Source organism: Delphinus delphis, chromosome 2 (assembly GCF_949987515.2).
Source record: "Delphinus delphis chromosome 2, mDelDel1.2, whole genome shotgun sequence".
In the NCBI taxonomy this organism is placed as follows: domain Eukaryota; kingdom Metazoa; phylum Chordata; class Mammalia; order Artiodactyla; family Delphinidae; genus Delphinus; species Delphinus delphis.
Genome location: NC_082684.1, coordinates 169808901 through 169879862, shown reverse-complemented (window position 1 = coordinate 169879862; position 70962 = coordinate 169808901). Strand labels below are relative to the sequence as shown.

At 45.0% G+C, this 70962-nt stretch overlaps 2 protein-coding genes across 4 annotated transcripts; both read left to right on the top strand.

The window, feature by feature from the left end:
* The first annotated feature begins 1158 nt into the window (after positions 1-1158).
* SEPHS1 (selenophosphate synthetase 1) lies at positions 1159-31267 on the top strand. 3 transcript variants are annotated; one of them, XM_060006253.1, is made up of 9 exons: positions 1159-1442; positions 4257-4526; positions 9017-9120; positions 11142-11249; positions 12115-12269; positions 15703-15793; positions 17753-17852; positions 27581-27793; positions 29378-31267. In XM_060006253.1, the coding sequence occupies exons 2-9, from the start codon at positions 4334-4336 to the stop codon at positions 29590-29592; spliced, it is 1179 nt and encodes a 392-aa protein (XP_059862236.1). In that variant the 5' UTR covers positions 1159-1442; positions 4257-4333; the 3' UTR covers positions 29593-31267. The 3 variants fall into 3 exon arrangements, with proteins under 3 accessions (XP_059862236.1, XP_059862237.1, XP_059862238.1); XM_060006254.1 differs by lacking the exon at positions 1159-1442 and adding an exon at positions 1985-2279; XM_060006255.1 differs by lacking the exon at positions 1159-1442 and adding an exon at positions 3515-3947.
* A 12441-nt stretch (positions 31268-43708) lies between these two features.
* PHYH (phytanoyl-CoA 2-hydroxylase) lies at positions 43709-61557 on the top strand. Its single transcript, XM_060006252.1, has 9 exons — positions 43709-43867; positions 47313-47371; positions 48586-48696; positions 49335-49503; positions 52754-52835; positions 54229-54410; positions 56977-57126; positions 59017-59148; positions 61241-61557. The coding sequence occupies exons 1-9, from the start codon at positions 43793-43795 to the stop codon at positions 61292-61294; spliced, it is 1014 nt and encodes a 337-aa protein (XP_059862235.1). The 5' UTR covers positions 43709-43792; the 3' UTR covers positions 61295-61557.
* Positions 61558-70962: the final 9405 nt, after the last annotated feature.

The window sequence follows — 70962 nt, the reverse complement described above, 5'->3', positions numbered from 1 at the left end:
TGTTGCCTGGGGATTGCCTGTACCTGCGTTTCCCCAGGCGATTCGGAGGCAAATCTAGGTTTGTCAACCAGTGGGTTATGCCACTCTGACAAAAGTCCAACACATCAAACAATCTAGGCTACTATGCTCTTTCCTAACTTCCTGTAGGGCTGCAGAGAAAAGACAGAGAGGAGCCTGCATCAGCCTGGACTGCATTCTAGACTGCATCACGATTGCATCCTCACCTAGATCAAAACCCTGGGGAACTGCCAAGCAGAAATTTTAAGAATGAAAAGGGCATCTGCGTAGCCTACAAACCTGACAACAGAACCTACAGCACCTTTCGGTTAAAAAACGCTCCTGCCCCAAAATACATTTGGAAAACGTCGAACCACTCTAGAAAACTTTGATCGGCATCCCCTCCCTCACTTCTCGGTTTTAAGGGGAGCCCTAAAAGACGCCATAGGAAAGCATTTTGCTTTATTTTATTCAGCAGTGCCTTAGAAAGTTGAAAACCTGAAAAAAGTAATCTCAGAAGCTGAATCGCTCCTATGGGTGTCCATTCAAACACAAACAGTATTAGACTGCCATGTTTACTTGAACCCGTGGAGAGAAAACAATGTAACTGAGGAACCTTAAGCTTTGACTTCCTACCAAGCACATGAAACGTTCAAGAAACTTTGCAGGACGTGTGCACGTTCACTAAGGCTCATATTAACTCCCGAGCCAGGCTGAACAATAGAGGGAGACTCGTTATTAACGAAACGCGCCGTCTGTGTTTCGAAGTCCTTCATCGCAGCAGAGGGGGCCTTTCCTCTGCTCCGATTCGATTTTCAAATTGTTTCCACGCTCATTGTCTGCCAGTAGGAACAACGGCAGCGCTTGGGGCGCTTGGGGGAGCAGGTACAGCGTCCCGCAGAGTGCAGCGCGGTTGAGCCCGGCCAGGTTTTGGGACATTCCCGGCCCTTCCAGCGGATCAAGGAAAAGGAGGTGGCCCGGGCGCCAAAGGCTGCTGCCAATGCAACTCGCAACTTTTGAAATCAATCCTTTTTGCATCATGCAACGGATGCCACCTCTCCTCTGGCTTGCAACCCCCCACCCCTCCCCCGAGACCAATCATTGCCGCGCTCGGGCCTGCACATCGCCTCCGCCCCCTTGCCGGGCCGCACGCAGCTACCGAGCCGCTCTGGCCACGGCCCGCCGCCTCTTAAAGGGAGGGAGCCGGCCCTTAAAGGACCCTCGCGCGCGGCGCACGGCGGCCCCGTTCCCGGCAGGGGCCCGCCGAGCCAGGCCGAGCCCCCGCGGCGCCCAGGCGCGGCCCGGGGCCCTCCCGCCCTCCGCGCCGCCGCCGGGAGCGGCCTTTTTATTCAGGCGACGCTTAAGGGAGCCCGGCGGCGCCCGGTGCATTGTGGGAGCGGCGGAGTCCCGTTCGCGGGAGGAGGCGGAGGGCGCAAAGCGAACCGGTAAGCGCCTGGCTCGGGGAGGGGGGGCGAGACACCAGGCTTAAAGGGGAATATTCGTCCGCAGGCCCAGGGCGGCCGTGTGGATCCCCTCGCGGGCCGCCTGGGCGCGCCGGGAGCCGTGCACGGTCGGCGCTCTGCAGCGCAGCCTGGAGAGGGGCCGAGCCAGGGCTTGGTGGGGCCGCTTTAAAAAAGAAGCACCGCCCGCGCCGCCGCCGCCGCCGCCGCCGCGCGGGGCCGAGGAAGGAGGGAGGGAGAAGAGGGCGGGGGAGGAGTGGAGGGGGAGGGCGGCGACGCAGGGGTTAATTTTTTAGCCCGCCGACATTTTTGTGCGGCGGCGGCGGCGGCCCGCGCGCGCGGCGGGAGAGCCTAGCCCGGTGCCCGGGGCGCGGCGCGCGGCGCCTCCGGGCCCTCCCCGCCCCCCCGTCCGCGCGCGCCCTCCCTCCGGCCCCGCGGGCGCAGCCTGACCCCGGGCGTCCCGGCCTGGCCGGCCCGCGAGCCGGGGGACCCGCCGCGGCCGGTGGGCCGTGCGCGCCTCACTCCCGCCCCGCGGCCTGGGCCGCGCGGTTCCCGCCGCTGCCGCCGGGACAGAGAGCGGGCGGGCCGGCATGGCCCCGCTGGCCGCCCCGCTCCGCCTCCACCGGGCCGCGCCGCACAAAGAGCCTGGGCCCGGGTGGCCTTTAAAGGCGGCAGCCGGGGATTTAAGGTGTCCCCGAGCGCTGCCCTGCACGCACCGGCTGCCGCCCCGACGTGTGCTTCCCGAGGGGTGCGCCGCCCCTGCGCCCACGTCGCCGCGTCCCCTCTGTTTTTTATTTCCTAGGCTTGGGAACCTGGGGGGAGGTAGGTACCGGGCCGGGGCTGCCCCCTCTCCCACCCCCACTTACCGTGCTCCCTCGGCTCTGCGGCCAGCTTGGCGCCCTCGTTGGAAAAAATTAAAACGTGGCCGAGAAGGAAAGGGTTAACCGTTGTTTTTAAATATTCATGTCATTGTTTAAAGGTGTAAACAGGCGGCTTCGGGGTTGAAGTCGTCTGCGCGTTATGCCAGCCCCCCACCATTAATTACGCCTTTCCTCACGTCCCCCTCCACCCCCCATTTTCTCATCCCGTCCAAAAAATGTAAGAATTTATGTTTTTTTAGGATTCGGATGCGATGTGTGTGATTTATGTCTCTCGTTCCATTTGGAATTTTAAAACTCCTGAGTGCCTTTTGGGCTTAAGGTGTTTTAAACTTTTTGCCCTTAAAAACCTAGGAAGATTTAAAAGGAAGTTAGACCCCTGAATTCCAAGGGCCCCTCCCCGCCTTTTTTTTTTCTTTCTTTCTTTTTTTTTTTTTTTTTGGATAGGGATTGGAGGTAGGAAAATAACTGGATGCCTCGTGAGTTGGATTTTTTTTTTTACCCCTGGTAGGAGTGAGGCGGTGTTAAGTGCGAGGCATTTGGTGAGGAAAGGACTGTTGTTTTTGTTCCAAACCCAAGTCAAACTGCTATTGGACTTTTCCTAACTCTAAAATGGCTTCAAAATTCCCAGCTCCATAACTTAGCTCTCCTGGCGCCCTCCTTTCGGACAGGTGGTTTTCTTGGAATGTTGGAAGGTTTACTCCTTTACGCTTGTAGGTTTCAAACGGAAATCATTGCTCACCCCAAACGTGGCTTTGTAAAGACAGTTCGGATTACTGCCCAAACTCAGGCTCTAGGAGATTTATTTTAAATGAGTGATGGGCTTCGCAGGGGATCGAAAACTCTATAAATGGGAATTATGTTCTTAATGATAAATTTTATAGGGGAAACTGACCCTAAAACTTGGGGTGTCTAATTCTATGCCCAGTAAAGTATCAGTCTGGAAGTTTTGTAAACCCCGGGAGCACGTGGAAGGTTTCCGTTTAGCCGCAAAGGCTTCAAGCTTAGAAAAGTTTGTTCCAGAAACTTCCAGCGATACCAAGTACCATAAATGCTTGTGATTTAGTACAGTTTATCACTTTAGGTCTGCAGTGAAACAGTAACGAGCAGTAGCATATTTTATCAATGATGTGTGTGTGTACTAGTTTGTTGGGCGGGGTGTTTGCTTTCTAGGAAATAGCACTGAATTAAAACATCAGAAAACTTTCCACTGCTCTCTTGTAGAAAATGAGCTTTGCTGTGTTAAACAGCCATTCCAGTTCTCAAGTTGTGTTCTTTAGAGAGGCTTCCTGTTAGTTTTGGATCATGTCGTGTACTTCTGGCTCAGAGTGAAAACCTGTTTTTCTAAAACTGAACTTAGCGTCGTAAAGAATTTCATCAAATGCATATCCACCGATGTCCTTTTCACCAAAAGTGTCTGTTAAGCATATTATCTTTCTTTGTGAGATAGCAAAAGATAGTAAAAGGTCTTCCTGAAAAGTCACTTTAGCCAGGGCATTTAATATCTAAACCATAGTACTTCCTGGTTGATAGGTGAAGTGACTAGTTTTCCTGTAATGCTGCCGGCTAGAAGAACGTTTGGAACTTTTAACTCAAGATGGCACTGTGTCCTGTAAGTCAGCTGGCCCATAGTTCCGTCTTCCTTGCAGCCCCTCAGAGCCACCATTATAACAACACAGACATCAGATCTCCTTCCATAGAATATGTCTCTAATGGTACAGTCACCTTTTAAAATGACGACTTCTAGCTTATGCATCACTGTGACAAACTATTGTGGTCCCAGATGGCTGTTTCCCTGTGGTCTTGGTGATTGCAGCCCTTTTCATGTTTACTTTTCACTGTCATGTATTCACTCACTAGATTCTTGGCGGGTACTGGTAAGAACTCTTTAATGGTGTCTTTGTGTTTCGGTGCTCCCCAGGTGGATCTGTAAAGAAACCAGCCGTGTAGGAGAGGGAGGGGAGGAACCCAGCGGTGAGGTGTGTGCGCCCGAGAACCATGTCTGCGCGGGAGTCCTTTAACCCGGAAAGTTATGAATTGGACAAGAGCTTCCGGTTAACCAGATTCACTGAACTGAAGGGCACCGGCTGCAAAGTGCCCCAAGATGTCCTGCAGAAATTGCTGGAATCCTTACAGGAGAACCACTTCCAAGAAGATGAGCAGTTTCTTGGAGCAGTTATGCCAAGGCTTGGTATGTGAACTGCTGTTTCTTTCATATTTCCCTGAGTAGAGCATCTTGGCTGCAATGTAGTCAGTGAGTCAAAAAACTAGATTTCTCCTCCCATGTTGCCTTTTTTTTTTTTTTTAAAGTTTCTGCAAGAAGGATTCAAAGAGCAAAGCAATGGTAACTGTTACCTTATTGTAACTTATTTGGAGGAGTGACTTGAAAAACATGAAGAGATATGCTCTAACCATTTTGAAACTGTTACTATGCGATTGAGACACTTGTATTACAGCAAGAGCATTTTTTATTAAATCAGAGTAGTGCAGGACACCTTTAGAGAGCAGTGCCTGGGTTGGGGGGAACTCGGGGTTCCTGTGCAGCAGGCATTGTTTGAAAAGCTCCCATGGGGAGGAGGGAGACACAGCAGGTGAGAACACTGGACGGGGTCTGGACCCCAGGACGGCATCTGGACTTGAGAGCCGTGTTTCCTTGACCCAGTTCCTGCTGCCATTAGTGGTTTGCCTTTTCTCAAACACAGAGCTCAGAAATTCTAGGCTACTGGGATGCTGTTTGTTAGCTTCTCTTGTGTGCTTTGTTAAGTACATGATGCAAGACTGTGATCACTTTGCCTTTTGGGTGTTTGACATGTATTCTAGGAGTTTGTGGGTGTTTTGTAGTTACGGTGTATGAGTTGATCAGCTTTCTTACATAAGGTTTTAACTGCATTTCTTTTATGGTCATGTTCTGTCTTACAACATTGGTTTTGAACCTAGGGTACTCCTTTCTTTCCTGATGTATAAAGCAGAGAAACGCAGAGTTGCTTTGGGTGGGAGAGGAGGATTCACACCCTGCACTCTTGGGGCCTGTAGGGCTTGCAGGAGCTCAGTTAGAAAATCATCCTCATCTAGCTGATGTCTCAGCGTGGAGAACTACCACAGGAATGAGGTGGAGTGGATGTCAGCTTGCTTGTCAAGAAATGAGAATATACTGAGAAAGCCCTTAGATGACTTTGTCGGGGCCGAATGGGCAGAGACAAATGCAGTCAAAACCTCATGGATAAAGGCATCATTCCCCTCTGTAACTGCCCCCGTTGACTTCTTGAGCACTCCATGGAGCTCAGGAAGGCCGGGTAACCTGTTCCCTGTCACTTGGTGGGGGTCAGGAACTGGCATCCACATCTTCCAATTCCTCCGCCCACCATACTGCTTATCGTCTGGTTTTTAAGTCCGTACGTGTTCATGGGGAGAGGAGCCGCGTCAGCTGTAACTCAGCAGTGGCAAAAGGGGACAGATGTCGACAGCAAGGGTCCAGGCAGGAGAAAGAGAAATCAATGTTACTCTGTGCAAGTTCGTAACCCTCCTGAACCTCAGTTTTCCCATCTGTAAAATGGGGTAATAATACTGTTTGCAACTGTTGTGAGTAGAAGAAATTATCCGTGTGTGTATGTATATGCACCCTGTGCACCTGTACCCGTGTACATAATACTTGTGTGTGTGTGTATAATGTTTATATAACGTATACACACAAGTCTGTTGACCTGTATTTAAAATGTTTTTTCTAAAAGAATGTCGTATTTCCTGGATTCTAAGGATGAACCGTAACAATTGTTAAATGTACACTTCTATTAAATGTATTCTAACTAAAGAAATGTTAAGATAAGTGTGTCTTAGTACTTGGTACCTCTGTTGCCTGATGCCTAAGCTGCCATGTGTTGATGGCTGCTGGCCGTGGGGGTAGAGTGATGATTTGGGTTGTTTTTTTTTTTGATGGATAGTTTCAGTCTTGCTGAAACCTAGAATTCCCCGTCACCACCCACTGATGGTTACATACACCCTGCTCGGTCTGGTATTTGAGGCTCCCTCTACTCTGGCATTTACCTGCCCTCTGCCTGTACTGTCCCTCTCTCTCTCAACTTGATACCCTCGTTTGCAAGGCCCATGGCCTGTCCCATTCTCACCCTCTCTCTCTTCCTTTCTTGAAATTTGGTAGGTGATTTGTAGACCAGTCACTACAGACCAGTGCTGTCCCAAAGAAAGATGAGGTGAGCCACCTGTGTCATTTAAAATTTTCTAGTACAGATAGTTCCATTAAAAAAAAAAAAAAAGAATCAGGGGAATTGAATTCTAATAGATTTTATTTAATCCAGTATATAAAAACTATAATTTCAATACATAATTAATATAAAACATTGCTAACAAGACGTTGGTTTTTCTCAGTACTAAGTGTTTAAAAATCGAGTGTGTGCACTTGTAGCGCATGTCACTTTGGAATTGCCCCATCTCACATGCTCGGTAACCGCATGTGGCTGGTGGTTCCCATGTGGACAGCCCTTGACCCTCCTTCTAACACGGAGTGGTGTCCTGATGGAGAGAGAGGACTTGTAGGTGATGGAAGCTTCTTGTCAGCCCCAGGAGCGTGCTGGGGAGTCATGTTTCACACGCTCTGATGCTGGGTATCAAGAGAAATTAACTGCTTTACAAACCAAAAACATTGAATTCCAGTTTAAGATTCCCACGTTACAAAACATTTAAAGCTAACTTTCAGCAACTCTTTTTAGTCTCTCTTTCAATAGTCCTATAGTTTATATGAAAATCTAAAAGAAAAACAGTATTTCTTCCCTCTTTTCCAAAGTGAATGGTAATAGCCTTGGAACACCCAGTTGTTGGAAAGATCAGTTTGGGGGAGCAGTCGGTATGAGTTTAATTGTGGCTCTTGAGTGCTAGAGAGCCCCGCTAGATGGCGCTTCTGCATACATGCGTCGCTGAGATGAATCATCACACGCTTTCTGATCACTGGTAATGAGCGTTCCATTGTTACAAATTTGTGAGGCTTGCCATTCTGAATCAAAGTCCTCCATTCCCTAACTGGATCTTCCACCAGGAGTTTCTGCTTTGCCATCTAGTGTAGTAATAAAACATCAGCCTGCCTACACAGAGTGATCTTTCACTAAACTTGATTTTATTTTAGTGTTAGTAAGAATGGATCAGGACTTGACATGGTGCTGGGGTAGTTGTGAAAGAAAGCCACACGTGGTCCTCTCTGTGTGACTTGGGTGTGACTTATTCCGTTTGAAATTCTGAATCCAGACGGTAAACATCTACCTGCTTCCTTTCGTACTTCATGGGATTTGTCCTTTGCTTTTGGCCATTGGGCTGCCAGGTTGAAATACTTCCTGAGGGCCAGAGGGCATCCTCTTGAGAGAGGTGAGTGTAGGAAAGCACTCCATTAGGCTTACCTGGTGAGAGGCCAGTCTGAATTTGAAGGGTTTGCATTACAGGTGATTTTTTTTAAAAAATGTAGCCTGCAGTAGCTAGTCTTGACTGTTTCTAAACTGATTTCAGGAAAAGGGAACTGTTTCTAATTAGCCCATCAGTTGTCTGTGTTATCTTTCTAAATGTTTAGAAACAATTTTTAGTAAGTTGAAATATATCCCATAGGCTTGTTAAGCAAATTTTTCTTTCCCTGCTCATTAAGTTAGTAGAGGTGACATAAGTTTCTCATGAGTGGAATGCATGGAATTTTAAAGTTTCTTGGGAGCCACAGTGTTTATGTACATGCTTGATTGGAATCAATGAATACTTGTTCTAGCATTGTCCTTTTCTTTCTTTCTTCTTTCCTTCCTTCCTTCGTTTCTCTCTTTCTCTTTCTTTCTCCCTTCTTTCCTTTCTTATTTTTGTCATTTTTGACTAAAATGTAGTATAATAGCATTTTTTAAAATTTTTATTTATTTATTTATTTTTGGCTGCGTTGGGTCTTTGTTGCTGCGCATAGGCTTTCTCTAGTTGCGGCGAGCGGGGGCTACTCGTTGAGGTGCGTGGGCTTCTCATTGCAGTGGCTTCTCTTGTTGCGGAGCACGGGCTCTAGGCGCGCAGGCTTCAGTAGTTGTGGCATGTGGGCTCGGTAGTTGTGGCTCACGGGCTTTAGAGCGCAGGCTCAGTAGTTGTTGTGCACAGACTTAGTTGTTCTGCGGCATGTGGGATCTTCCCGGACCAGGGCTCGAACCCGTGTCCCCTGCATTGGTAGGCGGATTCTTAACCACTGCACCACCAGGGAAGCCCTATAATAGCATTTTATATGTGTAAAATATTTTACAGATTTTCTGTTGGAAAAACAGAATCATGCCCAAAGATATACTCCTAAGTAACTATGGAGAAGACAACCCAAGTTCCATTTGTGCTGTTCTCATCTTTACAGAAATTCTGTATGGTGCCAGTCACGTGATACAGTAACACAAAGGAAACTTTCTGTTCAAGGCATCGTTAAAGTCTAAAAATTGTACCATGTTGAAGTTGAGTCTTATGACTAACAAATTGTGTTCTCATTTTCTATCTTAAGCTGGTTTTGTTTCACGTTTATTGCAGTTATGCTTCTTGATAGGAAACACATTGCTTTGTTGGCGGTGAGCAGTGTTCCGTAAGTGTCTTATGCAAAACCCCTCCTATTCAGAACACTGCAGGTACAAAATGACATGGCTCTTCCTGTTGACTTTTGGATGATGATGACCCCCATCTTTGCAGGCATCGGGATGGATACCTGTGTCATTCCTTTGAGGCACGGCGGTCTTTCCTTGGTTCAAACCACAGATTACATTTATCCCATCGTCGATGACCCTTACATGATGGTAAGTCTAACCGACGTGTTTTTACATCTGGAACTGCTTACTCTTTTGGTTTTGGGTGGTGGCTGGGGTTTTGTTATTCTTGTGTGGGTTTTTTTGTTTTCGTTCTACACAAATTGCTCTCATCCTACCCCTGCCCTGACTCCCGTGGTTGTAGATCTGATCTGGTCGATCCCTTGCTCACACTTGGCACCGTGCATGAGGTAGGCAGTTAAGGTGGATGGGGGGCGTCCCCTGCTGCTTTCGTACCTGCCTGTGTGTCTGTGCCAGAACACCTGTGGTCTGTTAAGCGTGTCTGTTGACTGATGTGTTTGTAGTTTTCTTCTTTATTTCCTTGTACTTTTCTTTCTGGGACATTTGTAAACGCCACACTCCTGTGTTTCACCATCCTCTGTAATAGGACTGATCCTAGATGTCTCTGTCCAGAAAGAAAGAGCTTAGCATCTCATCACCATTAAACCTGACCGTTGATCCTGAATCTGGTCATTCCCCCTCCCCGTGTCTTTTTTTTTTTTTGTGGTACGCAGGCCTCTCACTGCTGTGGCCTCTCCCGTTGCGGAGCAAAGGCTCCGGACGCGCAGGCCCAGCGGCCATAGCTCACGGGCCCAGCCGCTCCGCGGCATGTGGGATCTTCCCGAACCGGGGCACGAACCTGCGTCCCCTGCATCGGCAGGCGGACTCCCAACCACTGCGCCACCAGGGAAGCCCCTCTCCCCGTGTCTTATTCCACTGTGTGGCGTGTGCATCCGCCTGCTGATCACGCTCTGCCCCGACACCCCGTCCTGCTCATTGCAGGGTTGCTGCCAGCAGCCGCTCCTTCTTCCCAGCTGGACCCTCCACCCTGGCAGCTGGGAGGAGCCGATGAAGAGATTGGCAACATCCTATCATTAGAAAGTGCCGGAGGCCCTTCCTTGTGCCAGGGGCACTGGGATCGAGCCCCACATAGGGACTGAGGCCGGGAGGTCTGAAGGTGGGGACAAGCACGCATGCTCCCAGAAACCTGTTTCTCGCCTCTGGCGCAGCGGTCCTGAGAGCTGCGCACGCCACTCCCCCGGTGTCCCACCTGTCCGGGGGCCCAGGGGGCTAGAACCGGAGTTCATCCTGTGCCAGCATCTCGTAGAAGGACCCGAGCGCCCACGCAGAAGGGGCAGCAGGTCGCTGCAGCCCGAGCCTGTGGTTGGCGCCTCCCAGCTGCTGACGGCGCTGCGCCCGTTACCTCGAGTGAGTCACGGGAGGTGATCAGGCTCCCTGCCGACCTGCCAGGCGGTCGTGAGACAGCATAAACGGGCAATGAAACGGCCGCTGGAAGTGATAGTAACTTGTGGTTTGATTACCCTTACGTCAGAAAGAAAAATTGGTCGTTTTCTCCTTTCCTGTCTAGAGAAGGGCAACTTTAAAAATTTTTTTAAATGTCTGTTGGCAGTAGAAAATCTTTATTACCACGTTTCTGTTGAGTACTGTTTCAGAGTTCCTCAATAAAACCTTATAGTTCACTGGGAAATGCTTCCCTTTGTCTTTAGAAAACAATCTGATTTCAGGCCTAGGTGTCGTTTATTTCTTCTGTCTTTTTGTTTCTCAACCAAGATGATTTTCCTGTTTATCTCGTACGAGAAGCTCCCCAGATTTCTCCGTCTAGGTGTATAGAGCCCATCTTCTCTATAACCAGCAAAGGGGACATTTTTAAGGCTCTGCTCGGGAGAAGCGGCGGCTCCACGTCTTCTCTAGCTCAGTCGTTTCCCAGCACTTCCACTCCGGCTCCTCTGAAACCAAGCACTCCAAGCTTTTCCCCGACATCTCCCCGCTCCGTTCCGCACCCAAATAAATTGCAGACCTCTCCCTAAAGTTTAGAACGGGAAAGAACCTGGAGACGATGGGTGCTGCACGAGAAAGGAGAGGTGGTAACGGGAATGCCCGAGAGTGGTTCTGTGATGGAGGAAAGGCGGTGAGTCCGTGAAGCACAGAGCCGGGGACCACGTCCCGGCAAGCCCGCTGTGGCGCCTGCTCACGTCTCCCCTCTCTTCCAGGGCAGGATAGCCTGTGCCAACGTCCTCAGCGACCTCTACGCCATGGGGGTCACAGAATGCGACAACATGCTGATGCTCCTTGGAATCAGTAATAAGATGACCGACAGGGTAAGCAGGAGCCGGTCCGGCTGCATCCTCGGCCCCGGTTGTGGTCCTGTCACTTGTCTGGTTGGCCCTCCTTCCCCGCCGTGAAGTCAGGCTGTCCATGTCCCACCCGCCCTCTGCTTTTTGGCAGTTAGCAGCGAATTAGAATAGGCTGGCCTCTTCGTGTCTCCATCCCCACCCGCTACTTCCGCTTCTCTCTCCTGGGCAAACTGAAGCCAGCGTGCGTGTGTGTGTCGTGGTGACGTTTAGGCCGCAGTAACAGCACCTCCAGGCCGGGCACCCGCCTCTTCGGTCACGGTTGGCTGGTGACGTGGACGGCGGTGGGGCTGGGGTGCCCTGTGCTCACCCGCTAGCATCTGTGGCCTTGCTGCCTGACCCCCTCCTTGGCCCAGAGGTGAACTCCTGTTTAGATTATTTTTGACAGGTAATTGGTTTCGTCCCCGCCAGAAGTTTGCCCTGCGCATAGAACTGAGCATTCAATAGGCCCTTCTCTGCCCTCACAGCGTGCTCTCGGGCCACTGCTTGTACACAGACACCCGGAGCGGGCGCGTGGGCACGCGTTAGCTGGTCACGGGATGGTTAAGGACCGTCCAGAGAGCTGGCTCAGGTACAGGGCAGCCCTGTGCACCCAGCCTGTTCCGGTGTTTGCTCCTCTGTCGTCTGGGCTACATTCGCTTTGTGACCTAGAGCCTCTTCCTACTTTTGATAAAAGGGCTATACCATGTGAACGGTTCCCTGCCCCTTCTGTAAACTCTCAGGGCTTCCTGTAAGGGTTTTATGATCTTTTTATAACTACAGGGGTAGACTCTCTTCTCTGGGTTTTGAACTGAATGATGTGACTTTTAATTTGTGTCCTTTTAAACCGTAGGAAAGGGATAAAGTGATGCCCCTAATTATACAGGGTTTTAAAGATGCAGCAGAGGAGGCCGGAACATCTGTAACCGGCGGCCAAACAGTGCTAAATCCCTGGATTGTTCTAGGAGGTGTGGCTACGACTGTCTGCCAGCCCAACGAATTTATCATGTAAGTTGATGTTGGTTTCATGTCCCCTGGCCAGGTTCTCTCTCTCTCTCTCTCTTTCTCTCTCTTTCTCTCTTTTCTTTAAAAATATATTTATTGAGATACTAATTCACATACCATACAGTTCACTTATTTAAAGTGTTTATAAATTCAGTCGTCTTTGGTATAGTCACAGGGTTTTGCAACCCTCACTAGAGTCGACTTCACGACACTTTTATTGCCCCAGCGAGAAACTCTATCCACCCCCTCGGCTGTCACACCCCACCGCCAGCCCCCATCTCCATCCTGGCTTCTTCCACTTCACAGAATATTTGCATAATCTTTTTAAGGTGGATCCATTTTGCAGCATGTATCAGTACCTCATCCCTGTTTATAAAAAAGTTTTAGATTTTTTTTACTGACGTATAATTCATATAACAAAATTTCACATAACATGAAATTTAGCTTTTTCAAGTACGCAATTCATTGGTTTTTAGTATTCACGAAGTTGCGCAACCATCACCACTATCCAATTCCAGAACATTTCCGTCTCCCCAAGAAAGAAACCTTGTATCCACAGCAGCCACTCCCAACTCCCTCCTCCCCCATCCCCCGGAAGCCACAGATCTACTTTCTGTCTCCTGGGTTTGCCTGTCTTAGACATTTCATATAAATGGAATCATGCAACATGTGATGTTTTATGTCTGGCTTCTTTCACTTAGCACGTTTTTAGGGTTCATCCATGTTGCATGTGTGTCACTACTTCATTCCTTTTTATGGGTGAATGACATTCCATTGTATGGACAGACCACAGTTTATTCATCCAGTCATAGGTCATGGACCTTTGAGTTATTTCCACCTGTGGTGCGTGATGCTGCTGTAAACATTCGTGTGCAAGTTTTTTTGTGTGGATATACATTCCAATTCCCTGGGGTAGATACCTAAGAATTACTGAGTCACGTGGTAACTATTTAACTTGAGGAACAGACTAAGGCAGCTGCACCGTTTTACCTGCCCACAGCCATGGATGGGACCCTGATGTCTCCACATCCTCTCACCAGGACTTGTTTTACTGTCTTTTTGGTAATAGCTGTCTAAGTGGGTATGAGGCGACATCTCCCTGGGTTTTGATTGGCATTTCCCCGGTGGCCAGTTCTGTGAGCATCTTTTCTTGTGCCCTCTGGCCATTTCTAGATCCTTGGAGAAGTTTCTCTCTTAACAGAAGTTGGCCCTTTTCGTGTTTGATGTCTTATTCAGAAAAGCCACCTTGTCCTATTCTTAGAGGAAGCAAAAGCTCCGTTTGTTTTATCTGATTTTGTGAGCAGGCACTGTGTTCAGAACTCCAGGGGTGTGAAAGGCCCTGTGGTGCAGAATCCCTCACCTGCCCTCAGTCATTAGTGGCAAACACTTTGACCAGTCTTGGGTATTTTTAACCAAGTAACTCTTGACATTCAGATTATCTTCAGTTATGTTGACATTACACATAGTACTCCAATGCATAGATCATCTTGCATGTGTGACTCTCGGTAAGAAATTTTTCAGAATGGCATTGCTGGGTCCATTGCCTGTGCACCATAATTCTGATCGATGTCTTCAGTTTGCCCTTCATAGAGGCTCCACCAGCAATGGGTGAGAGTGCTGGGTTGCCCCATCCTAACTAGCACAGCCTGGTGACAGCCTCCTTGGTCTTTGCCTTACTCCTGAGAGTAAGGGTGAGTGTAATTTTCATGTATTCATGTCTTTGGTCCATTTTTTGACTGATGGGTGCGTCCGTGTTAAGGGTCTTGCCTTTTACCTACATCCAGGTTTTATTTTCCTATGTTTTATGTTGGTAGTTCTCAAACTTTCCACTTAGATGGGACAAGAGAACTTGCACCTGTCTCCCCCATTCCAGCTTTCCCATAGAAAAGGAACCCAGCTGTAGCCAAAAAACGAGAGAGGAAAAAACAATAAAACAGGCTTCAATGAATTTTTTGTCAACAACGTGTATGCTTACTTTGTAAAATAAGAATGCACCTGTGCAGGTGATTATATTTTGTAAAAGACTGCCCACAAACTTAAAAATAACGCAGCAATTTTATCATACTTCACTTGCTGATACAGATTTGTAGGTGGCACATAACCAGTGATGCACAAGAGCACATCAGCTCTCAGGTGCAGTTGAGTCAGAATTGAAAGGCATTTATGTCTTAAGGTCCCGTTTTTGGAAAATGAGTTTCTGGTAATTAATTCTCCCAGAATTAATATTTTTCAAAGCTAACAATGGATATAGATATTACAGGATGAGTCGAGGAGCTAGTTGTTGATTTTTAAGTCTGTGCCCCTGGCTTTTTAATCGACTTGTATGAGTATTTGAGCTGTTCGCTGTCAGGGGACGGGATGGCTGTGTGGACAGCTCCTTGAACTTGGACAAGAAAGACATGAATGCTAGACCCATGTCCTGGTCGTGAGGATACAAGTGAGATGGGAGTTTTGTCTGAGGGGGGACAGTCTTTCTGCTTTTAGGGCTGCGTTTTTTTAGTATTTGCCTTCTGTCTTTAAGACAGGGACCAACCAGGGACCCTGTGTACCAAGTAGGAAACTTATTGGTCATAACTCTGAGTTTGAAACATTGATGCTGAAATCACCAAAACATTAGACCCACGGATTCTAGCCAAATGCCACATCCTGAGAAATCCCACCTGCATCTCTATCATATAAGTGACTGTTAAAAAAAAGAAAGAGAGAGAGAGGGAAAGAAAGAGAGGAGAGAGAGAGAGAGAGAGAAAGGAAGGAAGGAAGGGGAGGGAGGAAGGAAGAAAAGAAAGAAAAAAAACAACCGTTTTTGTTCCAGAAGTCTTGTTGCCTCAGAACCCTGGTGGGTCTGTGTTGAAAAGTACACAAGAGGGCTTCCTTGGTGGCGCAGTGGTTGAGAGTCTGCCTTCCTTGGTGGGGCAGTGGTTGAGAGTCCGCCTGCCGATGCAGGGGACGCGGGTTCGTGCCCCGGTCCGGGAAGATCCCCCATGCCGTGGAGCGGCTGGGCCCGTGAGCCATGGCCGCTGAGCCTGCGCGTCTGGAGCCTGTGCTCCGCAACGGGAGAGGCCACAACAGTGAGAGGCCCGCGTACCGCAAAAAAAAAAAAAAAGAAAAAGAAAAGTACACAAGAGCATGGCTGAATCAGGGCCTGATGAGGCCTTTGAAGACTAAGCGATTTGTTTTGGGAAACTGATAAGTCACTGGCCTAAGTGTTGTCGAAGTCCGCGGCCTCCTCACTTTTCATTTAATGTTTTGTTCGTCAGTCATCCTAGTAGTAAACGGCAGAGCTCTAATACATGGCATTAGTTGGCTTAAATATAAGTGAGTGTTTGCAAACACACAAGTGGTTTTACCGGCCTTTTCTTTCTCCTGTTTAACCGACAATGATGAACTTATCTCCTCGGTTGATTTGACAAGGACCTGCCTGTGCTCTCTTCTTCAGGCCAGATAACGCAGTGCCAGGCGATGTGCTCGTGTTGACCAAGCCCTTGGGGACGCAGGTGGCTGTGGCCGTGCACCAGTGGCTGGACATTGTAAGTGACCTTCACCTTCCGGTGTCAGCAGTGTGGTTTCTAAAATAAGCTCTTCTAGTTTTAGTACCAGGGAGTGTGCTGTCCATCTAGGCCTTCAGAAATCCTGGGAATTGTCCCTATTCTTTGATTAGATCCAGTTTTCATGTATTGAATGCTTGAAGTAGGTAATCCCCTGCTCGGGGTTCAGAGATAATCCATAAGGAGAATTTGGGGGACAGTGAGTGGTGCAGTTTATCTGTTCATTTGGTGCTGAGATGGGTATGTCTTCCATACTTAAACATCACTAAAAAATAATACAGAGGAGGCAGTTCCCTGGCGGTCCAGTGGTTAGGACTCCGCACTTTCACTGCCGAGGGCCCAGGTTCAATCCCTGGTTGGGAACTAAGATCCCGTGAGCCGCGCAACGGAGCCAAAATAATAATAATACAGAGGAGAATATGTGCAAGGTTTGATATTTGAGGTTTAAGGCCAGGCTTATTGACAGTTTAAATTATTTTAGTCATGAGTTTTTTGGTCATTTCTGGTTGCTTGTTTTGTCTTTTTAAGCTAATTAGTAACTCAGAACATTTTGATAAATAATTATGTCGTGGAGAAAGCATCTAGAATATGAAGATATTTATCCTGAGTCACTTTTCAAGTGAGCTATGATCAGTTGTTCTTCATTTAAGACTTTTCATTGCCATAACAACTCAAAAATTAATATGATTGTGGTATATTCTCACATATCTCAATGCTTTTAATTTCTACAACTGTCATCTGAAACCATCAGTCCTGAGAAACAATTGAAAATGAACAATTTTATGTTATTCGTCAACCAGGTATATCTTAGATTGACAAACAGAGCAGAGAAAATCTCTTAAGGAGGCCGCATTCTTTAGTTATTTTTCCCTTCTCATCCAGTGAGGATGGGGAGATTTCCCATCAGGTGTGATCACCTATGAGTCAGACCATAGGGCTTTTACAGGCCAGTAATCCAGAGGTGCTTTCCAATACGACTGCCCAGGTGAGGCAGAGGGGGTCCAGGAGGAGGGGCTCTGGGATCCTTCTGTTTGTCCCACCCCCAGCTTGACACTGCCTTTGCTTTTTTTTAACCAGTTTCTTAAAGATGCTCAGAATTGAAAAAAGCAAGTTTCAAAGGCAAAGTAACAGCACAATACCCTTTCATAAAGGTCGGAAGCAACCCAAGAGTATTGTTTGGGCATCTGTACGTACGAGGATACTATTTTTTGAAACGCAGGGAAATGACAAGTGTAAAATTCAGAATCATTGTTACCTCTGGGGGAGGGATGGGGGCAGGGGGATAAGGGAAGGACGCAGACATAGACTTAAGTTACTTGTTGGGCAGTAGATGTTGGGTATTACCAAGAAACGAACAAACGCACGAATGCTGGCTATTAAAATGGACCGTGATGACTGTGTGTCATGAACTCAGCATCGCGATGCCAGATCCTTTAAAACTCAGACTGAGGAGGAAGGGGGAAGACGGCAGTCTTTCAAAGGATGTGCTTTGTGGTCACCCATGCCGTCCTCATAGCTGATACAGTTCAAGTTGTTTCCCATTCATTTGTCCCTCAAGAGGACTTGATCCCAGAATTCAGGGAAAGTCAGTAAGAGTATAAATTACACGAAAAATGAAAGCCATCCACTTACTAGGGGAGATGGAGAAGAGAACCCAAGGACATTCAGAACTGTCTTGCTGGTTTCAAGTTTCCAGTACGCTGCAGTGTTTGACTACAGAGGTGCGGCTGAGGACAGAGAAGGTGCCAGATGATATATCTAACGGCCACTTAAAGCAGTAGTCACGGGGGGAAGAGTTAGAAACCTTAATATTGTGTGCAGAATTAGGGAAGCAGAACGCCCCAGAAGATGGCTAAGGAAAAAATACTCTTTCAGTGGTTAGAAGCAAAGACTGATCACGCTTTTCTCTCTTTGCTCCCTCACCTGTGTTCCTATCATTAGCCTGAGAAATGGAATAAAATCAAGCTGGTGGTCACCCAGGAGGATGTGGAGCTGGCGTACCAGGAGGCGATGATGAACATGGCCAGGCTCAACAGGACAGGTGCGGCCAGGGCTCGCCACGCAGGGGTTGGCCAGCTTTCTGAGCAGGGCTGGGACGGGAGACACTTAGGGCTTTGTGGGCCACAGACAGTCTCAGTTGCATTGATTTTCTTTTCCCCCCATGACTCTTTTAACACGTTTCTTTAAAAAAAAAACCAGAAAACAAAAAACCAGAATACATTCTTAGCTGGAGGAACTGGCCATGGGCCAGGTTGGGCCAGTGACTGCAGAGCCCCCTCTGTCGGTGCCTGGAGCACCGGTGGGACTCCAGCTATGTCGTGTGTTCTTGACAGAAGCGTGGGGTAAATGTGACTCACCTTAGAGGAAGTAAACGGCTGGCCACTGGCCTGAACGTTGCGCTAGGTCAGGTGGTGAGGCCGTGAGCGTTTGTCCCCCGCCACTCCTCTCTGAGGTGTGCGTCTGGAGTTCTCCAGGGCACTGCGCCTGTGCCAGCATCTGTGTCCCCTCTGGCTTAGAATCGCTCACCGTGGGGACAGTGCCAGGCACCGGGGAGAAGCAGAGAAGTATGGATGAAGTCATCAGTCCACTTTATGAATCTGTGAAATGGAGAGCTAAGGTCACATTTTCTCTCTGTTGCTTCAAATTCTACATTCCTGTGATTATGGGCAGCATTGAATTCCTCTGCACCCCAATAAAAACAGAAGAGAAATTTATATAGCATGTTTTCAGAAATACTTGACTGACTTATTAATTTAAAGTGTTAACATTGTCATATTTTTAATTCCCAGATTTGTGTATATAAATGAGTAATGACACTCATGCCATAATTTTTTGACATTTCATTTCTAGTTCTAGCTTCTTAATACTGATTAGAAAGTAATAATAATAATAGTGGTTACCATTGATTTGGTAGTTATTATGTACCAGGAACCTGACATATTTTCTCATTTAATTCTTCTGACAACCTTATCAAGGTAGCTACTATTATTCTCATTTCACAGGGAGGTTAAGTAACTTGCTCAAGGTCACAGCTAATCGATGGGGACCTAGGATTTGAAGCCAGATACGCTTTTAATGCTTTGAAACTACTGCTTATAATGCCTTTAAGTGTTATATTCTATCCTTTTCTTAATGATTTAGTAAGAAATCAAGGCCCTCTCCACAGCCTTTGTGCACAGTAATTGAACCAGTACTTTGTACTATGCTAAGAATCTTAAAAGTAGTTTAAAGTAAAACAGGAAAGTTCAGGAAAGAGCCAGAAGTCATCTTCTGGGAAGCAGCAAGGCTGCCAAGGGACTCACTTGATGCAGGTTAAGCATCTTACAGTTGATTTTTATTAGCTTTCTATACCTGTATAGAAAGCACCAGGTATATTTTATAATTAAGAAGGAAGCCCGGGCTTCCCTGGTGGCGCAGTGGTTGGGAGTCCGCCTGCCGATGCAGGGGACACGGGTTCGTGCCCCGGTCCGGGAAGATCCCACATGCCGCGGAGCGGCTGGGCCCGTGAGCCATGGCCGCTAAGCCTGCGCGTCCGGAACCTGTGCTCCGCAACGGGAGAGACCACAGCAGTGAGAGGCCCGCGTACCGCAAAAAAAAAAAAAAAAAAAAAAAAAAAAAGGACGCCCTTGTTGGGTGACTTTGAAGTCCTAACCTCTGACCAGCCAGAGGAACCCTTTCTGGAAAAGCATCTGTGTGGGTCGCTCTGTACAGAGGATTTGGAAGCAAACCAGCATTTAGAATGTGAGCTCCAGGAGGGCAGGGAGCTCTCTTTTGTTCACTGCAGTGTCCACAGCACTTAGAAGAGTGAAGGACACACCACAGGGGTCATTAAATCTGGATGGAATGAGTGAACTCTGTGCTAGCCCTTCTTTTTGGTACTTCATGGACATCTTTTGAACAATCCTGTGAATTGGATCCTGTTTTTCCTCCTTTGTCTGAAAAGAAATACATGTAAGGAATACACGCAGGTCTATTCTCAAACCCAAATCTGTCCAACTTTATAAAGGCCACTGTTTCTCCCACTTGTTCTATCTACATAAGCCTGTGATAGAAATTGGTACAGTTTTATTCTGGAAATATCAGTTTTCTTCCTCATCATTAATTGCATGTTGTATTTAAGGACCTGGGTTTGGGTTGTGTGGAATCCTATTTTGGAACTTTGAAGATACTTGAAGATGAAGTTCTAGATGAAGTTCAAAAATCTTATCCTAAAAAAAGTCCCTGTTTATTTAGTTACTCAGGGTTCGCTGAGCCAGCAGTCAGAAATCTCATCCCTCCCATTCTACAACTTACCCCAAATGACTCTGAACCCAATATATGTGATACTTAAGCCATGAAGTCTTCAATTATTTAAAAAGAAGAAGAAATTTGACTGTTGAACAGGGGATCTCAAAAGATCTTCTCCGAAACTCTGATTTTAAAGTCACTTTAGAGTGTGAAAAGAGGGCTTCCCTGGTGTTGCAGTGGTTAAGAACCCACCTGCCAGTGCAGGGGACATGGGTTTGAGCCCTGGTCCGGGAAGGTCCCACATGCCGCAGAGCAACTAAGCCCGTGCACCACAACTACTGAGCCCGCGTGCCACAACTACTGAAGCCTGCACACCTACAGCCTGTGCTCCACAACAAGAGAAGCCACTGCAATGAGAAGCCCTCGCACCGCAACAAAGACCCAACGCGACCAAAAATAAATAAGTTAATTAATTAATTTTAAAAAATAAAAAAATAAAATGTGAAAAGAGATTTTTTTCCAACATCTGCCTTTCCCACCTTCTTTATTAAAAATTTTTATTAGATACTAAGTTGATACAAAAGTTATTTTATAAAATATGTGCAGGGCTTAAGGAACAGCAGCACAGTACCCATGTGTCTACCATCTCATGTGAGAAAGAGAACCTGGCCTTACAAGCCCCAAGGGGCCCCTCCCACACCCAGCTCGGGGAAAGGGGCGACGCTGTTCTGAATCTAATGTTTATTCTCATGTGTTTTAAACTGTTTTTGCCACATAGCCTTGTCCCCTTGAGCAATAAGTTAGTTTTGCATTTTTTGCTTTACTAAATCATCCCTGTGTCATTTTATTTCCTTTTTGCTGTTTTGTACACTGTTCAGTGTTCCTGAGTGTCAATCCCTGGTGTGTGTAGCTGGATTTCATTGTTTTCACCACTGTATAATCTTCCACTCCATGACTGACTGCTGCTGAGAACTTCTGGTGCACATGTGTAGGAAAGAGGGCAGTACTGCCTCAGCTTTTCTAGAAGGTCCTAAATGATTCCCAGAGTGGTGGTATACCACAGTTTTTGAGAGTATGCTACATTTTAAAGATTCTTTAATATGTTTTCTCTTCCTGTTTATTTTCTATAGTTTTTCTACTGTTAAAAAAAAATCATGTTAACTATAGAAAAGCTTTCAGAAAATGAAAAAAAGAAGGAGAGAAAAAACATTGTTCATAATCCCACCAGCCAAAAACAGCTTCTGTTAATATGTTTATGTATTTTCCCAGGATTTTTTCCTTTGGTTGGTTGGTGGTTTACTGTTGTCTTATTGTTGACGTTGTAAACTAATGGTTAGCGTACATTTTACTTATATTTGGAATTTGCTTTTATTCATTTAATATCACTAAATTCTTTTTTCCATATTATATAATCCTAGTACACATAATGTTTAATGGCCAGATGTTCTACCAGAGTGATATACCATAACTAAATTACTTTTTGCCTACTTTTGAACAATTTATTTTGAGATCTAATTTTTTTATAATTTTTTTTTCCTGCATTCCAGGAGTATTTCTTTGGCAATATTCAACATTAAGTTGAATTGTAATTATTTAATTCTGTGTTCTCAGATGTTCTCATCACTTACAACCAAGGCTTTTCATTCGTACTTCTCTTCCTGTGCCGTTCAAAATGTCTAAGGAGGGCTTCCCTGGTGGCGCAGTGGTTGAGAGTCTGCCTGCCGATGCAGGGGACACGGGTTCGTGGCCCGGTCCGGGAAGATCCCGCATGCCGCGGAGCGGCTGGGCCCGTGAGCCATGGCTGCTGAGCCTGCGCGTCCAGAGCCTGTGCTCCGCAACGGGAGAGGCCACAACAGTGAGAGGCCCGCGTACCGCGCGCAAAAAAAAAAAAAAAGTCTAAGGAGTCTTTTTCCTTTCTTTGGTCCTTCAAATTAAGTAGTTTAACAATAAGAAAGTAATTTGTAATGGATTTATTTTTACCCATGTGGGTTATTAGCTTGTTTATAATTTGAGCATTTAAGCTTCCCCATCCTCAAGTTGTAGACATTATTGGTAGGGATACAGTATGGCAGAACACTGTGCAGGAGTGTTTGGTCATATCTAGCAAAATCCTGTGTATGTTTATTTTGACCCGGAAGTCCCACTTCTGTGCGTCTGTCCCAGAGCTACAGTGGCCAAAGTATGAAATGACATGTGTACAAGGCTATTCATTGAAGCACTGTTTATAACTGCAAAAGAAGGAAACAGTCCAAATGTCCATCACTAGGTGACTGATTGGATTATCTCATCTCTGTGCATAGAGGAATACTATACAGCCATTAAAAGGAACAAGAAAGCTTTATTACTAGGGAGCTATCTCTAGGATATGGCCAGATGAAAAAAGCATGTTCATAAATGAATATGAATTATGTTCATAAGTGAATTAATTTGTATGTTCATAAATGAATATGAATTAATAATATGTATTTTATACTTTCAAAAAGAAACAATGGAAAAAATAAATCATTAATAAAAATGGTTACATATAAGAGGGAATAGGGAGGAAGCAGACCCTCTCTGAACATGCTTTGTTTTGTAAGTTTGACTTGGAAATACATGTTTTGTATAGTTTTCTATACTTAAAAGTTAAAATAGCATATTTTACAAATCCGAACCAAATTTTTTTTTCTTACATCTTTACTGGAGTATAATTGCTTTACAATGGTGTGTTAGTTTCTGCTTTATAACAAAGTGAATCAGTTATACATATACATATGTTCCCATATATCTTCCCTCTTGCGTCTCCTTCCATCTCACCCTCCCATCCCACCCCCTAGGTGGTCACAAAGCACCGAGGTGATCTCCCTGTACTATGCGGCTGCTTCCCACTAGCTATCTATTTTACGTTTGGTAGTGTATATATGTCCGTGCCGCTCTCTCACTTTGTCAAAGCTTACCTTTCCCCCTCCCCATATCCCCAAGTCCATTCTCTAGTAGGTCTGTGTCTTTATTCCTGTCTTAGGTTCTTCATGACATTTTTTTTTCCCCTTAAATTCCATATATATGTGTTAGCATACGGTATTTGTTTTTCTCTTTCTGACTTACTTCACTCTGTATGACAGACTCTAGGTCCACCCACCTCATTACAAATAGCTCAGTTTCGTTTCTTTTTATGGCTAATATTCCATTGTATATATGTGCCACATCTTCTTTATCAGATGGACACTTAGGTTGTTTCCATCTCCGGGCTATTGTAAATAGAACTGCAATGAACATTTTGGTACATGACTCTTTGTGAATTATGGTTTTCTCAGGGTTCTTTGACCCACCTCCTTAGAGAAATGGAAATAAAAACAAAAATAAACAAATGGGACCTAATGAAACTCCAAAGCTTTTGCACAGCAAAGGAAACCATAAACAAGACCAAAAGACAACCCTCAGAATGGGAGAAAATATTTGCAAATGAAGCAACTGACAAAGGATTAATCTCCAAAATTTATAAGCAGCTCATGCAGCTCAATAATAACAAACAACCCAATCCAAAAATGGGCAGAAGACCTAAATAGACATTTCTCCAAAGAAGATATACAGACTGCCAACGAACCAAATTTTTTTAAGGTCGTTCAACATATTTCTAAGTTAGTGACAAAATCACATGAAGAATTCTTTCAAATCACTTTGAGCCTGGTAGTTTCAGGGCACATCCTCAGAACAAAAATCCACAAAAATATTTCATTGTCATCCGTGGGTTTGTGTTTGTGAGAATGTTGGCATAGTAAGATAAAGCAAATAAGTTAATGTAGTTAGGAACAAAGACTTTAAGAATAAGAGAGAAGTAGTAAGATCAAAGAAGCTAAGTGAAATCTGTAATCTTTCATTCGGAATTACCAGTGTGAACTCAGGATTTTTTTTTTTCTATAAAAATGTTCATTTCCGTGCCTACTGAAAAGGCCTAGAAGTGGTGATAACCTGCAGGCCTGAAGTCCTAGTGCCCAGATTCTGTTGGGAAAGTTAATGTTCTCCACTAAAAAGGGCCAGGACTCCCTGGGGAAATGGCAGATTCCACTTTGGGGACAGGAAGTACAGAAGCTAAGCCTGGACTTCCTGTGCCTGAAAGTGGCGGCACTGTCAGCGACTAGTGGGGTCGTGTCACTTCCCGACAGCTTGAAGGGGCTCCCACCCGTCACAGTGGAGAGGGGGGTGCAGTTTGAGTATCAAAGACAAGAGTGACCGTATCAAGTATCTAAACAAATGATAATTAAAACTTTTCTGGTCACCTTTGGAAGTTGCTAGGGCACCAACTTGTTCTGAAATAAAAGGAATCAACCCCTTATTTTACCTGTTTTATATGGAGTGTATTTCAGGGAAACCATATTTTCTAAAAAATTCTTTATAGAGGTCACATCTAATAAACACAGGAAAAATGATGGAATTAACAAAGTTGCCATTTTTGCTGATCCCTTGATTTAATGAACCTCAACAGCAAACATCAGTGGCTGCTAAAACCTTTTGGTGAAAGGTTCTCGTTGAGATATTCCCCACCCCCATGAAGTATTCTTGCCAGCAAAAAATGAACCTGAGTCTCTTGGAGCCTTGGTCCTGAACACCAGTACAGGAAGTCAGGAAGATGGTAGAACATGTCAGCATCGGGGGAGATCACCACATCTATAATGCAGGAGATGCTACAGAAAACAATGGCTCAGCTTCCACGAGTAAATGACGTGGGGGGGAAAGGAGGGGAAACTGTTAAGAAGTTGAAGAGAGAACAATCAAATGTAGTATTAATTTTGTTGGTGTGATAATGATACTGTGGCTGTTAAAAGTTTTTTTATCTTTTAGAGGCACACACGGAAATATTGTATTTATAGGCGAAGTGATATGATTGGGGTTGGCTTTAAAGTTGCCCACGCCCCGGACCCTCCACATCCCCCAGCAAGTGGGCAGGAGTAGATGAGGCCCCAGAAGAAAGGTGGTGATGGTTGAAGCTGGGCATTGTTGGGTACGTGGGAGTTCGTTGTGGGCTGCTACTCTCTCTACTTTGTGTTTCGTTGAAATTTCCGTAGTAAAAATTAGCAACAGTAATTCCCCATACAGGGAAGAAGTGGTAATCAGTACCTCAAAAATTGAATCCCTCTTATTGACTGTAGGTTTCAGTGGGTCCTCTTATCTACTATGGTCCTCAAAGCTTGGGAAGAGCTGAAGTGCAGGTCTTGGCTTTGTTAAATGTCATCGGCTGCCCCACTGCACCAGGTGCGGGTGTGTTAATAGGATGGGCCGTCCTAGTTGCTTATCTAGCAGCATGGACTAGAAGGGTCGATTCTCCTCTCTGCATGTGTCGTTGAGATTGCACCCAAGTAAAAGAGATCTTGGTCTAAAGAGAGGAAATGGACCCCAAAAAGGCATTCACCCCAGAGTACTTCCGTAAACACAGGGCATATTTCATTCCAAAATCAGCCTTTCCGTTACTTTCCCCCCTAAAATGAAATACAGGAGTAATGCAATCCCAACTACAATTCTAGCAAGTTATTTTGTGAGTATCAGCAAACTCATTCTGAAGTTTATATGGAGAAGCAGCGGACCCAGAACAGCCAACACCGTGTTGAAGAAGAGCAGGTTGGAGGACTGACACTTCCCAACTTCAAGACTTCATATAAAGCTGCAGACATCAAGACAGTATGGCGTTAGTGAAAAAAGAGACAGATAGATCAATGGGACAGGATAGAGAGCCCAGAAGTAGGCCCGCATAAGTATAGTTGAACTGCTCTTTGACAAAGGAGCAAAGGTAATTTAATGGAGAAAGGATAATCTTTACAACAGATGGTGCTGGAAAAACTACACATCCACAGGCAAAAAATGAATCTAGACACAGGTCTTAAACCCTTCATAAAAATTAACACAAAATGGATTGTAGACCTAAATGTAAAATGCAAGACTGTTAAACTCCTAGAAGATAACTTAGAAGAAAATTTAGGTGACCTTGAGTTTGGTGATGACTACTGAGATAACATCAGAAGCACTGTCCATAAAAGAAAAAATTGACAAGTTGGACTTGATTAATATAAAAAAACTCGGTGAAAGAGAGAGAGGATGAAAAGACAAGCCACAGACTAGGAGAAAATCTAAATCTTCACAAAACACGTCTGATGAAGGACTGATAATCCAGAATATACAACGAACTCTCAAGACCCAACAGTAAGAAAATCCAATCAAAAACGGGCCAAACATCTGAACAGACACCTCACCAGAGAAGGTACACAGATGGCAAATAATCATATGAAAAGATGCTCCACATCATACGTCACTAGGGAATTACAAATTAAAACAAGGTACTACCCCACATCTACTAGAATGGCTAAAATCCAGAACACCAAATGCTGGTGAGTATGTGGAACAATAACGACTCATTGATTGCTGGCGGGGATGCAGAATGGTACAGCCACCTTTGAAGAGAGGTTGGCAGTTTCTTACAAAACTAAATCTACTAGTAAGATCCAGCAGTTGTGCTCCTTGGTGTTTACCCAAATGAACTGAACACTTCTATCCACCCAAAAACCTGCACATGGATGTCTGTTGCAGTTTTATTTATAATTGCCAAAACTTGGAAGCAACCAACAAGTCCTTCAGTAGGTGGTGAACAGATAAATAAACTGGTCCATCCAGACGGTGGTGTTGTTCAGTGCTAAAAAGAAGTGAGCTATCAAGCCATGAGAAGATACGGAGAAACCTAAAGTACACGTTACTAAAGTGAAAGAAATCAATCCGAAAAGACCAAATATAGTGATTCCAACTCTCTGACGTTCTGGAAAAGGCAAAACTATGGAGACAGTAAAAAGATCCGTGGTTTCCAGGGGTTGGAGGAATGGGTGAAAAGGTGGAACACGGAATTTCTAGGGAAGTGAAAGTACTCTGTATGATACTCTAATGATGGATACACGTGATCATACATTTGCCGACACCCGTAGACTGTACAACATCAAGTGAACCCCAGTGTAAACTGAACTGGAGTTAGTAATGACGTATCAATACTGATTCATCACAGCACCACACTGACGCTGGGTGTCAATGCAGGAGAAATGGGGTTGGGGGGCACCGTACGGCAACTTCCTGCACTTCTGCTCAATCTTCTCTAACCCTAAGACTACAAAAGATAAAGTGTTTTATTGTTTTTAATTAAAAAATAAAAGAGATTAACCTTTTAGACATCAGGAAGGTACCTTGAATTTAGGTCAGACAGTCTTAAAAGATCTTGTTCTTTGATTTTAGGAGAGTTTAGACAGGTTTACCTTTTGTTGAGATAGCATTTCCTCTCTACAGATATTTTAGTTTACTGGGAATTTACTGTTGGTTGAAGCTGCTGTTCTGAGCGGTTCAAACTGAACTAGGAAACCAGCTTTCAGAATTTCACTCCAGGTTTTGTTGAGTTCACTTCCATCGTATGGTGTTGCCAACCAATTAGGAGTTTTGAGATCAAAGCATATGTAAGATTTTGAGTTGAGGAAGGGTGTTTCCTTGGGGTCTCCATTCACGACACCAGATGATCAAGGCTCCTGTGTCCTCTGGCAGCGGCGGGACTCATGCACACGTTCAACGCCCACGCGGCCACCGACATCACGGGCTTTGGGATCCTGGGCCACGCACAGAACCTGGCCAAGCAGCAGAGGAATGAGGTGTCCTTTGTGATTCACAACCTCCCAGTCCTGGCCAAGATGGCAGCCGTGAGCAAGGCCTGCGGGAACATGTTTGGCCTCATGCACGGGACCTGCCCAGAGACATCAGGTACCAGGGCCGCAGGCCGGGTTGAGGGTTCAGCAGGGAGGTCAGTGGGATGTCCCCGAGGAGGAGGAAGCCAGCTTCAGGAGCTGGACACCCACCCCCCAACCCCACATGAGGTTTTGGCTGCAAGGGTTCTCAGCCCCCTGCAGCGTCTCCTGCCGTCCTGCCTGTGATGCGCAGTGTCATTTTCAGTCCAGTGTTTGTGTGTTTGGTGATGGAATGGGAGGGAAGGAGGGGCGGATATGGGGAAAATAGGTCATTCAGTTTCCATTGACAACTCAGCATTTTAAATAACCCATGTATCCATAGGTTACATTGAAGAGGCTGTATTTTTTCCTTGCAAAAATAAGTCTAAAATTGCTGTTTTGAGATGAAATAGTATACTATGTCTCCAAAGTACCTTTTTTTTTTTTTTTGTCCCGTTTTTTTCTCTTCTTTTTACCTGGATCTCTGTTTCATCTTTTCAGTCCCCCACCCCACCCCAACCCTCTTTTCTCCCCCTAGTTTCTTTTACTTCTTATTTTATTTTTTCTATAACTCAGTAGTTTCCCTACCCTGGTAAAACAGTTGAATCACCTGGGCATTAAGAAAAATACCCATGCCTAGACTGGACCCCTAGGAAACCTAATTAAGTCAGTCTGGGGTGGGCCTGGTCGTGAGAAATTCTGACCCCCAGAGGCCAAGACCACAAAGCCCCACCCACGCACCAGCCCTTTAGGGGGGCCTGGGGTCTCTGGTGGGCCTCTCATGGCAGTGGAGAGGATCCTGCCACTTCCTGGCCTCGAAATAGATACGAAATCCATTTCCTAGAAATAAGCTCCAGGAGGGCAACTGAACTGCTAGTAGAACAGCTCCTGTCGCCTGGAGGGCATGGAATCAGTTGGAACAAACTAACGAATATTCCCAACTAATGCAACCTGTCTCTATTCAAATATGAGAAGTTTCTCCTTTTTTGTAAAAGTGTAGTATATACTTTTGCCTGATTTGTGTTTCTTCTACTTGCAAATGTATGAAATATTCTAGCCTAGCTGCTCCAGTACCAATGAAGATTTCTTTTCATGTATCTTATATTTTTTCCATTTTGAAGATAATGACAGAACCAGTGACAGAACCCAGATACTTTGGGGCACGCACACTTTCTTCCTGACCTTAATTTTTAAATTTAAAAAGTATATATATACCAAAAGCCTTTTTTTTGTAAAATGAGGACTCCATGTAGAGAATCAAATAGAAAAGGAGTTCTCTTTTGTTTTTAAATAATCCTTTCAGCGCAGCCTGGAAAAGATAGCCTCCACGTATATCACTGAGCCTCAGACACCTCACTGCTACCTCCACAGCGTCAGACGATTCTCAGGTGGGGCGTTTTCATGATTTAAGTTCTGTCGTGTGTGTTCTGAAATACAGTAGGAGCTGACCAAGGAGCTGCGTAATGACTCTGCAGTGTGGAAGAGGTGAAGGCAGTGCAGCCGGCTTCTTCGTAGAATGTAGCTCAGTGCAGACATTTTCTAGAGGGATGGTGGCAGGGAAACTGCAGACATAGCATCACAGTTAACGGTCATCCTTTTCTCTTCTTTTCCCCTTTGCCAGGAGGCCTTCTAATCTGTTTACCGCGTGAGCAGGCAGCTCGGTTCTGCGCAGAGATAAAGTCCCCCAAATACGGGGAAGGCCACCAAGCGTGGATTATTGGGATCGTGGAGAAGGGTAACCGCACGGCCAGGATCATCGACAAACCCCGGATCATCGAGGTCGCGCCACAGGTGGCCACCCAGAATGTGAACCCCACACCTGGTGCCACCTCTTAATCTAGGCCGAGGCAGCTGTGTGGTTTTGTTTTTAAATAGCTCTATTTCCTTTATCATCGTTTCAATTAAAGACTATAAACAACAATGAAAAAAATCTCATTGTGTCTACACATCTGGTGACCTTAGGTCGATTTGTGAGTGGATGCAATTAATCAAATAAAATCCATTGCCTTTTTTTCCCGTTACATTAACTGAAGATGCACCTAATCTTGAGGCAGCTTCTGAGTTGAGAATTATATTGTTATCCAATACTGTTGATTCATTTTGAATCTTTAGACACTTATCTCTTGCCGAGTAGGCTCTTTTTAAAGGTGCTTTCACGTAGCACAGACATTACCCATTGTAGTGTCAAATAGCAGTTTGTGTCTTTTCATTTTGTGTATATTTATCATTATCGGTCTGACCCTTTTTGAAGTGTCTGGAATGGTATTCTGGAAAGACAGAATTGGTGAGTGAGTGACAAAATGGTATCCCAGTAGCGAGAGGGTTGCATGAGTCCTTTGAGTCTTCTAATTCCATAGCATCTCTTTGACCCAAGAGTGCATTCAGTTAAACCAGGCAAGTGCTTAACTCTGCATGGGAAGCACTTTGAAGACAAAAAAGAAATGTTACTTCTTTTATTTGTAGCCTTCCTAATACTTACAGTAATATTAACTGTTTTCTTTATCGATAGCAAAAAAGGACACTTTCTGCAATGTAATTAGATGTTCGATAGCGCAGCAAGGAATTGCCCTCCGAAAGGGGGTTCGTGTATAATACTCATTTACAAGTCAACATATAATTAGCTACACAAATAATTTTTAAATATAATCAAAAATAAAGACTGTTCTGTGGATAGTAGTGTTTAATACATTTTATATTTTGTATGGTGATTTCAGGCCTTTTGATTTCTTAAAATCAGCAGCTATTTAGCCTGATCCTTAGCATTATTTTGTCCTTTGCGCCAGTACTTTTCCGTGCACGCTTCCTGTGATCTGTGTGGAAACGCGTATCGCCAGCTGTGCAGCTCGGACTTCCAACTTGTTATTCAAATAAATATTTAATTTTTGTTATTGCTCTTGTATAATCAGATGCCCCTTTTAGTATTATTTTAGAAGCATCGGGAGGGTTTTGGCTAAAATACAGTTTATTGGGGGAAAACTAGATTTTAGTTTTATAAAACTTTTAAGTCTTTCACGGGACCTATATTTTCTTGAGGTAAATTTTGTAGTTCTAGAACAAATAGGCAATCTAAAAAGGTGTTTATCGGTGTTAACTTAAAAACAGAGGCTTCCGTATACTTTCCCCTACGGAATGAGTCGGAGGGGGCTCCTGTCCTCAAGCACAAGTGCACTGATGCCTCACGCGTCTGCGCTGGAAGCTTCTGAGCACTTCCTGCCTGCAGGCGCCGAAGCCGAGAGAACAGCCAGACTTCTTGCCAAAGGAAACCACCACCTGGGAGGCGAAGCCCTGGAAGAGGCTCCACCCTGGACGCGTCCTTCTTCAGGGGCCAAAGCGCAGCCTCTTCGCACGTGTTACTGGAACTCAAGCCATAAGTTCGGTGCGCGGGACCGAGGGGCTGCCGCAGAACTGAAATTAATTGGACGTTTTATAGGAATTGAAACCCATGTTGGTCCTCAAAAGCTACAAGCAGGTGGTCTGCAAAATAAAATGTGTTGGAAACCTGAGTAAGAGAAACATACTGTTGAGCTTTTTTTCTTTCTTTCTTTAAATACAGGCGTGGCGGCTAAATCTGAACTCCTTTCAATGTTGATCATGTCTTGAATGCTGATGGTTTCCTTGGTGGCAGGTCTGCTGAGAGGAAGTGAGCCAGTTGAATGATGCACTTGAGGAAGTCATCTTCGTGAAGATTCATGTTTATAAAGAAAATGCTGGGTACTTAGAAGTCCGTGTACTCGAGTTGGAAGAACGGGGCTTTAAAGGGGTGTTTCTTAGAGAGCGAGTCCACGTCACACCTGCATCAGAATCACCTGGGGATGCTTGTCCCAGTCAAACTGTTGGGCCCACCGCAGGCCAACAGCATCAGAATTTGGGGGGGGCGGGGAGACTAGGGAAGCCTGCTTAAGTGAGAGCCCTGCGTGGCTAGGCACACTCGTTGCAGAGGCACCGAGGGAGGGAGAGACCTTGCTTTTTACCACAAGCTTTTCCGGGAATTTTCAAGTCTTGACCAGTCTGTTTATTGACATCTGGGTCCAACAAAACAAAGAAAACCCCCCAAGTTATCTTGCACGTTCTTTGAAGAATCAAGTGATTGTCACTGAATATTTGAGTTCTTGGCAAAATCTATGGTGACTATTTTAAAATTCGGTGAACAGTTAATAAATAGGCAATTATTTGACTTTCTGGTAGCACTTTAAAACTCCACACTGAGGCATGTTCATCTTGGTATAGAGATTTACTGCCTTTCAACCCTATGATGTTTTGGCATCCAAAGATACAGTTTGTTAGAATGCACAGCATTGGTGAGGACAGCCTACAGAGCCTGGACCCTGGGGAGCTCAGTAATTCTTTCAGGAGATGAGTCATTTGCCAGTGAGTATCAAAGCTGGGTCTGTTAATTGCACAGGCTGTGTTGAAGGATTTATTGTGATTCAGTCCAGGAAAAGAAACAAATACTATGTTAATCAATATGTACTTTGGGGCTCAGTATTTTTAAATAACTTAGTATATTGTAGTTTCCAAATTCTGCATGCCTTCCAAATTCTGCATGCCTTAGTAAATTGCAGTTTCCAAATTCTGCATGCCTTATGCAGTTTCCAAATTCTGCATGCCTTCGTATATTGTAGTTTCCAAATTCTGCATGCCTTATAAATGCGAGTGTTTCAAAATCATTCTGATTGTAGACGTATAAGCCAGCAGTTTCCAGCCTGAATTCAGCATTACCCTTGAAAGAGTTCATCTGAATTCTAAATTTTACAGTGTTATTCTGTAAAGAAAGAGCAGAATAGCTATACTAGACTATTCTTAATTTTTAGAAGTAATAAAGCAAGCATAGATATTGATGCTTCAGATACTTAACTGCCGTGTGTGCACGTGTGTGTGTGTGTAAGTGTGTATATATCTCCCTGAGCTGCTCATTTCCACACCAACGCACCCTTTCCCTCTATTAGGGAATGGCTGTGTAGACAATATAATTTACTTTGAACGGTAATTTGTACCTTTTCTCATTAAAGATCCACAGTGAACCACGCAATTATTAAACATGCCAGGGCCCACCAGGAAAACCCCCAAAGCCCTAGTCTTAAAAGTGGAGCATCAGAATGTCATTTTGCCCCTGGTTTAGTCTCCGTGTCTTGAAAGACTGGGAGTCGGTGGATCGTCTGGCCTTCATCCAGTGAAACCATCAGTGAGATGGGGAGTTCACAGGTGTCTAGACACGTTCAAGAATTGCCGGGGGGGGGGCTTCCCTGGTGGCGCAGTGGCTGAGAGCCCGCCTGCCGATGCAGGGGACACGGCTTCGAGCCCCAGTCCGGGAGGATCCCACATGCTGCGGAGCGGCTGGGCCCGTGAGCCATGGCCGCTGAGCCTGCGCGTCCGGAGTCTGTGCTCCGCAACGGGAGAGGCCACAACAGTGAGAGGCCCGCGTACCGCAAAAAAAAAAAAAAAAAAAAAAAAGAATTGCCGGGGGGACTTCTCTGGCGGTCCAGTGGCTAAGACTCCACGCTTCCACTGCAGGGGACACGGGCTTGATCCCTGGTCAGGGAACTAAGATCCCTCAAGCCATGCAGCACGGCCAAAAAAAAAAAAAGTAAAAAAATTAAAAATAATAAGTTATAAAAGTAAGTGGCCATGGCCACCTTATGCCAGGGAAATCGGTCTAGTAAGTCTACCTACATTAAGAAGTTTTGGGGTGGTGCTTCAAGTCCAGGGAAGATTTATTTCTTTTCCCCAACTTTTTATTTTGAAAAAAATTAAACATGGAAGAGTTGAAGAAACAGAATGGACTCTCCTAGAAATGTGAAGTTGTTGACATTTTACCACACTCGCTTCCTCTCCATGTATAACACAAGCAGGCACACATTCGTACATATATACATACACAGGCTGGCTTGGTGGTGACCAAGCCACTCACATAGGTAGACTGCAGACACGGTGACACTAAGTGGCAGGTGAAGGACGTCACACCACTGTCCTCGGCTGGGCAGACTGCCTTGCCTCCGGCCATAGTGTTTTCATGGCAGTTTTTATATTTTAAGGGAAGAATGAAAGAGAATTTCCAGAGTCTGAAATAATGGAGGTGAACAAAACTAAGAGAAATGCCAAACGGGTAATGGAGATTTTTAAAAATTGGCATATAGTAGATATATTGTTGTGCAACATGTTTCTTTTCACTTAATATACCCTGGACCTAATTTCTTATCATGTTTAATGCCAGAACTATCCCCGATCACTTCAACCCTCATGTAGTATCCACTTGTATGGCTGTAGGATACTCAGGCATTGAAACAGAAATATTGAAGATGTTTCTAATTGTCTCCAGTTCACTCACCTTCAGTTTTGTTGAACACTAATCCTTGAAATGCTGCAAACCTAAATGTTCACTCCTGTTCGAGGCGACAAGTGTTGGCTCAAACACAGTACTTAAGTTCCGTTCCAGGAGCACATTCGTAAGTCCAATTTGTGCATAAGTCCGACAAAGTTAGCCTCGGTACCCAACTAACACAATCAGCTATATAGTACTGTACTGTAATAGGTTTAGAATAGTCTCATACAAATAATACATAAAAAAACAAACAGGCTTCCCAGGTGGCGCAGTGGTTGAGAGTCCGTCTGCCGATGCAGGGGACACGGGTTCGTGCCCCGGTCCGGGAGGATCCCACATGCCGCGGAGCGGCTGGGCCCGTGGGCCATGGCTGCTGAGCCTGCGCGTCCGGAGACTGTGCTCCGCAACGGGAGAGGCCACAACAGTGATAGGCCCGCGTACCGCAAAAAAAAAAAAAAAATAAAGAAAGAAAATATTTTTAATCTTACAGTACAGTACCTTGAAAAGCCCAGTAGTACAGTACAACAGCTGGCATCCAGGGGCTGGCATCGAGTGAACTGGCAAGAAGAGTTACTGACTGGAGGAGGGAGAGGAGGTGGGCGATGGTAGAGCTGAAGGATCGTCAGCGATAGGAGACAGAGGGCCAGCTGCAACTTCACGCACGCCTGACGTGGATGGCACAGGTTCTGGTTCCTTGCTGAATTCAAGTCTACCTACCCTCTTGAAAAACGATCCAGGGATGTCTGGGTAGTAGCTCTTTTTTTCTCATCAGAGATGACACGGTAGCACTGGATTGCATTCTGAATGGCTGCTGCAACCTTCGTCTACCAGTCTACGTTCAGGTCCCGTGCCTCAGAAACTCACAGTGCCTCCTCAAATACAGAAAATCCCCTTGCCGTCTCCTGCGTCGTGAATCTCTTCAGTTTTTCAGTTTACTTCTTCCTCTCGTCTCTCTTCGTCCTTTCTCTGGAGGCAGATTCCATCAGATCTTCATTAGTAAGCTCGTGTTGCACAGCAAGTTCAATGAGGTTGTCCTCTCGCAGATCTAGCTTGAAATAAAGATACTGTACTACTGTACTCTATGCAGTACTGTAAAGTACACAAAAGCGCAACCACTTGTAGAGGATGCGCTCACATGACAGTGTATGCCGGACACGTGAACTAACTCACGTGACTGGACATGAAAACGCACGTTCTCATCTGGGAAAGTTCGACACTTGAAGGTTCGTACGTAGGGCACTCACTGAAAATCAATTAACAAGCATTGCTTACGCGGCCCTGCCAAGTAGGGCCGGCTGGGAGGAAGATTTCTTCATCACTCACTGCTGAGCCCTGGGCACCTGGCAAGCCTGGGCCCACAGGTACCCTGTGGCATAGTCTGCTCTTCTGACGTGCAAGGATAAACCAGCAGGTTATAAGTGGTATTTTAGAGAAACAGCCAATCCCCAAATACTTGAATTGTAAAACGGCAGAGAAATTCTGGACTTGACACATCTTCTAAGGATCTTTCCCTCCCCTGGTTTATAGTGTTTCCCTCTGACCCACCAGCTCCCAGGGTCTCTGGTACCAGCTTCTCTCCCTGTCCCCTGTCCCCTCTGGCTGCATGTACTCCCCGTGGAGAAATGCCTTGTACAGATCCTGAAGCCCTTGCCAGGTGCTTAGTGTCTTCCTCTTTAACTAGACTGTGAACCCTCTGCTAACGTGAATGCTGACCCGCATCCCTCTCTATTTCCCCCTGTACTTTGCAGACAGCCCTGCACAAATTCGGTACCCAAGAAGTGTGTGAAGTTGTGTTGGTTGATTTATCTTCATTTCATGTTGGACAATTTACCCTCGTCCTCTTGACATTTTTCAATCCTAACAGTTCCATAAAGTGATAATTTTATCCTTCCTTTTCTGCTGAATTTGTACATATATAGCCTTTAGTTTCTAGTTCCTCCTGAAAGATTAAAAACCTCTCTGCACCACACGTTTTCTCAACTCTTCAGACTTGTTTTAATTATGGCTGACACCAGAAATGGGCTTGGAGAAAATAAACTTGCATCTCTTTGTCTGGAAATGATTTATAGGAGGTTTGTATTATAACTTCAACACACAGCTTAATTATATTTGTGCCCTTAGAAATATCTTTATGCTGTTTTACTTAAATTATTTTCATAAGAGAAGACCATGATCTTTATGGGACAGATGCAGAAATTATAAGTCAGAGCTAAAGGAATGGAAATGAGTGCTGTGTGTGTGTGCGTGTGCGATTTTTTTTTTTTCTTGTTTCCTTCCTCCCTACCCTACCTTCACCACAAAAACGCCAGAAATCAGTGGTTCTCAATGGGATGGGAGTGAGGGTAGTGATATGTCAAAGTCACCTGGAGAGATTCTTCCTTGGGTTTAGGGCTCACCCAGGATAAGCTCACGGCTACATCCTTAATCACATCTGTGTGGACAAAAAAACGTCACCTTCCGTATCAGGAAACAAAGGATGTTGTGGCCATCCTCCAGCAGTCACTGCAGCCGCCCCAGACTGTGCGCCGTGAGGGGACTCAGGGTGGAGAAAACACAGGATACCAGCCCTAGATAGTTAGGGTGCACATCAGAGGAATGATTTCAAGGAGCCCAGACTCTTGCATCTTCCCATACAAAAGAAAAGTGCTAAATTCATGAACTTGGGCCAGCTCGTTTTTCTGTAACTAATGGTAGTCTTTTGACGTTCCAACTACCCGGGTTTGGTTTTGGTTTGGTTTTGGTTTTCTTTTGGCAAAAACTTCTCTATATCCTGGCCCCTCCTCCTTTACAGTCGCTCAGACCTCTCTGAGAGGCTCTCTCTCTCCTGGGCTTATGGCCAGCAAGTCCGCCGAATAAAACATAATTCTCCTATGTATTTTCGTTTCAGTCGACATCTGCAAAGACCCTTTTTCCAAACAAGGTCACAATGACCCTTTCCAGGGGTTAGGACATGGACAGATCTTCTGGAGGGGCCTCCGCTGTGAGGGAAGGTCAGAAATTCTGTTCTGAGATGTCTGTTCGAAACTCTAGTGACGACGTGAAGTAGGCAGTTGGATACACAGGGTTTGGAATTTATTGGAGAGTCCAGGCCAGAGATATAAATTTAGGGATCACCAGTTTACAGAAGGAACTTAACATCATGAGGCCGGAGATTACCGAGGGAACTAGAGTTTATAGAAGACAGATGTCAAAGTGTTAAGCAACCATTGACCGAAACCACCCGCCTGGGCCAGGCACGATGATAACCGCTGGCCTGAGCTGTCTCACATCACGAGGTCCCGATAAAGAACATGGTGCTGCCGCTGAAAACTAACCGGGAGAATTCGGAAGGGGCCACAAGGAGGGAGGAGACCCCAGCCCATGGTATGTCTTGTAAAACTAACCCAGAAGCATTCGGGAGGGGCCACAAGGAGGGAGGAGGCCCCAGCCCATAGTATGTCTTGTAAAACTAACCCAGAAGCATTCGAGAGGCGCCACAAGGAGGGAGGAGACCCCAGCCCACAGTATGTCTTGTAAAACTAACCCAGAAGCATTCGGGAGGGGCCACAAGGAGGGAGGAGGCCCCAGCCCATAGTATGTCTTGTAAAACTAACCCAGAAGCATTCGGGAGGGGCCACAAGGAGGGAGGAGACCCCAGCCCATAGTATGTCTTGTAAAACTAACCCAGAAGCATTCGGGAGGGGCCACAAGGCGGGAGGAAACCCCAGCCCATACTATGTCTTGTAAAACTAACCCAGAAGCATTCGAGAGGCGCCACAAGGAGGGAGGAGACCCCAGCCCATAGTATGTCTTATAAAACTAACCCAGAAGCATTCGGGTGGGGAAAAAGGAGGAGGGGGGAGACAATTTGTCCCGCTAACCTCCCACAAACCCTCGCGCTAGAATCTTGGCTAAGAGCTGCGCAAGCCACCAGAAGGGCCCTGAGGCAGACGACGGGTTAAGCAAGATGATTGGCCAGAGACAACTGGGAAACTAACCCCATCACCATAAAATCCGAGACTGCGAGCCACGTGGCAGAGCAGTGCTCCTGGGTTCCCTCACCCTCCTGCTCTCCGCCCGGGCGCCCCTTCCCAGCAAGGTCTCTTGCTTTGTCAGCACGTGTGTCTCCTCGGGCAGTTCATTTCCGAGTGTTAGACAAAAGCCCACTCTCGGGCCCTGGAAGGGGTCCCCCTTCCTGCAACAAAAGGACTGAATGGGGAGCCCAGGGAATGAGGAAGAACCAGCAGAGGAGGCTGAGAAAGAGCAGGAAGTGGCCCCTTCAGTGTTTCACTGGGTCCGAAGCTGCTCAGGCGTCCGGTAAGTTTCGAAAGGAGAATTGACCATTGGATGCTCAATGAGCTCGCGATTACTGGTGAACCTGACAAGAGCAGTGTCAGTGAAATGATGAGGCTGAAAGATTGACTGGCTTCCAAAGAAAATGAGATGAGAAAAATTGAAGACAGTGAATTTATACAATTTTCTCAAGCTTTGCTGCAAAAAGATAGAGAAGTGTGAGTGACAGCTGGAAGGAGAGGTGAGGCCAACGGGAGCTTTTATAAAATAGGGGGGAAAAGAGGATGTTGTATGCTGATGGGGGAAGGACCCAACAAGATGGAGAAGGAGAGGAGGAGAAACATCAAGACAAGGGATGCACAAGGGGAGGGCTGGCTTTCGCTGGGAGCACTGAACGGTCCTTCAACAGCAGAGCTGCAGGTAGATGGCAAGTGTGCTGGCTTCTGGTGTGCTTTTTTTTGGCTTGCGGATTCCCCGACCAGGGATTGAACCCCGGCCGCAGCAGTGAAAGGCCGGAATCCTAGGCCACCAGGGAACTCCTTAAGTGCACTTTAAAGCTCACTTACTCAGCCCTAAAAAAGAACTAAATAATGCCATTTGCAGCAGCACGGATGGAGAATTAGAGATCACCATACTAAGGGAAGTAAGACAGAGAAAGACAAATATCATATGATATCACTCACATGGGGAATCTAATTTTAAAAAATGATACAAATGAACTTATTTTCAAAACAGAAACAGACTTACAGATATCGAAAACAAGCTTCTGGTTACCAAGGGGGAGGGATAAATCAGGAACTTGGGATTAACATATATACACTACTGTATATAAGATAGATAACCAACAAGGGCCTACTGTATTGCACAAGGAACTCTACTCATTATTCTGTGATAACCTATATGAGAAAAGAATCTGAAAAAGAATGAATATATGTATATATATAACTGAATCACTTTGTTGTACACCTGAAACTAACATAACATTGCAAATCAACTATACTCCAATAAAATAAAATAAAAAAAAACAACTCGCTACCAAATAACGTGGCCTATAGTCATATCTGTTTTTCTCAAAAGGAAATGGCATTTTTCAATCTGGAATTGATTACATTTTCTCATTCATATAATGAAATTTTCTTAGTGTGCACAACACTTGAACAATTTAATCCAAGGTTTTCCTAGGTCCTAATTTTTTTTTTATAAATTTATTCATTTTATTTATTTATTTTTGGCTGTGTTGGGTCTTTGTTGCTGTGCGCAGGCTTTCTCTAGTTGTGGCGAGTGGGGGCTGCTCTCCCTTGCGTGGGCTTCTCATTGCCGTGGCTTTTCTTGTTGCGGAGCACAGGCTCTAGGCGTGCAGCCTTCAGTAGTTGTAGCACACGGGCTTAGTTGCTCCGCAGCATGTGCAATCTTCCTAGGCCAGGGCTCGAACCCGTGTCCCCTGCATTGGCAGGCGGATTCTTAACCACTGCGCCACCAGGGAATTCCCCTAATTTCTCTTAGCTGCTCAAATACATGGCTATTATCTAAAAAATCATTTCCTTAAACATCTTACACATTGGGAAAAACTATTCCTTAGATGATTTTGAAAACTGTTATGTTTCAACATTTGTCTTCAAGATTACTTTCAATATTTGGGTAAACCAAGTACATTGCTTGAAGGGGGGAAAATAAATATTTTATTTAATAAGAAATGAATAAATATCAAACGCTGAAGAAGAAATCGTCACTCCTGTGATAATGTTCACATTCCATTAATGTTTTGTTTCAATGGTTGTAAACTGTTTTTATTTTAATAACACAATTACTAAAGATGCTTACGTACGGAATTTCCAAATGATCCAAATTACCTTTTTTTTTTTTTTTTTTTTCCGGCCTTGCTGCACAGCTTGTGGGATCTCAGTTCCCCGACCAGGGACTGAATGTGGGCCACGACAGAGAAAGCACGGAGTCCTAACCACTAGATCACCAGGGAACCCCCCAAATTGCTATTTTAAAAAACTAGTAACGTTAAAGATAAAACAAAGCAAAACAAGAAACTAGTAACATTTGCCTCTTTACCTAAAGGACAATTTATTGTTTTAATTCCCAATGGAATCTTAGATGGAAAATTTAAACCCAGCATTGCCTCTAATTTTAAAAAGGCAGATAACAACTGGAAGTACTCAGGGATTTCCTCATCTCTTCTAACAGTCATAAACTTACACACAACCATTGTGTAAATGGCTGGTGGTAGAGAGGGCAGGGATTTTCACACACTTGTAAAATGAGGATATTTTAGGGTAACATTAAAAATACAGGTGTAGATAACTTCATTTCATTCCGATTTCTCATTGGTCAGGAAAGCCAAGGCTTCTCTCAAGTCCTGTAAGGATAAATGTCTTAATCTTTAAATAATTCGGACAGAAGATCTAAATAGACATTTCCCCAAAGAAGACATACAGATGGCCAACATGCACATGAAAAGATGCTCGTCATCACTAATTATGAGAGAAATGCAAATCAAAACTACAATCACCTCACACCACTCAGAACAGCCATCGTCAAAAAGTCTACAAATAATAAATGCTGGAGAGGTTGTGGAGAAAAGGGAACCCTCCTGCACTGTTGGTGGGAATGTAAATTGGTGCAGCCTCTATGGAAAACAGTATGGAGGTTCCTTAACAAACTAAAAATAGAGTTGCCATATGACCCAGCAATCCCACTCCTGGGCATATATCCGGAGGAAACCATAATTCGAAAAGATACTTGTACCCCAACGTTCATAGCAGCACTATTTACAATAGCCAAGACATGAAAGCAACCTAAATGTCCATCAACAGATAAATGGATAAAGAAGCTGTGGTATATATATACAATGGACTATTACTCAGCCATAAAAAAGAAGGAAATAATGCCATTTGCAGCAACATGGATGGACCCAGAGATTATCATACTAAATCAGACAGAGAAAAACAAATATATGATATCACATGTGGAATCTAAAATATGATACAAATGAACTTATCTACAAAACAGAAAGAGTCACAGACACAGAAAACAACCTTATGGTTGCTAAAGGGGGAGAGGGGATAAATTATGAGTATGGGATTAACAGACAGACACTACTATATTTAAAATAGACAACAAGGACCTACTGTATAGCAGAAGGAACTATACTCAAAATCTTGTAATAACTTATAATGGAAAAGAATCTGAAAAAGACTATATATACATATATATGCATGTATAACTGAATCACTTTGCTGCACACCTGAAACTAACACAATATTGTAAATCAACTACAGTTCAATTAAAAAAAAAAATTCAGGTAGAGGTAGACTGAATTGACATATTTACTTTTTTTGCCTCCTCCCAGCAGTCTCCACTTTTCACCACGCGAGGGCAGTAAGGAGATACCTATTTGACCATTCCCGTTCCGTCGGGGTTTTTCTCAGAAAGTTTCAGAAAGATGCAGATTTTCTTTCGTGTACCTATGAAAGGCCAGATACTTCGTTTCAAACTATGATAAACACAAGTATATCTCCTGGAAACCCTTAAAGATCCAGTCGACAAGTTCAGGGTCAGGTTCCAGCCACGGGATGAGAAGTTTGAGGGGAATGAGGTTAAGAGCTAATAAGGGAAGGCCCAGGGCCCTCCTGTTAAGTAAAAGAATCTGGGAGTGTGGGTAAGGAGGAATCATGGAAAGAGAATGAAGAATCCAGAGGTGGAAGCCCAAAGACAGTCCTTTCTCCTTTCTGCCTTGGAGAAAACAGGCAGCAGCTTACAGTAATTCTGAGTCCCGCTTCTCTCCTTGACCAAGGCAGTTTCACCACGTTGTATCAAGGCATCATCAAGAAATCAAAACATGTTTACGAGGTGAGACGTTCTGAAAGTAACTCTTTAAGATAAAGAAACAATTTAAAAATGAGAGGAAAAAACCCCAAGGACATTCTTAGCCAGCCATCTGTAGATATTAGATGGAAAAGAGATCTTATGGGAAGAATTTCTAGCTCTTACAGCCACTATGAAAAACACTATAAAGGTACCTCAAAAAAATTAAAAATAGAACTACCATATGATCGGGCAACCCCAGTTCTAGGTATTTATCCGAATGGACTGAAATCAGGATCTCAAAGAGATACATACACCCCCATGTTCACTGCAGCATTATTACAATAGCCAAGATAATGGAAACAACCTAAGTGTCCATCAATGGATGAACGGGTAGAGACAACGGGGTATATACATACAGTGGAATGTTATTCAGCCTTAATAAAGAAGAAAATCCTGCCATTTGTGACAACATGGATAAACCTTGAGAGCATAATGCTAAGTGAAATAAGCTAATCACAGAAGGACAAATACTACATGATACTACTCTGTAGAATCTAAAGGAGTCAACCTCAAAAAAAAAAAAGTCAACCTCATAGAAGCACAGAGGAGAATGATGGTTACCAGGGCATATGGGAGGAAGACATGGAGAGGTGGGTACAAAGTTTCAGTTATGCAAGAGAAAACAGTTCTGGAGATCTGCAATACAGCATAGTGCCTGTAGCTATACTTAACATTTGCTAGAAGTGTAGATCTTGTGTTGTGCTCTTACCACACATACACACACACGCACATGCACACACACACACACAAATGAGATAAACAGTGTGGGAGGAAACTGAGAGGCGATGGATGTTTATGTCCTTGATGGTGGTGATGGTTTCACACACTCATCCCCAAACTCATCCCATTGGGGGAAAAAAAAAATTCTGGTTCTTTACTAAATTTAAAATTAGGGAATTCCCTGGCAGTCCAGTGGTTAGGACCCACCGCGCTTCCATTGCAGGGGGCAGGGGTTCCATCCCCGGTCGGGGAATTAATATCCCGCATGCTGCCTGGCCCGCCAAAAAAATAAAAAATGTTATACTAGACCGTGGTTTAGACATTTCATACAATCATTTATTACACTTTTTAAAAATGACCAAACTGTTTCTAATATTTCGGACTGGATTCCCACTAAATTAAAGGTCTCTTTTGGAAAGCACATGTTGCTTCTAGGGCTGAACATTTGAATTTTTATTCCTTCAGCAGTTTAGTGGAAGGATCAGTCATACAGCATAAAATAAGTGGAAACTATGCCATTAAGCATGTTATGTTCTGGCTGGATTTCCTCCTGGTTGATCTTACCCTAGTGACCGAGCCCTTGGGGACTAGCTTCCTGCTCTGTGCGACAAAGATGACCTCTGCGATCCGCTAGAAGCAAGGTGCGCAGGCAGCGACCCCACGCTGTGGTCGCCATGTGAAGCTGCGCATAGCGCCCTAGGCCGCTCCCCGGAGGCGGCGCTTCCCCGAGCCCCGCGGCCCGGTTGAGCTGCGTCCGTGCCAAGCCCCGCCCGCCGCGCGGAGGCGGGGTCGCCCGCGGAGTTAAGTGCGGCCCAGGCCGGGCCACCGGCTGTCCCCCCGCCCGATGCCATGGACGAGGATCGCGCCTCCGCCCGCCTGCGCGTCTTGCTGCGACACCTCGGCGGCCGCTCGGCCGGGGCCGTCGTATCCTTTGGGTGCGGGGGTCTCGAGCTGGAAGGGTGGTGGCTATCAGGGCGCATCACACAGCCGCCGCGCCGGCTCTTCCTTGCTCCGCGCCGCCTGTCCCCGTGAATGGTCACGTCTCTTCCGGGCCCTGGGGGCGAGGATAGGTGCGACCCCAGGAGCCGGTGGTCCCCAATGCCCCAGAGGGGACCGGCCCGCCCGGTAGGCCCGGGACTGCTGGCCCCAGCGACTGGAGTGGCGTCGCTGCAGCCGTCCGGGCCCTCAGGGCCTCTGTTCCCCGGCTTTGGGGGCGGGGCGGCGGGGGGGAAGTCGTTACCGAGCGGGCCTGCTTTCTGCTACCTTGTCGCTTTCTGCACTTGGCCGCGCCTGATGGCCGCGGCTGCCCAGAGACCGAGACCGTAAACGGGGGCGCCGAGCTACCTGGAAGAGCCACGGAGTCCTCTCAGGGCGGAGCAGCTCTTGCTTCTCCAGGGGAGCCCCGTGGAGCTAACACTGTCTCCTGGAGAAGGGCTGGGTGCCCTGTGTCCCCTCCTGGTCAGGCCTTGAGAAGTTAATCCCCGAGAGCATGTGTGCGCTACGGGCGTTGGATCCAGAGAGATGTCACTGTGACACAGAAGTCAAGTAGCTTTATAGAATTGTTTTTGCCTGCTCAGTTTAAGTGTTCTCGTTCAGCGCGAACCTTTGGAAGCTCCGCAGAAAACTGGGCCTGGGATTTTTTTCCCTTGTGGCCTGTTCTGCTATATTTAGGATCCTGAAATCTTTCCTAAAACGATCTTACTGGCTGTTTCTTTTACTTTCACTATTGCTCTCTCGGCTGAATTCCAAGCCTTGATGAATCGGAACCGTTGTAAATTTAAAATTTCATCCACAAACTGATGAAGGGAACCCAGGTGACTCTGTAATCTCATTTTACAGTTGAGAAAACAGTCGAGGCTAGGGGAGATGAAAACTCCTGACCAAGGTCATTTAAGGGAAGCAGTGGTTGTCAAAGTGCAGTCCCCGGACCAGCAGTATCAGCGTCACCTGGGCAATTGTTAAAAACGCAGATACTCAGGCTCATCTCAGACCTGTGGTATCAAAATACCTGGGCATGGGGCCCAGCGATCTGTTTGCACTTGTTTCTGATACATTTTATTTTATTTACTATTATTTTTTTTGCGGTATGCGGGCCTCTCACTGCCGTGGCCTCTCCCGTTGCGGAGCACAGGCTCTGGACGCGCAGGCTCAGCGGCCGTGGCTCACGGGCCCAGCCGCTCCGCGGCATGTGGGATCTTCCCGGACCGGGGCACGAACCCGTATCCCCTAGCGTTGGCAGGCAGACTCTCAACCACTGCGCCACCAGGGAAGCCCCTCCTTGACGTTTTCTTTTTGGCCTCACCGCGTGGTTTGTGGGATCTTAGTTCCCCGACCAGTAATTGAACCTGGGCCCTCCACTGTTGGACCTCCAGGGAATTCCCATCTCCTTGACTATTATATTGTCCCCAGTTATATAAAGACATCATTCAAAAAGGATAACATGTTTAAGAGAAGTGACATTCTGAAAGTAACTCTTTAAGCTAAAGAAACAATGAAAAAAATGAGAAGAAAAAAACCAAGATGCTAAGTCAGTCATCTGTGATTACTGGATAGAAAACAAAAAGGAATTTCTAGTTCTGTAAGATATTTAAAATGATACTCTGCTACGTGGATCATATTTTTCTTGGAGTCATTGTTTATTTTATAGACTTTTTTTTTCTTTTGAGACACCATAGGTAATTCAGAGGCCTGTGAAAGGCTGTATTGCTGCAAATCTTAAATCTAAGGCAACTAGTGTTTCTTTTTTTTTTTTTTTTTTTGGCTGTGCTGTGCAGCATGCGGGATCTTAGTTCCCAACCAGGGATCGAATCTGTGCCCTCTGCATTGGGAGCATGGAATCTTGACCACTGGACCTCCAGGGAAGTCCCTCCTTTGTCAAATTTTAATTGGGCTATTTATCTTTTTATTATTGAGTTGTAATAGTTCTTTATTATATTCTAGATACATGTCCCCTATCAGATATATGATTGCAAACATTTTTTCCTGTTCTTTGGGCTGTCTTTTTTTTTTAACATCTTTACTGGAGTATAATTGTTCTACAGTGGTGTGTTCGTGTCTGCTGTATAACGAAGTGAATCAGCTATACATATACATATATCCCCATTTCTCCTCCCTGTCGTGTCTCCCTCCCACCCTCCCTATCCCAGCCCTCTAGGTGGTCACAAAGCACCGAGCTGATCTCCCTGTACTATGCGGCTGCTTCCCACTAGCTATTTTACATTTGGTAGTGTATATATGTCCATGCTACTCTCTCACTTTATCCCAGCTTACACTTGCCCCTACCCGTGTCCTCAGGTCCATTCTCTACATCTGCGTCTTTATTCCTGTCCTGCCCCTAGGTTCATCAGAACCATTTTCTTTTTTAGATTCCATATATATGTGTTAGCATATGGTATTTGTTTTTCTCTTTCTGACTTACTTCACTCTGTATGACAGACTCTAGGGCCATCCACCTCACTACAAATAACTCAGTTTTGTTTCTTTTATAATTTATTTATTTTTGGCTGCTTTGGGTCTTCGTTGCTGTGCGTGGTCTTTCTCTAGCTGCGGCGAGCGGGGTCTACTCTTTCATTATGGTGCGCAGGCTTCTCAAGGCAGTGGCTTATCTTGTTGCGGAGCATGGGCTCTAGACACACGGGCTTCAGTAGTTGTGGCACGGGGGCTCAGTAGTTGTGGCTCGTGGGCCCTAGAGCGCAGGCTCAGTAGTTGTGGCGCACGGGCTTAGTTGCTCCGCGGCATGCGGGATCTTCCCGGACCAGGGATCGAACCCATGTCCCCTGCATTGGCAGGTGGATTCTTAACCACTGCAACACCAGTGAAGTCCCAACAGCTCCTAGTCTTGAGCCAGGGTTGGCAAACATTTTCTATAAAGGTACACTTCTTTTTTCTAATGACCAGCCAATATTGCTAATATTTTGGACTAGACTCCTACTAAGTTAAGTTCCTCTTTTGAATAGCACAGGTTTCTCCTTATTTCTAGAATAGAGCCTTTCCATTTTTATTTGTTCAGTAGTTCGGTGGGAGAAATAGCCGGGGGAATGAAACGGATGGAAACTCTGAAAACCGTGTGGAAGCCTTGGCTCAGCTGTTTTCTGCTCGGTGACCTTGGACTAGTTACTGAGCTCTCCCAGCCTAGGGTTCCTTCTCTATGCAACAGGAATAGTAAAGCTCCTGGCTTGCAGCCACCTCCTCAGGCTATTGTGAAATGAAATGAGGTAAGCAGCAGCGCATCAGAGCTTACGTGTGTCATCAGTTTGCTTGGTGACAACTTAGAGCCCGTCTTCCCTTGTGAAAACCAATCCAGGGCAGACCGTTTCTAGAAAAGGTTGACACCTAAACTTTACTTCATTTGCCTTAATTCACATCCTAGATAGCGCACCACACTTCAGGGACTGTTTCTCCTGCCGGCTTCCATCCTCAACAATTCCAGTGAGTAGATCTAATTTTAATTTTTAACCATACAATGTATATAAAGGTTTTTTTTTTTTTTCTAGTGGTAACTAGGATTTAAAATACATGTTGCCCGATGAGAATGCATTATACAAATCCTCCATTTCCAGGATTTGTTCTAACGATCATGGAAAATTTTGAAGACCCTGACTTTTTCTGTATGTATTTTAAAATTCAGAAAGGGGGAAAAATGTGAGAAAGTGCATAATCTTATTTTGTAAAATTCAGGCATCGTATATCTCATTTAAATTAGCCTGTCGTTTGGTTAGTCTGATGTATTAGCTAGCATCTTTGGTTTGTCTTAAAATCACCTTTGAAGTGGAAAACATTGATCTCCGGGGAATATTCTCATAGGGTCACAGTTCCAAACCAGAGTAATGGACAGGGTGATCTGAGTTTGTGTGTGTGCGCTGTACACTTATTCAGATTTTTGTTACTTTGATTTCTTCTGTGAATGCACGAACTAGACAATTTAAAACATAAAATATATTAGTTTCCCATCTGAAAAACCATACATATTCATTACAGAATAGATTTTAAAATCAGAGAAATAGAAGGAATTAAAAAAACATCATAATGCCATTACATAAAGGCAATCACTATTAAAAAATTTTTTTTGTACTTCCTTATAGTCTTTTTTTTAAAGAAGTAGTGTCTTGGTTTTACATCATTGTCATCATATTTTAATTTAATAGGCATTGTCCATGCTATTATATGCTCTTTATTTTTTTTTTTTTTTTTTGCGGTACGCGGGCCTCTCACTGTTGTGGCCTCTCCCGTTGCGGAGCACAGGCTCCGGACACGCAGGCTCAGCGGCCATGGCTCACAGGCCCAGCAGCTCCGCGGCATGTGGGATCCTCCCGGACCGGGGCACGAACCCATGTCCCCTGCATCGGCAGGCGGACTCTCAACCACTGTGCCACCAGGGAAGCCCCTCTTTATTTTTAATGCTTGAGTCATGTCCCATTGAATGGGTAATTATTTTAATGATTAGTTAATTACTCCTCCATTTCTTGGTGACAGTAATTAATGCTTTGGATCTAAAGCTTTAACATTTTTTTCAGATTATTTCCTTAAAGTCTTAGAAATAAAAATGCTTAGTGGAAGAGTACATACATTTCTCAGGTTCTTGATACATATTGTTAGGTTGTGATTTTTAAATTGGACTTACTTGAGATTTTTTTCTCCTTTAGGTATACTCGGGATAATAATATTCTAAGCCTAGAACAGAGAAAATTTTATGAAGAAAATGGATTTCTTGTCATTAAAAATTTGGTGTCTGATGCTGATATTCAATATTTTAGGTACAGTAACCCTATTTGTTATATAACAGAAATATGTATTATATGTGTACAGTGGGAATATGAGTAAGATTAGCTTGTGTCTGTACAGATGTTTTTCAGGGATTGGGCTCGTTAGGAAGTGGTTTGTTAGAACCTGGGCTCGAGCCAGGGTGGCTGGCTTTAATCTTAGCCCCGTCGCTTAACATTGTGCGTATGAGGCAATTCCTTAACCTTTCCATGCCTGTTTCCATATCTGCAAAACAGGGGAAATAACAGTACTTATGTCCTAGAGTTGTTTTTAGGACTAAATAGGTAAAATAGAGAGAGAATACTTTAAACAGGGCCTGGCTTATTGTAGTGCTAGGGAGGTGTTTGCTCTTTCATTCAGATGAAACCAACTCACAAATATTTCCCCACTGGTCTGCCAAGCTAAGGAATATTTGAACTCTGGGAGCAAGTTTCAGCCTCACAGTTAGGAGGCAGGCACTTCTGAGTTGGCCATTTTCTCCTTCCTCCCATCAGAACTATTCAACCTGGGGCTAGAGGCCAACTTGGTGCAGAAAAACCACCCCCAAACCTTCGAGTCTTTCCACAGAACAAGGCCAGGGAGGTGCTTGGAGCCTGCGGTAATGACATCATTTACCAATTGAATTTTCTAGGGATGAGTTTGAAAGAATCTGCAGAATGGAGGTGAAACCACTGGGACTGATGGTGATGAGAGATGTGACCATTGCAAAATCAGAGTATGTGCCAAGTGAGAAAGTGATCACCAAGGTCCAAGATTTCCAAGAAGATAAGGAACTCTTCAGATACTGCACCCTCCCTGAGGTTCAAGGCCTTCTTGTGTTCTCTTTCTCTTTAAGCTAATTGCCCATCTGCATGCCTGCCTCTGAAATATTATTATTATTTTTTACTTCATCTAGCCCTTTTCTACTGGGGTCCTAGAGTGGTGGTTCTCAATCAGAGACGGACATTTGGCAATGTCTGGAGACGTGTTTGCTTGTCAGGCAGGAGGAATGGTGTCCTGCTGGCTTCTAATGGGTGGAGGTCAGGGATGCTGCTACTTGGGCCCAGGGATGCTATCATGCACAGAAGAGCCCCTTCCCGCAAACAAAGAATTATCCAGCCCAAAATGTCAGTAGTGCCAAGACTGAGAAATCCTGCTTTTGCTAATTATTTCTGGTGAAGGAGAGCAGGAATTCTGTGGTAAGAGAGAGCAAGAGAGCCTTTCTCACACTTCATACAGGCACTTCCACAGGGGTGACAATGCTGAGGCTATTTACTGTAATATCCATTTATTTTTTCATTTTGTTTTATGATCTGGTCAGTAGAGTTGTGAGTTTGTTTTTAAATGTAAACTAGGGCCTCCCTGGTGGCGCAGTGGTTAAGAATCCACCTGCCAATGCAGGGGACATGGGTTTGAGCCCTGGTCTGGGAAGATCCCACATGCCGTGGAGCAACTAAGCCCGTGCGCCACAACTACTGAGCCTGAGCTCTAGAGCCTGAGAGCCACAACTGCTGAAGCCCGAGCCACAACTACTGAAGCCCACGCGCCTAGAGCCTGTGCTCTGCAACAAGAGAAGGGACCGCAGTGAGAAGCCCATGCATTGCAACTAAGAGTAGCCCCTGCTCACCGCAACTAGAGAAAGCCTGTGCCCAGCAACCAAGACCCAACGCAGCCAAAAAAAAAAAACCAAAGCAAACAAATAAATGTAAACTAGTTTTTAAAAAATTATTCTTTAAGAGTAGTTCATATTTATAAAAATATCCAAATAGTATGGAAGGACATGAAATGAAAAGTGAATTCTCCCACCCCCAGCATCACTCACTGTTCAGTTTTTTTATGTATTCATCTAGAATTATTTCAGGTATAATCAAGCATATCTGTATAACCCCACCTTTTGTGTGACAGGGAACGTACTGGTTGTCACTTTGTTCTTCCACTTGCAGTAGATCTGAGACATCTTTCCATATTAGTATCTCGATCTACTTTATACTTTGTAAACTATTGCATAGTATTCCATTGCATAAATGTACTACAGTTTATGACCATTTATTTAGAATGGTTTGAAAGGACACTTGGCACAAAGTACTCACTAGAAACTATAATCTCAAGTGCTGTTAAAAAATCTGATTCGTGAAGAAAGACTGTACAGCTGAGCCACCTGGGATGTCGGGCCCCTTGGGTTGGGGGTGGGAGGAGAAGTGGCCCCCCTGAGCCATGCATGCTTCCCAACCTCAAGTCCTGTTATAGAAATGGAAGTTTTGTGGGTGGATCGAGGATAAAAAGCTGGAAATCACAGGCAACATGTAGTAGATTAAGCTCTATCGGGACTTTCAGATTTCCTACCTCTGTAACATGTGAACCACGTATCTGGTGGTTCATGCAATGATTTTAGGGAGGTAGGCATTCTTTTAATAGCTGGGTATTTATTTTAATATGTATTGGAAAAATGAACCAGCACCTCAAATCCATGATTTCAGGAATATTATTAATCAGGATAAAACTAAGTAAAAGAGGGACTTCCCTGGTGGCGCAGTGGTTAAGAACCCACCTGCCAATGCAGGGGACACGGGCTTGAGCCCTGGTCTGGGAAGATCCCATATGCCGCAGAGCAACTAAGCCCGTGTGCCACAACTACTGAGCCTGTGTGCCACAACTACTGAAGCCCGTGTGCCTAGAGCCCGTGCTCCGCAACAAGAGAAGTCCCCGCAATGGGAAGCCCGCTCACCGCAACAAAGAGTAGCCCTCGCTCGCCGCAACTAGAGAAAGCCTGAGCACAGCAACGAAGACCCAACGCAGCCAAAAAATAAATAAATAAATATATTAAAAAAGAAAAAAAACTAAGTAAAAGAAGTGAGTTAATTTAATTGAGGGAGAATATTGGCTAAATATATTGGGAAATTCTGCAAAGCAGGACAGAAACGGCGAGGATGGCTCTTGAATGACGAAGGTTTAGAAAATCGCAGCCTAAGTGAATACCAAAAAAAAAAAAAGACAAAAACAAACTTCTTATTAAAAAAACAAGCATGAGGCCTGACTCCTGAGATTTTTGTAACATTTCAAGTGTTTCATACTCAAACTGCCGATTTTCCTTATACACAAGAGATCAAATAGAGAGAAAGCCGTAGACTGGGCTTCGTGTTTTGGAGGCAGACAGAAAGGGAGTTTGAATACCATCTTTTTCATTTAACTGGCTCTGCAAACTTAGGCATCTTATTCGTGTGGGGCATTCATTTCAAAGTATTATTAATGAATGGGGGCATTAATTTTCAGGGACTATTGTGAGGCTTAACCGAGCTGATGTGTCAATATATAGAAAGCCCCTGGCAGGTAGGAGGCATGCAGTGTTGAGTCCTTTCTGCTTTTTACCCCTTTCTAGTGGGTCTGATGCAGGAGGTGGTCCTCCCTGTCACTTGCTTCCATTGCAGCTTATTCCTCGGAGCGTGGGTCTCAACCACATCGGCCCACGTCATTATGTGTTTAACACCTTTTTCCCCACCAGCATATAAACTCCTTTGGGGCAGGGACCCGCTTATCTTGTTCACTGTTGTGTCCCTATTTGCTGTCACTCTGCCTGGTTCAGAGACCTTAGGAGGGAGTTGTTGAATTAATGGCCATGCTGATTGTGAAGTGGTCTCCAGGCCCCTGTTCTCCTGCCCTCGGGGTTACTCATGACAGCGGCAAACCTGTCGGGGCCTTTCGTGGTCCCTTCTTACGAAGAGTCTCCGTGAAGGAAAAGGAAGCTGCCTTCTCACTGGGCAACTGCCAACAGCTTTGGTGGAAAGAAGGGCATTCCTGCCCTTTGCAGTTGGTGTCTCACAGAAACTCACGCCTCTCTTGTAGAAGAAGTACCCAAGTTTCCAGCTGGCTCCAAAAAGCCTGTTTAGTTCAGAGTGTTGTAAATTTCCAATGATTTCCAGTTGCTGACTTTTCCATGGTTTGTTTGCAAGGTTGTGAAATATCAATTGATTGTTTTAAACAGTTGCCATCTGAGTTCTTGTATAGACAGATGTACTTTGTGCCACCTGCCTGTGTATCTGATTTCTCATGAACTTTCTTCCCCCTCTCCCTTAGATTCTGAAATATGTGGAGTGCTTCACCGGACCCAATATTATGGCCATGCATACGATGCTGATAAACAAACCTCCAGATTCTGGTAAAGAGCTCTTATTTGTAAAGTAGAAGCAACAACAACAAAAAAAAGTGTTTAAGTACATAAGGTTGATGTCCTAACTAATAGCAATGTGTACAACTGCTAAACTTCGCATCAATGAATATATGTACTTTTATTTAAGTCTTAAGATAGCTTACGTCATAAAAACATTGAAGTATAGGGTTATCGCTGGGTTTTTACACAACTGGCTTCTGAAAGATGCAGTTCAGTAAACACGACTGTCCCTACACCCCAGAGGCTGTTATTCAACATCTCTCAGCCTTGTTAGCAGTCTCACCCATGCATGAGAGTGTGGACTTTGCCTTCCTGATCTAAAGCCATTACTATTACTACCAAAGTTAAAACTATTCTTATAAATCATATACCACAGTAATTCTTAAAATTTCCTGTGCTTGCTAAAATGGAGCTTCTAAGACCTCCCTCCTAGAGAGACTGATTCAGAAAACAGAACCCAGGAATCTGCATTTTTATTAACCATACCCAGAGATGCTAATGCAGATGGCTCTTGGCCACACTGAGAAATTCAGCTGTACCAGTGGTAGTAAATCGGCCACTAGAGGTTCTGGATCCTTTTCTACTTTGTCTTCCTCCTGATGGCTGGGAGAGGTTTATGTGACAGGTCTGTAGTTTAACATCAAGTCTTTCCCTCCTTGGGTGTCTTGCCTGGAGAGATCCGGTGGCCTGGGGGAACCACGTTCAGAGGGCAAAACTAGGGAAAAATGTAAACATGGGCCTAGTATCTCTGATAATCCACATTGATTGTACACCAAATGCTTCTAGTTTGGTGGGGAAACCTCTGAGAGGCCTTTTATTTAGTTAGTTAGTTAATTAACGATATACTTTTTTGTACCAGGCACTTTGAAGGCTATCAGAGGACCTCAGATTTGACCACTCTCTTTAATTAATCAGCCTTTTTTTGGGAATACTAAGCTCTGTGCCCAAACCAGAGTTAGGAAGGAATAAAGCACAACAGAGGTGATGACATATGTACAGCATGCTAGAAAATAGTGTAAAGTAGTCCTTGGCTACCAGAAGCCCAGAAAGAATGACAGGATCCAGAGTTACTGTGCTGATGGGAATTCTCTGGTGGTCCAGCACTTAGGATTCCATGCTTCCACTGCAAGGGGCATGGGTTCAATCCCTGGTTGGGGAACTAAGATCCCTCATGCTTCGCATCATGGCCAAAAAAAAAAAAAGACAGTCACTGTGCTGACTCAGTGTTCCAATTTGGTGCTTATCTGTTGAGGCTGCTTTTCTTTAGCATTGTTTCATCTGTTTGCTTTTGCAGGGATAGGTCATTGTTCTGGTTTTTCAGGCGGAGGAGAAGAATTCTGAGACTTGAGTTTACTTATTTTAACAGCAGGTTCTGTTTTAGGCAAGAAGACATCCCGTCACCCCTTGCACCAGGATCTGCACTATTTCCCCTTCAGGCCCAGCAATAGCATCGTTTGTGCCTGGACAGCCATGGAGCACATCGACCGGGACAACGGCTGTCTGGTTGTGCTCCCAGGGACACACAGAGGCCCCTTGAAGACACACGATTATCCCCAGTGGGAGGTAAGTCTGCCTGGAGGCTGAGTCTTGATCAGAATCTTTTGTTGTTTTGATTTCACATCAGTATACATAAGGAGCTTTGCCAATAAGGTGACATTTCCTTTCTTAGCAAAACATTGTTCTAGGATTTAGAATAAGAATCAGGGAAAATTCAAGGATGTCAGATAAAATGATTGTTCTTTCAACAAGTGCTTGAAAGCCAACCAAAGTGGGGAACTTTGGTGATGCTATAAAAGATCTGAGATTATGAAGCCTAAGTGCAGAGGTAAGACACAAAGCGGCAACACCAGATGTGTGTGCCAAGTGCCACATGAGTCTTACACCCTGATTGGTGGGTCTCGCAGTAAAGAAGTGGGCTCATCTCCTTCCAGCTGAACAGACGGGCAGAGAGAGGCTCTGGAGAGGACTGAGTAGTATCCTGTTGCGAGGCTGTTCATGGTTTATCGATTCAGCTGATGATGCTGGAGGACTGATTAATGCTTTGGGGCCCATGAATGATGAGGTCAAATTGGTTCTTCAAGGCGATAACCTTGTGGTCTGGCACAGAATGTACTGCAGGTATAAGAGTCCAGAGGCAGAGAAACCAGAGAGGAGACTCTTAGCATTTTAGGTATAAGGCAATGTCTCAAAAATCCCATAATGATGATCAAGGTGGGAAGAGCACCTGTTGTTAAGGCAGACAGAATGGACACGGTTCTGTGGGATGTAAAGAATATGGCTCTCAGGACTTCTGTGCCAACTAGTGAGAATTCTTTTTTTAAAAATATTAATTAATTTTATTTTTGGCTGCACCGGGTCTTTGTTGCTGCACACGGGCTTTCTCTAGTTGTGGCGAGTGGGAGCTACTCTTCGCTGCGGTGTGCGGGCTTCTCACTGCAGTGTCTTCTCTTGTTGCGGTGCGCGGGCTCTAGGTGCGTGGGCTTCAGTAGTTGTGGCACGCGGGCTCTAGAGCGTAGGCTCAGTAGTTGTGGCGCATGGGCTTAGTTGCTCCGCATGTGGGATCTTCCCGGACCAGGGATCGAACCTGTGTCCCCTGTATTGGCAGGCGGATTCCTAACCACTGAGCCACCAGGGAAGCCCCTAGTTAGAATTCTTGCACTGAGGATTAGTGCTAAGTGAAAATATCTGAGTCTAGATTCTGATATAAAATCTGAAATTCGTCGATTAAGTTGAGGTTTAGGAAAGGTTGGTGCAAGCAACAGAAGTGGGTTTTCACCGACTTCAGCCGAAGGGAATGGAGGGCTGCAGGGGCAGGCAGAATCGGTGGGAAGGCTGACCAGCTCTGGGGGTTGGGGGATGGGGAAGGAAAGCGGAAGTCCTTGCTCGGTGGGAACAGTTGGGTGGGGTACCTGGCATGGGCAGTGGACCCTGACTACATCCGGTCTCTTCGATCCTCTGCTCAGATTCAAAGCGGCCTCGGTGGGAGGTCAGATTAGCTTATCTTGGTTACATATCAACCCTGTGCACGGAGAGAAGCTCACTGGGTCAAAGTCCCAATACAGTGCAGTACGAAAGTAGTCATTCCCCAAAAGGAATTTGTATTTGGGATAGTCTTAGGAAAGGAAATGGGATGCTACCCTCCAAAGACCCATAAAGGTTTGCAAACTTTGTCACTTCTCGTTTTAGCTTCTTCCATAAAGACATAACCATTACCTAACACAGTGACTAACTTTGAAAATAGTTATAAACAAACATAATGTTTTATTTATTTTATTATTTTTTAAAATTATTCTTTATTTTATTTATTTATTTTTGGCTGCATTGGGTCTTCGTTACTGCGCGTGGGCTTTCTCTAGTTGCGTCGAGCGGGGCCTACTCTTCGTTGCGGTGCGCGGGCTTGTCATTGCGGTGGCTTTTCTTGTTGCGGAGCACGGGCTGTAGGCTCGCGGGCTTCAGGAGTTGTGGCGCGCAGGCTCTAGAGCACAGGCTCAGCAGTTGTGGCGCACGGGCTTAGATGCTCTGTGGCATGTGGGATCTTCCCGGACCAGGGATGGAACCTGCGTCCCCTGCATTGGCAGGCGGATTATTAACCACTGCGCCACCAGGGAAGTCCCCATAATGTTATAATTTACTATTCTTTCTTTACTCTGCACGTGACATGAGTGGTTTTTCAGCCCAGAAAAACTGAGTATTTTCTCTCCCCTAGTTTGGGAGAATAGTTAGCTTCTCAGGGATGCTCCTAAGTAACAGAAGAATGATTTATGCCAAGTTCCAGGTGGGAAAGAATGATTATGGGTTAACCTGGAAAGCTGGTCTCCTGCATTACCACAAAATGCAAAGCTGATCTAGATCTTCATTTATAATTCAGTAATGAAGGGTAGGTGGAAATTCCAAATTTTTCATCCGGTCTAAAAAGTCCAAAATTTTAGCATCAACATGTGGCTTTCTTAAAACCAGTCATCTGAGAAGCTTTGGTATATGTAAGGTTTTTTGTTTTTTTTTAATCTAATTTATTTATCTGTTTCTCTTGGAAGAACTTAGAGAAGCTTTGTTTTTTCCTGATGAGTCATTGATAGGGTTTTAATTAGTGGCTTCCTCACATCTGGACTTGGCTTCTCTCGTGTTTTAGGGAGGGGTTAACATCATGTTCCACGGGATCCAGGACTATGACAAAAATAACGACCGGGTGCACCTCCTGATGGAGAAAGGAGACACCGTTTTCTTTCATCCTTTGCTCATCCATGGATCTGGTCGGAACAAAAGTCAAGGATTCCGGAAGGTATGCATTCACATCACAGCTCTTTCTGAAGATGAACGGGTTAGGAACAAAAGTGCCATGATATATTCAAAGTTAAAGGATTTGTGACTTTTAACTAAACTGCCCTTTAGTCTGGTTTATTTAGCAGGAAATATATTTGCCTCCGTCACGCTTTCTTGCTCACAGCAGCAAGGAGCCAGGTGACCTCAGGATCCCAGCCTACTGAACATTCATGGAATTGCTTCAGAGTGAGAGCTTACTTACTTGGAAGCTGCTAGCCTATGGTTTCAGAGGCAAAAACAAAGGCAGACATACCAAATAAGAACATCTGGGATGTGTACAGCTCATATAAGAGGAACGTTTGTAATATTATTGCTACTGGGGAAAATATTATTGATCGCAAAGGAAGGTCTGAATTGGCCACCCGGAAATCAGATATGGCCATGTTTTTCACCCCTTAGCCTCAGTGTTTTCAATTTCATGATTTCAGTGCTTACATTAAAAATTGACATAATTTCTCATAAATTCCCAGATTTCTTGCCTCTCTAAGATTCCACAGATCTGACGCTACTATGGGCTCCCATTTCCCTATGATGACATGGCTGTTTATACTAAATATTAGGGGCTTCTTTGGGGCCGAGGGAAGTTTTCCAGTCTGTCACAACAAGCCCTTGTGTCTCCCTGAGGCTGGGGGTTAGTTGTCAGATTTCATCTTCCATTCATTCAAATATCCAGCAGGCTCCATGAGCCTGGTGAGGGACGGGCATGAGGGAAGATGGCACTCCCCTCAGGGGTACCCAAAACACTCCACAGTCCAGTTACATAATATTTTAATGTAGTAGTTTAAAAAATCAAAATTAATGCCAAAAAATCCATGGTGAGCACAACGCCAAAATTTTAAAGACGAGGTCAGACCCTCCACTACCATGACCCTCAGAACTGTGCAAAGGGGTACAGGCACTACGCTGGAAATAATGTGTTTTAATATACCGACTTTATAATTTTTCAATATTTTTTAACTGCTTTAATGTTTGGGGAAGTATTAACCATTAAAAAATACATAAAAGGGTGCAGGTAGGACTGTACAATTTTTCCCTGTTGCCTCAGGCTCCAGGATGGCTTGGTATGGCACTAGGGCTTCCATGGGAAATAAAGTTTGTGACTCAACTGCCTCGAAATTTGATATTTGGGGCAAAGTAGGAAGCTCTTCTGATGGGTGCAGTCACCCTAAAACAACTAACCTGTGACAAGGAAGGTGAGTTTTAACTACCGCCTTGCAAGTTAGATCTGTTTATAACTCCTTCAAGAATGGGGAGAACCAAGGAACTTCCATCCTACCTTCAAAAGGAAACGAGGTGGGTATTGTATGTGAATGCGATCAAACTTTAAACATCCTTCTGATTCAAGAGGGGTGTCTGCCTATTATTTCCTTTGCAAGGCCTTTTCAGTTTTTTCACCCCATCATCTGTGGCCATTGAAATACCAACTCATTACAAACTTAACTGAGTAACTTCTGTAACTGAGGTGATGAGAAACCCTGCAATACATTCCTCTGTAGGACTTGGCAGTATCCACTCATTAGAAAAATCAAATGCTAAAAAGTTAAAGACTTCTTACTTACATAATTCTGTTCCCTGCCCCGTATATACCTTTGGAAAATAAATAACACAGCTAGTGAAAAACGTCATGTAAATTCTCAATTAGCCTTTAGCTGGGTGGAAAAAAAAGCAGCTGAGCCATCGAGAGACTGATTCAGGACACATGGGAACAGCGTTCAGTCTAGAAATCGAACACTCAGTGACAGAACTGACTTTCTAAAAGAAGCCTCCTTGCTAGGTTGCTGGTGTTAACGGGGCGTTTTTTGTTTGTTCGTTCTTGTTTTTGTAACATGAATCGATTCACTTTGCACAGGCAATTTCCTGCCATTTTGCGGATGCCAACTGCCACTACATCGATGTGAAGGGTACCAGTCAAGAAAACATTGGAGAGGAAGTTTTAGAGATAGCCAGTAAAATCCATGGAGTGAAAGACGTCAGCCTGAAGGTATGTACGTTTGTATGAAATGACAAGGTAAAGATCTTGGTTTTTTCTTTTCTTCAGATGCTTAATAATTCTCATACCTGATTTAATTTGAAAGTATAAAATGCTTGGGTTTAGAGCTCGTTTCGGAAACATTGATGAGACCTGAGAATGACAGTGGAGTTTGTTTGTACTACTTGCTTCCCCAGCGTGGGAGACCTGAATTCTGTAATTCTGGGCTGTCCTGTGGCACGCAGGCCGTCGTGTTGCAGAACGGACAGGTAGGAGAGGAAGTAGATAACAAATTCAGAGGAGAGCAAATGGAGGACAAGGCTACCTTCTGAACGCACACAGTTTAAAGGTTTGGGCTGTCAATCATAGGCCTCCTTTGTTTGTAAAGAGAGTACATGCATTTGGAATTCCAGTAAGACTCCCAGAAAGCAATTCTCAAGCAAGGGTTTGTTTGGGTCAGTTTGCATCTGGAGTTTGACGAGAGCCTGCACGCAGCAGAGATGAGAGATCACTGATGCTTGTCATAGCGGGCGTAAGACGGTATTCCATATGCTTCCCTAATTAATACACCTCCTCTGCAGATTATTTGTTTGTTTTTTTTTTTTTTTTTTATTGCGTTATGCGGGCCTCTCACTGTTGTGGCCTCTCCCGTTGCGGAGCACAGGCTCCGGATGCGCAGGCTTAACAGCCATGGCTCACGGGCCCAGCCGCTCCGCGGCATGTGGGATCTTCCCGGACCGGGGCACGAACCCATGTCCCCTGCATCGGCAGGCGGACTCTCAACCACTGCGCCACCAGGGAAGCCCAGATTATTTGTTTTTAACTGGTGAACATTCCATGCTGCTGCTGATCGACAACAAGTTATCAGTCAAGGCAAATAAACTTATTTGCATCGTAGATTGTGTACATTTTAGCATCTGAACCAAGAACCTGACCCTACTTGTTAAATGTGCATTAGATAACTAAATGCATCTATTCTGGGGGCGACATGACCCCCAAATAGGCTGAGTGTAATGATAACTCAGGGCCTTCTAGTACTCTGAAGAGCCTTGCTCACCAAAGGCAGGGTACCACCTTCTGAAACAACTTCCCAGAGCACAAATCTTCCTCCACCCTTAACCCCTTTTCTCTTTGGAATCTGTGAATGTATCCCATATCTGAAAATGCTCTGGTCTCACACTTGCACATCCTGGAAGTCTTGTCCTTCTCCCTTTGTCCAGTACTTAAATGTCCTACAAAGGCAACATATTTTGCCAACTGGAGCTTCCATCCAACACCCTGAATTTCAAGGCAGGAAAAAAATGTATATACGTCTGAGGTCTGTCACAGTTGTACTAAATGAATCAGTTCCTGTATTTATTTTTCGTTACTCTCTCAGCTATAGTTCATTGGCTTTACTTAAAAGAACAATACTAACTTCTGCTATAGAGTTCTTTGCCAGGTACAAAAGCACGTTCATATCCCTTTTCTTCTCTTCTTCACCAAAACCCAGTGGAGCAGTCATTATAGCTCCAAGTTCTTAATGAGAAAATGAAGAGTTCAAGAGATTGCCCTCAAATACGTAAGTGACGGAGATTTCAGAGTCAGGTCCAGTTCCCAAATCGTTCTTCCCAGGATACCTTGCTGTTTGCTCAAAAATAAACAAGAAAGTCTGAGTTGTTTTATTAGGAACAAAGAAGAAAAAACCCAAACCAGTAGCCCAGGACATCATTTTCATGATAATGATCTAATCAGGGGTACATGGCTCAGAATGGGGCAGGCAAACATAACCAAGGAAAGCAGGAGCTTGGGTACTAAACTGTTTGTATTGTGACCAGACTTAACCGCCAGTTCCAACACCTGTAATCAGCACGAGCGCCAAGTAAAACAAGACTGACACGAGTGGGGACTCACTGTCTTGGCTACTAAACATGATTTTAGATGTTGGCAGGGACATTAACTGGACTCTCAGAATGTGTTTTATTTACTGTTATGACCATTGTGGATGGTTTTTTTTTCTTTTTTGTATTTAACCACTTGTAGATGCTAGTAATCTACTTTGCCTTATGGTGAATAGGTAAATCAAAGTGTGCCATAAAGTCACTGTGTTTGGTATTATTTCCAGGATGTTTGGAGATTTCGAGCACGCGTCGTGAAAGGAGAAAGAATCAACCTTTGAAATAGCCCTTCGCTCGAACTCTTTTCAAGAAAACCAGGATGGAACAAGGTCTCAGAGGAAAACCTTTTCTCAATGAGATGATGTAATCTTTTCTATCCACTTGTTAACAAAATCAAAGTGCACAGATCCAGTACTTAATTGCATACAGGTAATTCTGCAGCACGGTGGCGTGGCTTTAATGGACATAAAATCAGTAGAAGTGAAATATTACTGTTTTAAGGAAAACTTGGGGTTGTAACTAATAAAGGTGATGCATAATTGAAGTCTGTTCGATCAGTTTCTTTCATTCAATTAGGGATTAATTGTTCTGAATTAATTAAGCAGGGATTAATGTTCTGAAACGCAAAGCCCACCACCTCCCAATTTCGTGTTGTGAGAGATTTCTTTTCAAATCTGGAACAATGAATATTAGAGGCACAGTTAGTGGAGGGCCTAAGAAGGGCATCAGGGAGTAAAAATGTGGGTGGAGACTCATATTCTGACACAGGATTCCCTTCCATGGCCTCTCCAGCCCAACCAACCTCCTTAAAGACTGGATCTTTCCAAGCCTTTTTCTCTAAAGAGAGAAGACCAGGGTCACTTTCTCTGCCAATTCATATTGGGCAGGACAGCATTTACGAATGAAATCTAACCTCTTTCAAAGGTCTTGGAAAATGGTTACTTTTTTTTTTAACATCTTTATTGGAGTATCATTGCTTTACAATGGTGTGTTAGTTTCTGCTTTATAACAATAGCCAGGACATGGAAGCAACCTAAGTGTCCATCATCGGATGAATGGATAAAGATGTGGCACATATATACAATGGAATATTACTCAGCCATAAAAAGAAACGAAATTGAGATATTTGTAGTGAGGTGGATGGACCTAGAGTCTGTCATACAGAGTGAAGTAAGTCAGAAAGAGAAAAATAAATACCATATGGTTAGATACTTTTGATTTGGATTTCGAGTGGTGTGGACTGGGGGAATTTAATAGAGCACTGTATTTCTACACCAGGTGAGGGCAGCAAGGAGCCACAGTCCTTATTCTTAAAAATTCTAGTTAAAGCTTTAATAAGAAAGAAAGAGTCCCCGTTTTTGTCATTCTGCTATGCACATGTTTTCCTAAATCTAGCTTCACCGTTTTTGTCAGTTTCTCTGTAAGAACACCCAGTTTAAGCTCAGGTCTCGCTAGATACTGGGGAAGACATGAGAATCCCTGACAGTGTCTAAGGATTATGGAATAATTGGAAACAAAATGTACATAGGGAAAGCCAGTGTAAACAGCATGTATGGGGCACTGTTCTGCAATAAACTTTTCCAACTAATTTTTTTTTAAGGTTTTCTTTTTTCTTTTTAAAATTTATTTTTGCTGTGTTGGGTCTTCGTTTCTGTGCGAGGGCTTTCTCTAGTTGTGGCAAGTGGGGGCCACTCTTCATCGCGGTGTGCGGGCCTCTCACTATCGCGGCCTCTCTTGTTGTGGAGCACAGGCTCCAGACACGCAGGCTCAGTAGTTGTGGCTCACGGGCCTAGTTGCTCCGCGGCATGTGGGATCTTACCATACCAGGGCTCGAACCCGTGTCCCCTGCATTGGCAGGCAGATTCTCAACCACTGCACCATCAGGGAAGCCCCCAACTAATTTTGAATTTAAAATAAATGTGAAAAAGTAGACTTCAGCAGGAAAACCAGACAGCAGAATTTGTCACTTCCCTTGTGCTTATTTATGGCTGTGTTGGGTCTTCGTAGCTGCGCGCGGGCTTTCTCTAGTTGCTGTGAGCGGGGGCTACTCTTTGTTGCCGAGCACGGACTCTAGGCTCACGGGCTTCAGTAGTTGTGGCACGTGGTCTCAGTAGTTGTGGCTCACAGGCTCTAGAGCACAGGCTCAGTAGTTGTGGCGCACGGTCTTAGTTGCCCCGTGGCATGTGGGATCTTCCCGGACCAGGGCTCAAACCCGTGTCCCCTGCATTGGCAGGCGGATTCTTAACCACTGCGCCACCAGGGAAGCCCCCGTGTGCATTTTTGAGTGAACTCCAACTAGTCAATTGGGAAACATTTCCCATCTTCCCGTGTCCCTTTTGCCTACTAGTTATCTAACAAATATCCAAGCATCTGTTACTGAACCAGGTTCGTTTTGCACCAGTTTCTAGAAAAGTTTTTCAAGCCGAAATGCTGAGACCCGAGGTTTGCAGCAGGGAGGAGACAGAAGAACAAAGCCTCATATCTGCCTCCTGAAAGGCAAGGGGCTTGGGCTGTTTATGGGATAAGGCAGCAGGGCGGACTGAGGCATGGGGAGCGTGGGAAAGGTGGTTGGGGAAAGGTGCAGTCAGGTCATCACTGTTATTCTGCGCAGGTGTGGCTAAGCCTCAGGTCTCTGCACGTTCAAAAAGGCAGGCGCTCTGCACAGACCCAGGGTGGTGTCTTCAGCCCCCTGATGTCAAAAGGTCACTTAACGGAGACTCGCGCATGCCCAGTTGGAGGGTGGGTGGTCCTATCCGGTCTTAACCAGTTCACCTCCAGGCAGACACAGCTGACTCCGAGTTCTGGGACAAGAACTCAGGCAAACATCGTACAGCAACAATTAAAACGACCTTGGTTAGTGGAGGCGGGTGAAATGGATTTGACTAACGATTACCCACGCTTTCACATTCACTCCGCGTAACAGGCCCAAGTATGGAACGAAGACAGTAGCAGGATGAACTTGACTGCTTATTTTGCTTATGGGACCCCTGGAAAGGTGGGAGCCGATGTCCGCTGGAAACTGATGGGCTGGGATAGGAATATCACTAGATCTTGGCAGAATAAGGAAAAGCCTGGAAGAAAACAAGAGCCTGGCTTCACAGTGGGGGAAGGGGATTTATCCTGGGCTTATGTTTATTTCATCAGAGACCCATCTAAAAAGAGTATATGAGGTACTCAAAGCACAGAACAAAACAAATAGAAAGGCTCCTCTTTTTCTATATTTGGGACTAATCATAGGAAAACCAGAAACCTTTGCTCCTGAGATCTGCTTGGAGCTCGCCTCTTTTTTTTTTTTTTTTTTTTTACGGTACGCGGGCCTCTCACTGTTGTGGCCTCTCCCGTTGCGGAGCACAGGCTCCGGACGCGCAGGCTCAGCGGCCATGGCTCACAGGCCCAGCCGCTCCGCGGCACGTGGGATCTTCCCGGACCGGACCGGGGCACGAACCCACGTCCCCTGCATCGGCAGGCAGACTCTCAACTACTGTGCCACCAGGGAAGCCCCTGAGCTTGCCCCTTTTAAATCACAGGTTAAATGAGTTTGAAAAGCTTATGATTGCATCAACAAAACATGATAACATTTCCCAAAGCTAATTCTAGTAATACAGCTCAATGGTTCAAACCATCTCAAATTTACCTGTCAAAATCTTTTCTTACTAACCCAGCACAACCTGAATTAATCTCTCCTTCAACTCAACTCTTGTAACCATCCTGTATTTATAGTACATACCACCACCTGGCACTTAATACATTTCCTGAAAGTATGGTTTTCCCATTTGTAAATACCCTGCCTTCCTGAATAGAGATAGTAAAGACCCTTGAAGGTCCTGCCTATTCCTTTGGGCACCTCTGTTAGTGCTCACAGTGCCCTCACATATGAGACCCTTGCTATTTATTGCTTATTCAATGTAAGCACCAAACTTCTCATTTTTTTTGGCTGTGCTGCACAGCATGTGGGATCTGAGTTCCCTGACCAGGGACTGAACCCCTGCCTCCTGCAGTGGAAGTGCAGAGTCTTAACCATTGGACCACCAGGGAAGTCCCTCATTTTTGTAACTGTTTCTCTTTCGTAAGAGAGTATGTCCCTCTACCCTCCTACACTGTTGGTGGGAATGTAAATTGGTACAACCATTATGGAGAACAATATGGAAGTTCCTTAAAAAACTAAAAATAGAACTACCATATGATCCAGCAATCCCACTCCTGGGCATATATCCGGAGAAAACTAATTCGAAAAGATACATGCACCCCAATGTTCACAGCAGCACTATTCACAATAGCCAAGACATGGAAACAACCTAAATGTCCATCGACAGATGAATGGATAAAGATGTGGTACTTACACACAATGGAATATGACCCAGCCATTAAAAAGAATGACATAATGCCATTTGCAGCAACACGGATGGACCTAGAGATTATCATACTAAGTGAAGTAAGACAGAGAAAGACTAATATCAGATACCACTTATATATGGAATCTAAAAAAATAATACAAATGAACTTATTTACAAAACAGAAACAGAGTCACTGATGTAGAAAACGAACTTATGGTTACCAGGGGGGAAAGGCAGGGTAGTGGGTGGGAGGGATGAACTGGGAGATTGGGATTGACACATACACACTGCTATATATACAACAGATAACTAACAAGGACCTACTGGATAGCACAGGGAACTCTTCTCAATACTCTGTAATGATCTATATGGGAAAAGAATCTTAAAAAGAGCAGATATATATATATATATATATATGTACAACTGACTCACTTTGCTGTGTGGCAGAAACTAACACAACATTGTACATCAAAAAAGAGAGAGAGCATGTCCCTCTTAAACACACTTGGCCTGTGCAGCCTTGGCCCCGATTTCCGGTTCCTGACGTGTCTTCCCCTGAGTGTTCCAGCCACCTCTCGCTCCACTGCACTCTTCACCTCTTCACCAGTACCTCTTTCATATATGTTGGGGGACAGGGACGCTGGGAAAGGAGGTGACTGTGACTGAGAAGTCTGGTTACTCATCAGAAGCTCCACAATAGGTTTGATTGTGTTGAGTTTGATATCTACTTTTTAGGTGGATATGCTTTAAAAATTTTTAACTGTAGTAAAATGCACATAAAATTTACCACCTTAACCATTTCTAAGTGTACATTTGAGTGGTGTTAAGTACATTCACATTGTTGTGCAACCGTCACTGCCATCTATCTCCAGAACCCTCTTCATCTTGCAAAACTAACCCCCTACTCCTCAATTACCCCTCCCTCCAATCCAGAGTACCACTAGTCTACCTTTTATCTATCTCTATGAATTTGACTATTCTAGGTTCCTCATGTAAGTGGGATCATACAGTATTTGTCTTTTTGCAACTGGCTTATTCCACTTAGCATACTGTCCTCAAGGTTCATGTATGCTGTAGCAAGTGTCAGAACTTCCTTCTTTTTAAGGCTGAATAGTATTCTACTGAATGGATAGACCACATTTTGCTTATCCATTCATCCATCTGCAGACACTTGGGTTGCTTCCAATTTGTACCGATTGTGAATAAAGTTGCTATGAACGTGGTATACAAATAACCCTTTGAGACCCTGTTTTCAATTCTTTTGCCGAATTTCAGGATCATATGGTAGTTCTATTTTTAATTTTTTGAGGACCCACCACACTGTTTTCCACAGCAGCTGCACCATTTTACATTCCCATCGAAAAATCACAAGGGTTCCAATTTCTGCACATCCTCTCCAACTCTTATTATTTTTGGTATTTTTATAGTAGCCATCCTAATGGGTATGAGGTGGTGCTGGGTTAGATATTTTTGACCAAAGTAAAATTCTTAGCTCAGACTTGTAAGGACAGTTGAAAGTTGACTACCTTACTGAAATAGAGTAGGTGGGGGGAGGTGGTGTACATCTCTATCATTATGTAAATTCCCTCACTGTTCCAACCTGGTAACTTCTCCATCTCACAATACTTTAGTCTTTGGCTAAGACATTGTCTCTGAACTATCAATTCTATCTTCTTCAGAAGGATACCTTTGGAAGTTCACAGGGACAAAATTATTCCAAATAAACATAAGCCACTCTTGGGTTTTAGTTCTAATGCCATTATCCTGAACAAGGCAGGTCCCACATAGGCTGACCCCCTTTGTCATGTGTTTGCAAGAGGGCTGAGAAGGTTCCCACTTCAAATCATCTTCCACCCATGTCACAAATTCCACCCTAGCCATGAGTTTGAGGACAGAGCCTCTTTCTAGACGCTCTCTTTTTTTTAAAAAAATGGGACTTGACTTTATTTTTAAATTAATTAATTAATTAATTATTTTTGGCTGTGCTGGGTCTTCGTTGCTGCACGCGGGCTTTCTCTAGTTGCGGTGAGCGGGGGCTACTCTTCGTTGCGGTGCGTGGGCTTCTCATTGCGGTGGCTTCTCTTGTTGCGGAGCACGGGCTCTAGGCGCATGGGCTTCAGTAGTTGTGGCTCACAGGCTCTAGAGCACAGGCTCAGTAGTTGTGGCTCACGGGCTTAGCTGCTCTGTGGCATGTGGGATCTTCCCGGACCAGGGCTCGAACCCATGTCCCCCGCATTGGCAGGCAGATTCTTAACCACTGCGTCACCAGGTAAGTCCCTAGACATTCTCTTTTAAAACTCAAGTGCCTCAGGAAGTCTGGCATTAAATCCTAACATCTTAGTGGGACATTTCCTCCTTTTTGATAAGAGGAATGGGACAGCCTTGGGAACAAAGGAAAGACAACAAATGGGGATAGAAAAGCAAAAGGGAAGAGGGTCACGGGAGGTGTGTAACAGTGATGCAAGGTGACATAGGCCAAAACTGGCCTTTCACCAGAACTGGCACTGAGCCCATGTGTACCAGAGCAGTTATATCTGCTGCTGAAATACGGAAAAACCGTCATAACAGTGGGTAGCGAGCCGTTGTCCCGAGCATTTCCATCACCGCTCCCCAGGCCAAGTGCCGCCTCTCCATCCCAGTTGCTCCCACCTCTCTCCTGGGACTCCTCCCCACAACTTCCCAAATCCAGCGGCCAGAGGGGACCTGCCCCAGGACCGTGAACATGCCAAGCCTCACTAGTTATTCAACATTTTGATGTCACCTGCTTCCAACAACTGTCAAGTGGACAATAAAAGCAAGTCTCAGGATAGATTCTGCTACCGATTCCAACAGCTGTTGGCAAAGGGACAGAGGAGTCAGTCATCTAACCTGGTCTGTTCATCTCAGATCTCTCTCCTTTGCCATCCTGGGGTAGGAAACAGTGATCTGAGAGCAGGTGAGCCTTGTCATTTGATCTGGCCACAGGGTCCTTGTGAATGAGGGTCCCTGGACCTAGAATGCCACACCATTGGGGTCTGGTGGCCGCTTGCTTCTGTGTTGTACATGCGAGGAGAGCTGTGGCCACACACTCTTTCTAGCCACAAGCGACACTCTATTAAGGATGGAGCACTGTTTCTAGCTTCCCTTATGGGAATGACAAACCCTCTGGTGCAGATTTAGATAATGATAGTTAAAGTACTTGAACATGAGTTCCTGGTGGGGATGCTTCAATGCTGACTAATCCGAGGGTGCAGATTAAATTTAATTAACACGCACCCATATTCTGCACTGTTGATTTTTTTGATTATTTTGCATATCAGAGGGCTCACCCATTTAAAATACACAATTCAGTGGCTTTCAGTAGATTCACAGATACGTGCAACCATCACCACAGTCAATTTTAGAACATTTCTGTCACCTCAAAAAAGAAAGCCGCTATACACACAATTCTCCTGAGAACTGTCATTTCTTGGAACAGAGTTGGGTGGGGAGAGGAAGGCCCAGGACTTTTCTCTTATTTATTTATCTATTTATTTATTTTTGCGGTACGCGGGCCTCTCTCTGTTGTGGCTTCTCCCCGTTGCGGAGCACAGGCTCCGGACGTGCAGGCTCAGCAGCCATGGCTCCCGGGCCCAGCCGCTCTGCGGCATGTGGGCGGGGCACGAACCCATGTCCCCTGCATTGGCAGGCGGACTCTCAACCACCGCGCCACCACGGAAGCCCAGGACTTTTCTCTTTTATTTGACTTTGATTGAACCAGGTGAATGCACTCCCCATTCAGAAACTAAAGCAAAATTTTAAAGTAAAAAAAATGAACAGGAAGAAACTGAGAGTGACTCAGAGACTGGTCACTAAGGGGTGCAAGCAAAACTCTCTCTGCCCTTCTCCGGATTTCTGCCCTAGGTCGGGAGTCAGTGATCTTTCTCTGTCAAGGGTCAAAGAGTCAAAAATATTTATTTTTCGCTTCACTGGTCATACTGTGTCTATTGCAACAATTCCGGGAGGCAGCTGGGGACCACAGTAGCCGTGACCCCACGAAGCTCTATTTACAAAAACAGGTGGCCTGTGAGATTTGACCCCAGCTCCTGTTTGCCCCCGTGCTCTGGATGAATGCCCGGAGTCAGCAGAGCAAACAAGTCCTTTGCACCTGGGCAAGAAGCATCTGGCCTAGTGGCAGCTGTGCTTGGGGTGCACCCACGGTGCTTCTTTTTTTAAAAATAAATTTATTTATTTTCGGCTGTGTTGGGTCTTCGTTGCTTCACGCGGACTTTCTCTAGGTGCAGCGAGCGGGGTTATTCTTCGTTGGGGTGCACGGGCTTCTCACTGCGGTGGCTTCTCTTGTTGCGGAGCACAGGCTCTAGGCACATGAGCTTCAGTAGCTGTGGCTCGCAGGCTCTAGAGCGCAGGCTCAGTAGTTGTGGCGCACGGGCCTTAGTTGCTCTGTGGCACATGAGATCTTCCCAGACCAGGGCTCGAACCCTTGTCCCCTGCATTGACAGGCAGATTCTTAACCACTGTGCCACCAGGAAGGCCCCGCACAGTGCTTCTTTAGGACACAGAAGGTGCCGTGAGCCTGGCCCTGCCCAGGGCAGAGTGTGGCTTGCTTTCACGTGTGATGGATGGCTGTTCCCTTTTCTGCTTTTCTTTTTTAAAAATGTATTCTTGGGCTTCCCTGGTGGCGCAGTGGTTGAGAGTCTGCCTGCCGATGCAGGGGACATGGGTTCGTGCCCCGGTCAGGGAAGATCCCACATGCCGCAGAGCGGGCTCGCTGAGCCTATGCTCTGCAATGGGAGAGGCCACAACAGTGAGAGGCCCACGTACTGCAAAAAAAAAAAAAAGTATTCTTATTTTATAAAATTGAAATATAATTGACATATACCATTGTATTAGTTTTAGGTGCACAACATAATGATGATTTACATATATACTGCAAAGTGACTACCATAAATTTAGTTAACATCCTTATTTTCTTCCTTGATGCGGCCCATTGTTGATCTCAACTAAGTTAGGGACACCCCCAAGACCTGTGGTGTAGTCTGTAGCCCAGAAAGGAGCTCCTCTGAGGTGCAGAGGAGATGCTGATAGAGTCACAGAATCCACTTAATTATATACATCAAAGTCCATCAAAACTCTTGGTTACAAACAACAGACACAGATCATGACCATAGGCAACAGTCATGCGCCGTGCTGGCAGGCTCTCTAGGGCTCAGAAACATGCAGGCAGCCAGGAGGCCCAGCATGCAGTGGACAAGAGCACACACGAAAGATGGGCTGGGCCAGTGGCCGCAGCAAGAGCTGTGACCCTCCCACCCCCACCCCTGACCCTGGGGCCCCTGCTCTGGAGCCAAGACCTGGGGACAAGCTCTGGGGACAGAATGTGAGCCACATGCCACCTGCTGGCTGCCACCGAGGCGGGGAGAGAGAGGACACCGGCTTAGAGACGGCCAATATTTGTTACCGGTCTGAGACAATTTTTAAAAATTGTGGCAATGTGTGGAGGTATCTCTAGTGGCAAGAAGGAGTTAGGGGCCAAAAGGATATACATAAAAGACCTAACTTTTGTCTAAGTCACTGACTTTGTGTCTCATTTCCAGAACAAAAGGCCTCAAAGAACATAGACTTTATTAGGATAAATG

What these genes read in the sequence shown, in the direction of transcription:
- SEPHS1 (XM_060006253.1), top strand. Translation starts at nt 4,334, where the DNA reads ATGTCTGCGCGGGAGTCCTTTAACCCGGAAAGTTATGAATTGGACAAG. An exon ending in GTAATAAGATGACCGACAGG is followed by an intron (nt 11,250 to 12,114) that starts GTAAGCAGGAGC and finishes TTTAAACCGTAG; the next exon opens with GAAAGGGATAAAGTGATGCC. An exon ending in GGCCAGGCTCAACAGGACAG is followed by an intron (nt 17,853 to 27,580) that starts GTGCGGCCAGGG and finishes GTCCTCTGGCAG; the next exon opens with CGGCGGGACTCATGCACACG.
- PHYH (XM_060006252.1), top strand. Translation starts at nt 43,793, where the DNA reads ATGGACGAGGATCGCGCCTCCGCCCGCCTGCGCGTCTTGCTGCGACAC. An exon ending in GATACTGCACCCTCCCTGAG is followed by an intron (nt 49,504 to 52,753) that starts GTTCAAGGCCTT and finishes CCTCTCCCTTAG; the next exon opens with ATTCTGAAATATGTGGAGTG. An exon ending in AAAGTCAAGGATTCCGGAAG is followed by an intron (nt 57,127 to 59,016) that starts GTATGCATTCAC and finishes CACTTTGCACAG; the next exon opens with GCAATTTCCTGCCATTTTGC.